This window comes from Hibiscus syriacus, unplaced genomic scaffold (assembly GCF_006381635.1).
Source record: "Hibiscus syriacus cultivar Baekdansim isolate YM2019G1 unplaced genomic scaffold, ASM638163v2 tig00110895_pilon, whole genome shotgun sequence".
Lineage (NCBI taxonomy): Eukaryota > Viridiplantae > Streptophyta > Magnoliopsida > Malvales > Malvaceae > Hibiscus > Hibiscus syriacus.
In genome coordinates this window covers 345,927-418,015 of record NW_024062903.1, presented here as the reverse complement: position 1 = coordinate 418,015, position 72,089 = coordinate 345,927, and the positions used below count along the sequence as shown (strand labels likewise).

Sequence of the window (72,089 nt, the reverse complement as noted above, 5' to 3'; positions counted from 1 at the left end):
TTATGTTATTGCATTTTTTCTTAGGAAACATGAGTTTCTTTTATCCTGCAAAGATGTTTCATCGTTTATTTAGCAATAAAAGTCCAAAAACCTTTTCATGTGATATTTTTCCCTTGCAAAACAAACAAAACATATTTATCCACCTTCACCATACAAATCATCCAAACCATTTACAATGATTTATAATGTCATTTGGGGACCATCCTGAGTAGAATTAATAAATGAATTTCGATGATTTGTCTCTTTAATCGATGATCGTACTCGAACCACTTGGATATGCCTCATGAAAACAAAATCTGAAGCTAGTAATCTTTAAAAGGTTTCATAAGATGGTTGAAAATCAATTTCAGAGTTCAATCCAAATATTTCATTCTGACAATGGAAGTGAGTATTTTGCCAAATTTTTAGGTTCTTTCTTTCAAGAAAAGGGGATTTTTTAGATCACTTCGTGTGTCGACTCTCCTCAACAAAATGGGATGGTTGAGGGAAAAAATGGGCATCTTCTAGAAGTTACCCAGTATTTCTTATTCTATACGAATGTTCTTCATTCTGTTTGGAGGGATGCTCTTTTAACTGCCACATACTTGATTAACCGTCTACCCAATAAATCCTTGAATTTTCAATGTCCACGGGAAGTATTTCTTCAATTTTTTCCTAAATTTAAACCTATGGCTTCATCTTTACCACTCTGAGTCATTGGGCGTACTGTCTTTGTACATAAAAATGTTCTTTCTCGATCCAAGTTAGATCATCAAGTGTTTCGGTGTGTGTTTCTTGGTTATTTTCTACTCAAAAAGGTTTTCGATGTTATTGTCCTCAAACTAGGAAATTTTTATTACAATGGATGTCACATTCTTTGAGAAAACCCTTTTTCCATAAAACTATAATTCAATGGGAGTCTTATAAAGAATATTATTTACTTCAACCATCTTATGTGAACCAACCCATAATATTGAACCGTCCACATTTGAACCAACCTATCATACCACTGGATCAACCACCCTTAGACCGAATAACCACTATCTCTCTTGACCATTTAGCATCGCTGTCGCCAAACCCAGCAGAAACTAAAAATTTATCGAATCTATCTCGTCCAGTAACACTAAACTAACTTACTTCACCTCAAACTGAAAATACCAAATTATTGTTCTATAAGAGAAGATAAAAACTAGTATCTGAGCCTACTTCTGAACCTCAACCAAATTCTCCTATACAACATGAACACTCTCATGAACCGAAGCAAAATCAAATTCCTAGGGAGATAAAGAAGGTAACTCAAGTCCCTCTATTGAATTAAATGTCTTGATTGATAACAATGATTTGTTGAATGCTCAAAGGAAGGGAGTTGTGAGATGCACAAATCATCCGATTAATATATTTGTTGGATATGGAAAACTAACGCCTTATTTCAAGAATTTTATAGTTAATGTATACAACATTAAAACTCCAGACAAGGTGGAAGAAACATTGAATGACTTAAGTGGAAAAAAACAGTAGAAGAAGAACTGATCGCAATGAAAAACAATAATACATGGTTCATAGTTGATCTCTTGAAAGACAAAAAAACATGTTAGCTATAAATAGGTGTTCACGATAAAATAGAAGGTGGATGGAAATATTGAATAATACAAGGCAATACTAGTGAAAAAAGAGTTTACTCAGTCTCAAGGAATTGATTATAAGAAATTGTTTGCTCTTGTGGAAAAATTAAACATTGTGATGGTGTTGCTACTATCTCTAGCAATCAATGAGAACTAGGTACTTCATTAGTTAGACATCAATAATGTCTTTTTAAATGATAACTTAGAAGAAGAAACATATATGTTAATCCCACCAGGTGTGAAGAGTGATACAAGAAAAGCATGTCGATTACTAAAGTTTTTATATGGACTTAGACAATCTTTAAGAGTCTGGTTTAATAGTTTCACGAAGGCAACAAATACAAACAAAGTCAATCAGGCCATACCTTGTTCATCAAAACAGCTTCAAATAAGAATAAGGTTATTCTGATAGTCTATGTATATGATATCATCATAACAAGTGATGACACTGTAGAGATAGAAATATTAAAAAAGCTACTAGCGAGGGAATTTGAGATGAAAGACTCGGGAAATTTGTGATATTTCTTAGGCATTGAGGTTGCAAGGTCGAAAGAAGAGATAGTGATAAACTAAAAGAAGTACACTCTTGATCTACTATCAGAAATAGGAATGAAGAGATGCAAACCAGTATAAACACCCATGGAGGCAAATATTAAGTTTAGAAGAGAAAAATTGGGAAGCCTAGTAAATAAAGAATAGTACCAAAGGCTAATAGGTAAACTCATCTACTTATCACTCACCAGGCCTGATATAGCCTTTTCTGTTGTGAGTCAATACATGAATGACCCAAGATAATGACATTTGGAAGCTGTGAACCAAATTTTGAGATACTTGAAAATAACACCAGGACATCGATTGATTTTTAGGAAAAATAAAGATATAACAATGAAAATCTTCTCTGATTCGAGTTGGGTAGGAGAATTAACATATAGAAGAGACCTACAACCGGTTATTGTTAATTTGTTTGGGGAAACCTTGTTACGTGGAAAAGTAAAAAGTAAGATGTGGTCTCTCGAAGTAGTGTAGAAACATAATATAGAGCAATGTCACATGACATTTGTGAGGATATTTTGCTACAAAGACTGTTAAATGAATCGGGTTTATGTGAAAACAATTGTTTTGAACTTCGAAGTGATAATAAGTTAGCAATAAGTATTACGAATAATCCATTTCATCATGATCGAACGAAGCATGTAGATATCGATAGACATTTCATCTCGGAAAAGGTGAATTGTAGACTAGTAAAACTCAACTACGTCTCTACCAAAAATCAATGGGCGAATATCCTCACCAAGGCGCTTTCAAAACCCACTTTTGATGAAATTATATCCAAGCTGGGGCTTTTCAACATTTTCTCTCCATCTTAAGAGGAGTGTTAGTTGTACGATTGTATAAACTTACCTAGTAGTTAAAATTAACTCTAATTCTAATCCTAATCATTAGCATATTGTATTAGAATAAAACTCTAAAAGGTATTATAGTTCAAGTAAGAAAAATACTCCATGTATTGTATACATATAGACTTGTACTATAATTTTAATATAATTTCAAGAACAATTATCTCTTTAATATTCTCTAGTTTTATCGGTAAACTGCAGCGAACTACGCATGCAAGTTCTATAGCTCGTTCTACAACCGCTCTATAGAATAAAAACCATATACATTATAGGGAAATTTCATGAAGATTTGATGATATTGATTATTTTTCCATTGAGGGTTCTTATTGATTGATTCATTTCTACCATGAAGTATCCACATTCATTACAGCAATTATTGATAGTAACATTTAAGTTATGACAACTACATGCAATTTACTCTTCTAATTTAGATAGAGAGCCACAATCAATTTCATGACAATAGGTTAATCTTTAAATGATCAAACATGTCTTAAACCCTTATGGGGCATTTGGTTCGCGGAAAAGATCATTACCGAGGGGAATGATCTTTTTTCAGAATTGTATTCCCATATTTGGTTCACAAAAAAGATCATTACCATATAATAAATTATTACCAATAGTAGCACTTTTGGGTTAAATTGGTAGGAATGCCATTACATCCAAATTCTTAGGTAATGAACAATTCCCACCACTTTGGACATAAATACCCATGAAATAACAATTTTTTTTCATATAGATCATTCTCAATTATTATTCTTCATGCTTTACTCAACGTTATAAACTTAATAATAATATACAAAGAGTTTAGTTCAGTAAAATATTGATAAAGTTATGTAGTTAAAATTATTTTATATTTTTAATATTTAGTATATTAATTATTTTAGAATTTTATGAGGTGAAAATATTGTTATGGTAAAAACATAATTATTTAAAATAATATTAATTTTGAGTTATTGAAAATAGATCTTATACATTAAAAATAATATATTTGTCCACTCAAGATTACAACATTATTTTTCATATTGTATTATATTTTTATATAAATAAATATGATACTTATAAAAATTATTTAAAGTTATAAGTTTGATATACTAATTATACTAATTATATGTTAAATGTATTTTTTTCTTTAAACTTTAGATAGTGTAATAATTAAAATATTTTTTTAAATATTTATAATTTAATATTAATGTTTTACTTGTTAAAAAATATATATCACAAGGATAATTTGGTAAAATATGCATCAAAGTAATTTTATATTCCTCCAAGCAAACACTGTAATTTTACATTATTGCTAAGCATAACCAAACATAGTAATATAATATTCCCAGAGTAATGTTATATTTCGATAATCTTATTCCCAAAGGTAATCTTATATTTCATGAACCAAATGCACCCTTAGAGAGAAAAAAGAAGAATAAGAAATATAATCTTTCATGATATGTTTTATATCGACACTTAATGTTTGCGTCCAACCTAGTGTCATGATGGCTACTTGTAGCCTGACATAGTAAATGAATATAATGCATGAAAATATATTTAATTCTAGTATATCACATGGATCTGTCAGATGTCATTTCAAAAGTTGTTATTGACTGAAAGGTAAGATGCCATATCTTACCGCCTATTTTAATTTTTAAATGATATATAAAAAATTATTTTATATGTTTTTAAAATGATGTATGCAAAATTCATATTCAATGTTAAAGAATTATAAGAAATTTAATTTATATAATTAACAAAAATAACTAATTATTAATTCATAAAATTTAACTTGAATTACGTTTTAGCTCTAAATAAATAAATTATAAAATAATTTACGTAAGATTTTGTCAAATATTTTCTAGTAAGTTGGGCATGAGTTCGTGTTCAAGAGGTTAAAAAGGGGTGGATTCACAATGTGTGAGGTTAATCGCTATCAAATGATAGTGTGCGACGATGACAACCAAGGTTGGATGACGACGATGGAATTTGTAGTCTATGGTGTACGGTTTTGATCGGATTAATAGATCAAATTGATATTTTATTTAAAGTCGTGAGTTAAATTATAAATTAACTAAAGTGTCAGAAGTTAACGACTCAATATCAGAATATAATCGATTAATAATGTAAGTGTTCAAAATATAACTTTTTTAAAATTGATGCTAAAGAGTAGACAAAATTAAAATAAAGACAAAAAACTTTGTTAATTACCCTTTTTTATTTTTTGTTAATGGAATTGATTTATGATTTTATATCTGATCCAATTAAAATATAGTAAGCTATTACGTCGGTGTGCAAGATAACTTGCTAATCGAATTAGTTTTTGTCTACCACCACCTCTAGACACGTTGCAATTTTATTTTTCATTTCGTTTTCTATTATATTTTAAAAATCATGATCCGTGAAAAAATTTATAAATTATTCATTGATGTGATGTATGTAGTTAGACTTAGCAACTAAAGAGGATATGCTTTGATGCCAACCTCATCTTCATAGCCACGTTGCCTGATTAAAATAAAGTAAAATTTTATTTCTCCACCAATAATTATGACAAGTTAGGTAAATAAAAATAATCATGTGATTCATTGCTAACTTAGATAATTTAGCTTTAATTTATTTTGTTTATAATCGACTAAATGATGTAGGGATAATTTTAATTTTTAAAAGCTTTGAGTTTGAGTACATCATTTATAGGGATGTTTAAAATTTTGTTGTAAGATAATTGAGATTTTTTTTAAATAAATAATACCTTATAATTATCTCAAATTAATAAAAATTTATCTAAGTCTAAGATTTTATTTTCTCTAATCATTTAAATATAAATTCAGTTATTGTCGATAGATGATTTCATCTTTATTTAATTAAAATAATATTTATATTATTTTAAATTAAAAGAATTGAAATTTGTTATTTCCATAATTATATATCTAAGGATTAAACATCTTATAATATATATATCATTCACTTATGATATTTTAAATAATATTTTTTAAATTCGAATATTATTTTTAGTTATTCCACCTATAATATGATTTAGTAAAAAATAAGATAATATTTCAATAAAAATAATTAGTTAATTTTAATTTTAATCTCAAATTATTTGTCAGCTAGTGGATAAATTTTCCATTTATTTTCTTATCACACATTCACAGTTCTTAGGTGTTTCTACCGAAATATCACCTTTAGATTCGATAATTATCTGTTAGATACTCTTTTTTCTAATATTATTGATCTAAAACACTTTCTGACACTCTCTTCCCTACCCGAGGTTTTGTTGTATCCTCGCCTTCACTGAATGTTTGACACATATAAAATGTGTAGATCATGATATGCGACTTTCCTTTAATTCAGCCGAACCTTCTGTCTCCCACATTGATTATCACCTGTCTCCCCCCCCCTTTCTCCCTATAAATACCATACTCAACACCACCCTCAAAGTACACTTAAATCTCAAATCTCTTATTCTTCTTGTTATCAATCTTTCTATTAAAAAGTAAAAAATTTTTATTATATTATTATTAATATATATTATTTTATTAAATTTTATTATACTAATTTTTATTACTTTTTGCAGTTATAAAATGAAAGGCGGGTTGCTACGTTTAGATGTGAATCATATCTTGAGGCATTTTACTGATAAGGTAACAATTTTAAATTGTGTTGTTATTTTAATTATTGTGAGTGTTTTATTTATTTATTTTTTAGTATTAGTTTATATTTTAATTTGTATACTATTTATTAAATTAGGAGAGAGACAATATATTAGATACATTCATTTGTAACATTAAGTTAGAGATACCTACTCGAGTCTGGCCGTATTTAGCCGAGGCTAAATTTGGTTACTTAGCGAAATATGAAGGACATTGTAACCTTGAACCCAACCTTATTTCTGCACTGGTTGAGAGTTGAAGTCCAGAGACACACACATTCCATATTCCGTGTGGAGAGTGTACTATTACGTTGAAGGATATTTTTATATATTTAGGGTTTTTAGTAGATGGGGATGTGATTTCTGGGGTGGTGGATTGTGATTGACATTTCTTGAGCGAGGAGTATCTTATAGGTGTCCCGCCTAATTTTAATGGTGGCCGAATACTGTTAAATTGGTTGGATACAATTCTCCAATATTTGAGTCTTGACACCTCCGAGGAACACGTTAAAATGTATGCACGAGCTTGCATATTACAACTCATATGAGGGATCCTGATGCCCGACAAATCGCGCAACCAGGTTCATTGTATGTGGTCATGTCATATCGTAGATTTTCACTTTCTGGCGTACTCAGTTGGGGTCCGTAATTTTGGCATTTTTGTATAGAGAAATGTGTCGAGCAATTGATTATCGGAAAAATACTATCGACGGATGTCTCATTCTTCTCTAGTCTTGGGCGTGGTATCGTATGCACTTTTTATGTCCAGTCGTGAAAAACCTGTTGGTCTTCCCGCTATTGTTGAGGTAATTTCAATATTGAATTCGTATATAAATAATTTTGTTAAGTATATAATGAATTTTTTTTCATTGAATATGTGGTCAAGTGCAAGAAAAGAACATCAGGATTTACCAGATGAATTGGAAGAAATTCGACTACTCATGATTAGAATGCTGGTATAGAGATATGCATTTAAATTTTATTATTTACTTTTAATTATTGTTATATAATTAGAATATTATTTTGATAAGAATTATATATATTTATTTTAGTTCCAATGGACTCCTTATTCTACTGAAGAAATGAGGATTTACATCTCCTATCACTTGAGAGGTCCATTAGATATCTGGATGGCGGTGGTACCTCTGATATATTATGCTATTATCGAGTGACATCCTACTGATTGTGTGCTCTACCAATTTGATTTCGTACAATCTATTCTAGAAGTACCTAAAATCTTGACGATATACATATCATCGATAGACGGCGTAAAAAAGAAGTCGACTGGCTACTAAAGCACATTGCGTGGGTAATGATATGAGAGGATTGACGTGGACGCATTCCCCATACAAAACCCATTTATAAGGATCATCATTCAGTTTCGGATGATTATTATGAGTGGTTCAACACTAACAGCAAACATTTCATACTTTCCGAAGAAGCATGAGGCGTGAGCATTCATTGACGCCGACAAAGACATCCAACGTGGACGGAGAACATGTACTTCCGACTTGTCCTCGACTACAGCACCAGAACCATCACAGCAGACACACTGTCTACACCATTGTACATTCCACAGCTATTTCAAAAGGCATAACATCCGTATCAGATGGCACCACAACCATTTTAGATGCCACCACAGCCGAGTCAAACACCACCGCTTCCATATCAGATGTCACCATAGCCGGGTCAAATGTGACCACAGCTAGTTCAAATGCCACCGCCGTAGGGGTTTTATGACCCTTCCTGGCGGATATTATACTTCCATGCTTGTAGACCCAACGTGGGGTTCATATGCTGCTTATTTAGCGGGTGAAGGTTCACCATATACACAGACACATTCGACATAGTTTTTACACTCATCGATGTCGGTGTTTTTGTAGTTTTCACAGTTTTCTACGAGCGGTGGGATAATCAGCCACACACCTCCAGGGTCCTTATTCTATGGAGGTGCTACATCGTCATCCATCCATCATCAACAAAATGTAGCAGCTCCTGATTATGATGATGATGATGAGAGTAAGAAGAAAGAACAAGTTATACGAAGAAATCTGCATCGACACAGATAACCACCGCCCTGCGGAACACATTCAAGACGCAGACATCAATAGAGTTGTTTAGGTTGTAATGTTTTTATTTAATTTTGTTTGTTTACCAACAATTGTAAAGTTTTTATTTAATTATGATTTTTTTATTTATTTTGTTTGTTAATGTTTTTATTATTTAATTGTTCGAATTGTATCATCTTCATTTAAAGTTTCTATGTAGTTATTTTTATTGTTTGAATTGTATTATTTTCTTGTATTTAGTTTTTAATGTGTTTTTATTTAATTTTCACTTGAGTATCCCATTACTCGGTGATGCTCAAATGACATTAATTAAAAGTAAATAAAAATTAAATAACACAAAATTAGGTTTCATAAACAACAATTACATCATAACAACATCAACGATTAGTTGATGACAAAAGATATGAATATTTTTTCCTATTGTGTCCTATGTTTCTACAATTTCTACATATTTTGTTTTCTATGGACGTCTCTCGAATATCCATATCACAATAAATTCGAGTGGATTTTGGATGACCAGACTCCCTTAATAAGAACAGATCTGGTACAATCATAAGCCAATTATGAACCTTATCAGGGTCTTACTCATTACCTATGGGGAACTCAAATTCATATACCTTAAATACTTTTGAAAGTAGGTATACAAGATCCATAAAACAATTATAGCCTTGACGGGTATGAGAGCAAGCTGTTATGACATGAGAGCATGAATACTTCAGAGCTTGAAAAAATCCACAGTCAATCCACCTGTCTCGTAGATTAATTCTGAACGAGTTAGCTTGAATCCCTTGAAAAGGTCGCGACATCTCTATAACATGAAGTAATTCATGGGTTCTAGAGAAGATTGTTACAAATATTCCATTTGATGTAGTAATTATTTTTTGTAGATTTGTAACTAATCTTAGGTGATATACATGACCGTTTTGCATCCAAGTTTAAAATTGTCCCCCGAGCTTGGCAAAAAACGCTCTCCCATATGAAAATAATTTGTTCTAACTAAAGTCGTTACTGGTAAATGGCTTGCCCCCCTTTTAAGGTCGAATTGATAGCCTCAGCCAAGTTGGTTGTCATGTGTCCATATCGATATCCACTATCATATGCATTAGTCCACATTTATTTGTTGATGAGGCTGATGCAATTATATCCTTGCTCGTTCTTTCCTCGCAAATATTGAAGCATGTACTCAAATGTTTCAGGTAATAGTTCGTAACCTGAGCGTCAAATATAGAACTTACTGTTAAGTTTCCATAAAAAATGAAAATGATTGAGAAATAAAATTAGGCATTTTGACATACCCATGTGCGCAAGTAATTGGCGCTCATCATTCTTCTTGAACTTTCCATGATAGTTAGCAGCAATATGTTGGATACAGTACCGATGTTGGACATAGGGTGGTTGCCATATTGGATCCAAAGAATTCATTGCTACTTTAATCCCATATTTCTGTTTTGATCTCAACTCTGTGATCTGAAATAACATATTTTTTCCCTAGTGACAACATGTAAGCATAAGTTTCTAAGGAAAATAACCCAAGAATCTGTATCTTTTCCTTCAACAAGGGCAAAAGCAGTTGGAAGAATATTGTAATTATCATCATGGACAACTGCTAATAGTAAAATTACTTGTATTTTCCATACAAGAATGTCCCATCAATTTGGATCATAGGCTTGCGGTATTTCACAGCATTAATGCACTAGGGTTAAGTCCAAAAAACTGGTAGAATTGGCATCGATAGCGAAGCACTTGATCATTATAGTATGCATGGCAAGTTTCGAAGTCGATAATTGTCCCAGGATTGTGTAACATCCCAATTACCGGGTAAGTGACTAAATTGTAAGAGTTTATAAATTTAGTTGGTGAATTAGAATCAAGTGATAAGTCTAGTGATTTATGGAGGAATTTTGTGTGTTGGGTATGATAGTAAATATGGAATTATAATAAGGGTAAAAGGGTTATTGAGTAAATAAAAGAATAAAATAATAATTGAGGGTATTATAATACCCATATGAATGAATTGAAGAGATAAGCTTTGAGACTTATCTTCTTCATCTTCTTCTCTCAACGTGAAGACACAAGCTTAAGGTAAGAATCTAAACCTTGGTCGTTTCTTTGATTTTTAGTTTGGAAATGGAAGTTTGGATGTTATACAAGCTAAAAGGAAAGGTTATATGACATTAAAACAACAAGATATGTGTTTTAGAGATGGATTTGAAAAATGGGTTTTTAGATGAAATTTTGATATGGATGAGTTTTTGAAGTTTGAATAAGATTTTTGACTTGTCAAGAAGTTAATTAAGGAATATGGAGTGTTAGAATTGATTAATATCATGTTTGAAATTTGGGTATGATTCTTAGTTGTAAGAATTTGAATGAAGTATTGGAAATAATAAAGTGTGGAATTGATAGAAGTTAGTTAAAATGGTTGTAGTTAAGTTGGTGGTATGAAAGGAACTTTGTATGAGAAAATTTAGTGAAGAATTGGTGATTTTCGGATTTGAACAGTAAATTTATGGATAAAATTTCCAGATTATGCAGAGGGAACCGTTACCCCCTGGGGGGAGGGAATCGATTCCCTCTAAATGAAAAATTGAATTTTTGGTTCATTGAACCGGCTTAAGTTATTAACATCAAATTTAAGGTTTAGGCTTCTGATAGTTGTTTTGAAATGTTATATTTATGTAGATATTGAGCCTAAACAAGTTCTGGAATAATCAAAGGATTAGGATTGAATCAAGGCAAGCAAGGCTAAGGTGAGTGCAATTTGGTATATGAATATGTATGCATTTTATTATATGAAATGTTATATGGTTTTCTTATATATTTTATTTGTCTCACTAAGTCAACGACTTAGCGTGTGATTGTTTCACGCGTAGGTTATGAGAAGATGACGGTTGATAAAAGTTACTCAAGACAAGTCAGTTTCTCATTTCCATAGATCAGATCAGAAAAGAAATGTATAATGTGTATTTTGTAATAACGATAGTGGTTGGCATGTAAATAAATGATTAAATCTGATAAGTTCTAATCGGTTTTGAAAAGTCATACGAATGAGTTTTGTAATGTTTTAATGAGTATATGTAATTAATAATATTCAATTTATTTTGTTAAATAAATTTGGAAGCATAGATGAGAATTTTTATAGTGATGAAAGGTTAATATGTAATTTTCGGAAATTACTGTAGCAGTTACTGTAGCATGAACAGTAACCGCGAGTTTGAACAAAATTTTCCAGTATCTTAGGGGGAACCGATTCCCTGCTACAGGGAATCGATACCCCTATTGTTCATCGTACTATTCACTGTTCATTATTCACTATTCACTATTCATACAGTATTTTACTGTTAATAAATACGTATTTTTGAACTCAAAATTTTATAACAAGCACAAGTGAACCATATATGGTCGTATTTTCTTAATATAAATTAAAATGCTCAATTATTTTGAAATGAAATCATTTTTTAAAAGTCAATGTGACATCTCGGACTCGTATTCGGGTCGGGTACGGGTTGGGGTATTATAGATTCAATCTGCGTAATACCCTAAACCAACTTGGTAGTTCATTGTAAGATGCATCTCACTCACCGTGAAGTTTTTTAATGGCATTTTACTTTACATTCCATGCTTTCCTGTATGAGACGGTGTACCCATATTACGACTGTATAGCTAAAAGTAGCACCACTATAGCTATATAGGAGCTTGCTTTGACCATAGGCATGATGACTTGACAGATAATATTGAAGTCCAAGTTGGGATGATCCTGGTTGATCCCTCCAACATAGCATGCGTGAGGACCGTTGTATATTGTTAGTTCCATATAGTGTTTTTCCTCTTCCTCTTTGATACACGAAACATCCAGTTGTATTCGTTATCACGTTGGACATAGTGGCAGACATACTTTTCGGTGGTGGAACAATCGACTCTGGACTGAACAAAATTATGAATGTTGTAATTTTTAATTGCTATCATTGCTTCTTCTTTGGATGGAAACTCCGTTCCTTTATATAACTCACCATAATTAACTGATGAATCCGTAGTCAACAACATTAGGCATATCCGCAAATTTTGGCTCACATATTGCATCATAGTTAGCGTCATACATGTGTGTTGGAGATTCAGTGTATACCGTATTTGTGGGAACTTTATCTACATCATCATCATCAGAGTCCATGTTGAACTGCAATGATTCTGGCTAAATGAATAGTCTAGTCTCATCACCATCCACACCTGGCTCACGAAGAGGTTCTTCTAGTGCAGATGAGGGTTCCTCCACAATGCCGACATTTAGTTCGAACAAGCAAGTAGTTGAATGCCTTCCTCTTGAACTTGAAGACATCTCGACTTTAAGGTCGAAGAAGCTCGTAGTTGAATGCCTCCCCATAGAACTTGATGGCATCTTGTTAAATGGGTACTACACAGATTACTGCGACGAGGGTATCTCCATATTATGGTCAAAAAAATTGGCAGATGAATACCTTCCCCTTGATCTGGAAGTGATGTTGCCATACAAATTGTTTGTGGAGCCACCTCGGTACAGATTGTAACAAGTTGTTAATGAATGTCTCCTCATTGAACTTGATGGGATGACACAATAATGTGGATTTCCCATTAACGAGTTAAAACCATTACATATTACTTGAGTTTGGTTGTCAACTTGATCAGCTTGTTGAGCCAGCCTATAGTGGCAGCATAATGACATACCACAAACCACATGAACTTCAACAAATATCGCATACATTTATGTATCGGCGTCTGAATATTGATTCTGAGAATCAACCATCATAACAACATTGTCATCGTTGGAGAGTTCGAACGTTGTATAAATTAACAGAAATACTGCGGTTGGAAATTTGTACTGAAGTGAGGGCAGTCTTCTAGTACTTCCAACATAAACCTTCCTTGAAATTTTAGTAACCAGCTCATCAAGAGTGATGTTTCTCTTAAAGGATATTCTGACAGAATGATTTGATGCGAATACAATGTCGTTTTCATCTTCCCGAATTTCTTCATCATAGTAAACAATAGTTGAAATACGCGTCATTTTGAGAGTTTGAAAGATTGAAAGTCTTATATCTGCAAAAACAATAGCTGAAATACGCCTAATTAAATAAATAATAACCACCGCAGGCGTGACCCAATTGGCAAAGCAAGGACTCTTGGGATTATGAGTTGGTCTCATGTCCTAGGTTCGAACCGCGCTGGCTGAGAATCCTGGAAAAAAGCGGAGGACAAAGTGGTGGGTTCTTTGAGCCCCTCCGGAAGTTGCCTTGTAGGATCGGGTTCTTTACACTGGCCTTGGGAGGTCCTACGTTATTAAAAAAAATTAAATAAATAATATATGAATCAAAATATAAACTAATCTAAAATAATTTAAAAAATCACAATAATTTAAATAACACAATTTCATATTGTTACCGTATCACCAAAATGTCTTAAGGTATGATCCTGCATTCTAATTTTACAACCGCAAAAATAATACAAAATAATTAGTACAATAAATTTTGTTCAAATAATTAAATATAAAATAAATATAATATAATATAATATAAATAATTTTATATTATAAAAATAATAATAAAATCTACTTAGTTTGATATAAGAAATTAATATAAGTGAGAATAAATAAATAATTTTGATGGACGATGTTTATATTTAGAAGAATTATTTATAGGAGATGAAATCGTTAAAAAGATTTTTCAAGGTCGAACAATAATGGAATACTAATAATTTAATATGCATAATGAAAGGGCGCGAATAATAATGAGTACCCAATAAAATACATATAAGACTTTCAGCAAGATGTGGATGACCATTTATATCTTTCCTTATGTGACATCACGTCGGATAGAAACCCGTAAAGACGTGGCTGACGATTAGTACTCTATTACCGTCGTATCAAAAAGGATTCTAGAGGGGTAATATTACGAAGATGTGCCTGTAATTATTTGATGCAAGGGTAATATTTTCGGTAGAAACACCCAGTTCTTATCGTTCGCGCAGTGGACCTGTCCAACTCAAATTTGATATATGTCTCTTTTTTGGACGAATTTCTCTCATTAGCTCTTTCCACAGTATAATCGAGGTAAGAATCGAGTGTTTTCGAACCCTTTTTCCTCTGATTCAATCACTAGCCACCCAAAAAATGATGGTTGCGTGTTTGAATCTGAAATAACGATTTCGAAATTTCTGGTTTCTTTTGATCTGCTTGCAAGACTGTTTGTCTCTGTGTGGTGAATAGTGAAATAAGTTTCTGATTCGTTTTATTTCTTCTTCTTCTTTATGTTTGTAAATTTGTAATCAGCTTTAAACTTGAAGATGGGTGCTGAAAAGAATTTCATTGACATGGACGAAGGAAATCTGGAGATCGGAATGGGTAAATTATTCATTTGACATTCATTGCCTCATCTCGAATTTTTTGATCTATTATCAAATACGCAAAAAATTATGATGTTGGAGTGGTTCTGTTTTTTAATGTTCAGTTGATTGGTTACGTAATATGGTTAAATTCATAAATATGTTTTTAATGGTTCAATGGATTTACACAATCTTGACCTTAGATGGATATTTAATTCTTTAATTTCTTAATCAAACTACTACTTTTTTTTTTTTGATATGATATGAGGTTAGTGGGATGCTTTGATGAGAATTTATTGTTGTTTTGTTGGTGTGAAAATTATGTAAAGATTAAATCAGGGGATTTCTTGTTTGCAGAGTATAGAACCGTGTCTGGTGTTGCTGGACCATTGGTCATTCTTGACAAAGTTAAGGTAGGTTTGCCTTTTCATGTTCTTATAGTTTGTATTCAGTGTTAATAGCTATTTGTTTGATTATATAACTTTAGAAATTTTGATATGTTTCAGGGTCCAAAGTTTCAGGAGATTGTCAATATTCGTTTAGGTGATGGAACAATTCGACGAGGTCAAGTCTTGGAAGTTGATGGAGAGAAAGCAGTTGTGCAGGTATTTCTCATAGCATTTTTATAGTATGAGAGATCCCAAGGTATGATTGCTGTTTTAAGTCCATATTGATGGATCGGAGAATGTGGTCTAGCACTGCATAGTGATAGAAACATGCATATACCATTTACTAAATTTAATAACATCGTTTTCATGAGAGAAGAATTTCTAAGAGCATTTGGTGAGAATTGGTTCTAGAATAGCTTTAAGTCTGTTCTCCATTTACAGGTTTTTGAAGGAACGTCCGGAATTGATAACAAATACACAACAGTGCAATTTACAGGAGAGGTAATAAGTCTGATTTTCTTTGGTGCTGTAGGCTTCATTCTATCATTACTTTCAAATTAGGATGCTAAACCTTTTTTGTTTTTCCTTTCTTGAGTGAGATATTTGCTTGGAGCTGTCTCATAACAGTCTTATGGTTATGAATGAATGAGGCTGAGGTTTCTAATTAGGGAAATTCTTGAATCATCATTGTTTATGATTTTAAACCTTTTACAAAAGTAAAGGTTTTCGGTTTAATCATTTTATTATTTTTATCTAAAAAAAAGTTTAATCATTTTATTATGGTTGTTGATTGTTGAGCCGCTTCTAATGTATCTTTTACAGGTCTTGAAAACGCCTGTCTCATCAGATATGCTAGGTCGCATTTTTAACGGCTCTGGGAAACCCATTGATAATGGCCCTCCTATTTTGCCTGAGGCATATCTAGATATTTCTGGTAAGTGCATTTGGCAAACTTTGGTATTCTAGTCGTTCACACTTTACAGATGAGTAAGTTTTATGTTACTGTTGTTAATTTATGCCTCTTGTCTTTCTCAGGGAGTTCTATCAATCCTAGCGAGAGGACTTACCCTGAAGAGATGATTCAGACAGGGATATCAACAATTGATGTCATGAATTCCATTGCTCGTGGACAGAAAATTCCTCTTTTTTCTGCTGCTGGTCTTCCTCATAACGAGATAGCTGCACAAATCTGTCGTCAGGCGGGTCTCGTAAAGCGATTGGAAAAGTCTGATAATCTCCTTGATGTATGTCTACTATATAGCCTACTATGGTATTTGCTATAGTTTGACATGACTGCGTGCTTGAAGTTCATGGTTTATTATTGGATGTCAATGATATTTTATTGGTGCATAAATGAACCAATACACATTTTTTTAAGCTAGATGCCTGTTTATTTCTTTTATTTCACTTTCAAATTTGTTATTATCCCATTCTGTGGATTGGCTTTTAGGGTCAACAAGAAGAAGACAACTTTGCCATCGTGTTTGCTGCTATGGGGGTGAATATGGAGACTGCTCAATTTTTTAAAAGGGATTTTGAGGAAAATGGATCTATGGAGAGAGTAACCCTTTTCTTGAACCTGGTAATCTCCATTAATTGATCTCATTCTCCCTGCAATTTTCTTCTCCAGTAAATTATTTCAAGTTATATATTCATGTCATTTTGAATTCATTTTTTCCCACCGAAGATGACTTTACTTTTCCCTCCTGAACTGCACTGTTTAATGTGTTTACAGGCAAATGACCCCACAATTGAGCGAATTATCACACCTCGAATTGCCCTCACAACTGCAGAGTATTTGGCTTATGAATGTGGGAAACATGTTCTGGTTATATTGACAGATATGAGTTCTTATGCTGATGCTCTTCGTGAGGTACATATGCTTTGTAACTGCTTAGCTGGGAGGATCTATATGGCACACAATTTCTGTCTCAAATTGTTTCTTATTGACAAACAGTGTTCTTTTGGTGCTTTTTTGAACGTCCCTATATTTTTAACTAGAGACTCAAAGACATTGTTTTCTTAAAACCTTTAGAAGGTGAATGTAATCCACTTGACAGGGACTTAGAATTACTTAAATCTGTGAATTGATGCTCCATTAGAATTCAGTGTATTTCAATGCTAGACTTGTATCTTTCGTCATGTTTTGTATGTGCCTCTAGGTATCTGCTGCTCGTGAAGAAGTCCCTGGAAGGCGTGGATATCCTGGGTATATGTATACTGATCTGGCAACAATTTATGAACGAGCAGGGCGTATAGAAGGAAGAAAAGGTTCTATCACTCAAATTCCTATTTTGACCATGCCTAATGATGGTAAGAGGCATAATGACACTGTACAACATTCTTTTAAGTTTTATTGGGTATCTGATATAATCTTTGGTTGATTATTTTATGTGAACCAGATATTACCCATCCTACACCTGATCTTACCGGTTATATTACTGAAGGGCAGATTTACATTGATAGACAACTCTACAATAGACAGGTGACTGACATGATATTCATTATTGTTAATTGCGTGTGTAGTTTTAGAATCTACAATAGCATATGCAGTTTAATATTACTGGAAAATTGTTGAACATATCAAATTGTCAGCATTGTCGAATTAATAAGAAATCGAGCATACTAATTAAGCTCTAAGTTGCCAAATATATTTGATTTGCATATGAAATGTCAGTTCTAAGATTGAAGATGTATGATTTTTTATCTTATTTCTGAACAGATATACCCACCAATTAATGTACTCCCTTCACTTTCTCGATTAATGAAGGTATGACTATTACTTATTATTATTTCATCTTGCCTAAGAAGCAAGAAACTGCAGAAATTAGGAGTTTGTGCTAAGCTTTTCTTTCTGTTGTATGTGTTCAGAGTGCTATTGGTGAGGGGATGACTCGTAAAGATCACGCTGATGTGTCCAACCAGGTATGATTAAGAAGTTCTAAAATAAAACAATGGTCCCTCTAGCATAAGTATTAGTGTTATTAATATTCATACTGAACCCCTGCCATTCTTGATTTCAGCTCTATGCAAATTACGCCATCGGAAAAGATGTTCAAGCAATGAAAGCTGTGGTCGGAGAGGAAGCTCTGTCTTCTGAGGATCTGGTTTGCCCCTCTTTCTATCTCTATTTGGCGCATACATGTGCTTTTGGATGGGTAGTTGACACCATGCATGTGTATCTTTGCATGCATGTGAATGCTATATCAAATGAAAAGCTGTGTTGAGAATTGAATTTTGATTCTCCTTGTTATCAATGTTACAGCTTTATCTGGAATTCCTGGACAAGTTCGAAAGGAAATTCGTGAGTCAAGGTGCTTATGATACTCGCAACATCTTCCAGTCGCTTGATCTAGCATGGACTCTGCTTCGTATCTTCCCTCGTGAACTTCTCCATCGTATTCCTGCAAAGACGCTTGACGCTTTCTACAGTCGTGAAGCTTGAATGCAACAAGCCGAGGCGGTAAAGCACTTGCATTTGCTAAAGGCCTCAACCCTGAAACTCAGTCTTGGTGAATGGCTTCTTTGCTACTGCAATGCACGAGATATGGTTCATTTTGTCTTTTAGATACAGTTTCATTCAAGTTTATTAAAGTACACTATAAAAGGGGTAAAAAGTGCGATGACAAAAAACTTTTAAGGTCACTGCTAAAAACGTTAAGGATCTAATTGATAGGATATTCGTAGTTTGGGGGCATTAAATTGGAATTAACATTTAATGCTCAAGTTAATATTAATGATGGAAGAATTTAATTGATACGATACTCATAGTTTTAAGAGTTCAATTAGAATGTTTTGAAGTTCAATGATTAATTTAAAATCTAAACATTTTTGGGGGCATTTAGTGAAATTAATCCAAATCAAACAATAGATTCATGACTAATGACGTGATTGCGTGATTTGTAATAAAAGTCCATTTAAAGCAAAATGAGGAACATTGGGGAGTTGAGACAAAGCCTTAGAAGTCAAAAGTGTCTTCTACAGGGATGATGGATGGCCTACACAAGGGGGAAGTTCTTTCAATGGTCCGATATCTTAAGAATCCAATTGAAATTGACGCATAAAAGATTAATGCAATTGTTCAAGACAAAGGGAATTGAATGAGATGTTTATGTTTTTTGTTGGCAGTCATATTGGCCTACAGCAGAAGCAGGAACTTCATTTATGCCTACCATTGCATAAATTTCTTTCCAGTGAACATCATTTGATTATCTCCGTTTTACCGGGTTGCTATGGCAACGGCAATACTGGCAGCGGTTTACAGGAGGGTTTTCATCCCGGATTCCATCGTAAACTGTCAACTCCGATTATGTCCGAAGGTAAAGTTAATCGAGCTGAGGAGCCCGACAAGAAAGTGCACATGTTTAAAACCATGCCTTCAATGGAGGATATGCTTGCCTTGTCGAATTTTGTGCTAGTCATCTATGTTTTGATGTATATCTTTAAGATTTTATACAATTGGGAAGATGAACAAGTTGAACTCTTCTTGCGGGTACTAATTGAAGGCCAGGTTTCAGTTCAACAAAAATCAGTTTGCTGGTCATTACTGGAGTTGCAGGGACTGTTTCCCAGGCATGTGACACTCTTCCCGTAGTCATAATGTTCTCAGATGAAGATATCAGTGCATTCAACTTGCAAATTTAGTTATTAATTATAATAGTTTTGTTGTTGCATATATAGTTATTAAAATATTAGTTACCATTGGGTGTAGTTTACCCAAAAATAAAAATCAGATAAAGTTTTGGTATATAAAATGTTGGTACTTGAAAGCAGTAAACAATTATTATCAGGACTGGGCATGAAAGGCTGAAGGGATGGGCATAGGAGTTTGGAAAGCGTCAGATTTGACGGTGCCACCACGTGACTCACAACTACAAAATGTTTCCACCCATCCAGACGTCTCTGCCTACTAATTCTTGGTTACCTACTATAAACGAGATAAGATAAATCGTGAGTTACGGGATCGATTATGTTAAAATTTAATAAAGATTCAATTTGAATAAACTCGAGTCAAGCTCAAAATTGATTTAAATTCTTAACGATTCGAAATAAACTACTTGATATTTGACTCAAAAAATTCGTGAGCAGCTCGAAAATATAATATATTAAGATTTTATTTTTATAAAAATAAAATTATTAGTAATATTAACATTTATGTGTTGTTTTTTTTCTAAAAATGCATTATAAAGTTTTCATGTATTTAACGTTCATGTTTGAATTTGAGTTTGAGGCTTTAATCGAGTTAAGTTTAAGATTTTTGTTCTTTTCGAGCTTCGGTTCATGATTTAGAGTTTGAGTCGAGCTTTAAAATTTTAGGCTCGCAAGTTTTTGAGTCGAGAGTCGAGCTCGACTCGGCTTGGTTACTGCCCTACTTGGGTAAACTACACATTTAATATCCAAACTATCAATTTATCATGTTTTGGTAATATAATTATTTTATTTTATGATCATACCTAACATTACGTTTTTGTTATTGTTGAAACGTTTTGATATTTCGATATAACAAATTAAGTTAAATGGATTTTAAGATTTTCCAAATGATTTTCTAAGTATATTCGATATAACTATTCGAATATCAAAACATTACTCCAAATATTTCAAAAATCATTTTTAATCCTTACTTAAGTGTAAAATTAAGTTTTAATCATAAAACAATTTCAAAATAATTTTACAAAGTATTTCGAACCAATTCAAAGCCAAAAAATTCCAGATTGCTCAGAGGGAACCGATTCCCCCCATAGGAGGAACCGATTCCCCCCTGAATGGTTTGGCTCCGAGATTTCCAGAATGCTCGGAGGGAACCGATTCCCCCATAGGAGGAACCGATTCCCCCCTAAACAGTTTTGCTCCGAGAATTCCAGTATGCTCGGAGGGAACCGATCCCCCCCAAGGGGGTACCGATTCCCCCCTTGTACAACGGTCGAAATATTTGAATTTTACACTTAGGAACCGATTCCCTTCAAGGGGGAACCGATTCCCCCCACACTCCAAGCTGTTTTATTAAATGTTTTCACACTAAAACGGCTATAATATCTTCTCTAATCATCCCCAACGTTCAGAAGTGATCCAAGGTGTATTTAAGCAAGCTTAGAAGCCATTGATCAATAACAAGAAACACCAAGCAACTAGAATCAAGAGAGAATCAAAGAGAAAGCATCAAACCTCAAGTTTGAGCATTTCAAGCCTAATTTCATTCAATATTCATTTTGCTTTCAATAACACTTTTTGTGCTCAATTGTATTCATCTTTGAGTGTTCTTTTCTTTGTTCTAGAATTGTGCAAACATCTTACCTTGTGAGGTTTTCTTGTAAGTTTGCAAATTTGTAATCTTCTCTTTGAGAAAAGAGTGTTCTCAAGAGTTGGGGTATACTCTTGAGGGAATTGTAAGGTTATCTCTTTGGCCTCAAAAGAAAGAACAAATTAGTGAATTTGTTGGAAAATCCTTAGTGTGGATAGCTAAGGTAGTGGACGTAGACTTTGTTTGAGAAAGTCGAACCACTGTAAATCGCTGTGCAATTACTTTCAATTTTCTGCAAAAGCTTCCACAAATTTTTTATTGCCAATTCACCCCCCTCTTGGCCAATTTCGTCATTCGATTAACTCAACAATTGGCATCAGAGCCTAACTCATTTGAAGGTTTAATCGCCTCTTGATTCGATCCGGGAAGAGTTACATCAATTACCAAGTCATCAATGGCCTCCACTTCAAATTACGACTCCGGTCTCGATTCGATGCCCGTCAACAAGCCTCCTTTCTTCAATGGAGCTAACTACGCCTATTGGAAGAATAGAATGATGTACTTCATTCAAGCAAGTGACATGGGAGCATGGAATGCCGTAGAAGAAGGATACATTAAGCCTATCACTCATCCAAGGTTGTGGAGTGAAGGAGATACAAAAATGTTCCAGCTCAACTCCAAAGCCATCCATATTATCTTTTGTGATCTTGGACCAGATGAATACGGAAGAGTTTCATCGTGTACAACCGCCAAAGAAATATGGGACAAGCTTCAAGTCACACATGAAGGTACCGATGAGGTAAAGAAATCAAAAATTAGTATTCTAACGCATAGCTATGAAAATTTCAGGATGAAACCAAATGAAGACATCAAAGCTATGACGGATAGATTTTCAACGATTGTCAATGGTCTCAAATCATATGGAGAGATCATCTCAAATGAAAAGCTTGTGATGAAGTTAGTCTACTCCCTCCCAAAATCATGGCAATCAAAGAAGACGGCAATCATCGAGTCTAAGGACCTATCATCCTTAACTCTTGAAGAACTTATCGGTTCACTCCTCACTCATGAGATGATGCTTGAAGATGAGGTGGACCTTGATAAAGTTGAAGAGACACCAAAGGAGAAGGAGAAGAAGAAAAACATTGGAGTTGCTCTCAAATCCACAAAAGATGAGAGTGATTCTAATGATGATGATGATGACGAGGAAATGGCATTGTTTGCCAAACGGTTCAGAAAAATGATGAGACCTTACCGAGGAAGAAAATTCAAACGAAATGAAGGCCTCAAAGATGAACCAAAAGAGAAGGACCCGATCATTTTCTATGAATGCAAAAAGCCAGGGCATGTCAAATATGATTGCCCACAATTGAAGAAGAAGGGTCAATCAAAGAATAAGCACAAGGCTCATGTGGCTACATGGAGCGATGAAGAAGGCTCCGATGAAGAAGAACAAGAAGTAGCAAACTTGTGCTTAATGGCATTTGGGGAAGATTCTAAGGTAACCTCTAACTCATCTGATTTTGATGATTTATCTTATGATGAGCTATTAGAGGAATATAATGGGTTGGCTTCGGATTATGAGAAATTATTTTTAAAATATAAAAATGATGTTTCAAAGTTGAAAAATGAAAATAAACTCATATCCAAAACCAACAATGATCTTGAAAGTAAAATCAAAGATTTGCAAATCAAACTAGAAGAGTTTGAAAAGAAAAATTTAGATTTGCAAAATTTACTTTCAAAGGTCAATGATGATCATCAAAAGAAAATTGATGATCTTAAAACTTCTTTTGATAAAGTTGGAACAAAACGTTTTAAAAAAAGGAGAAAATTCAAAATCCAACTTTGTTAGAAAAGATTTTAGAAACTACAATCATAGAAATCCTCAACGAACCTTAAATGGTAAAATCTTTAGAAGTATATGGGTTCCTAAAGGACTCATTACTACTAAAGATAAAGATATCCTACACAAATGGATACCTAAGGGAACTAGGATTTTGGAAACTAATGAATATGGACCCAAAAGAATTTGGGTACCAAAAATCAAAAATTAATCTATGTTTGTAGGGAAAGGAGCATTGCTACAAGGCACGGGAAACAAATTCAAATTCATGGTACCTTGATAGTGGATGCTCAAGACACATGACCGGAGACAAAAGCCGGTTCATAGAGCTTAACGTCAAAAATGGAGGAGAAGTGACTTTTGGTGATAATTCAAAAGGTCACATTGAAGGTATTGGTACAATAGGTAATACCTCTTCCATACAAATTAAAAATGTTTTATATGTGAATGGATTAAAGCATAATCTATTGAGTATTAGTCAATTATGCGATAAGGGATTCAATGTCTTGTTTGAAATTAATGGTTGTAAAGTTATTGACATTGCATCTAATCGGATTATGCTTGTTGGTCATAGAATAGGAAACATTTACATGGTGCATTTAGATTCTATTGATATGACTAATTTGTGCCTAGTTACTAAGGATGAACATGATAGTTGGTTATGGCATAGGAGACTAGGACATGCTAGTATGAGTGTTTTGCAACGGCTAATTCAAGGTGATTTAGTTCGAGGGTTGCCTAAGCTTAAATTTGATAATGATAAAATCTGTGATGCTTGTGCTAAAGGAAAACAAAAGCGCGTTTCTTTTAAATCCATTAATGACGTATCAACTAGTAGAGTATTACAATTGATCCATGTAGATCTTTTTGGGCCAACTATGACTACTAGCTTGGGTGGAAAACAATATGCATTTGTCTTGGTAGATGACTATTCTAGATATACTTGGGTTCTATTTTTAAGTACTAAAGATGAAGCATTAGAACAGTTCATCACATTTTCAAAAATAATCCAAAATGAAAAAGGTTACTCTATAACTAGTGTTAGGAGTGATCATGGCACTGAATTTGAAAATCTTGGATTTATTGATTTTTGTAATTCTAATGGTATTAGCCACAATTTTTCAGCACCTAGAACCCCTCAACAAAATGGAGTTGTTGAGAGGAAAAATCGAACTTTAGAAGAAATGGCTAGAACCATGCTTTGTGAAAATAATTTGCCAAAATATTTTTGGGCGGAAGCCACAAGTACTGCTTGTTATGTTGTAAATCGAGTAATGATTAGGCCAATTTTAAAGAAAACTCCATATGAAATTCTCAAAAATAAAAAGCCTAACATTAGCTATTTTCATCCTTTTGGATGTAAATGTTTTGTTTTAAACAACGGTAAAGAAACCTTGGCAAATTTGATGCTAAAAGTGATGAAGGAATTTTTCTGGGTTATTCCTTAAATTCTAAAGCTTATCGAGTATTTAATAAAAGAACTTTAGTTGTAGAAGAGTCTATACATGTTGTTTTTGATGATAATCCCCTTCCGAGGAAGGATTCTTGTGTGAATGATGATGTAGGTGTTATAAATTCAAATGACGCTAGACATAAAGTTGGAGAACCATCATCAAAGGAAGAAACAAAAAATGAGGAAACTCATGATCCTCTTGAGAATCCAACCATTGAAGAAAGGGAAGTATCTTATCCAAGAGAGTACAACTATGTCAAGGGTGGTGAGATTATAGGTGATCCATCCAAAGGGGTAACAACTCGATCTTCTCTTAGAAATATTTGTGATTATGTTGCATTTATTTCATGCATAGAGCCTAAGAATATTAAAGAAGCATTAAATGATGAACATTGGATTATGGCTATGCAAGAAGAATTAAATCAATTTGAGAGAAGTAAAGTATGGACATTAGTTGAAAGGCCTTGTAATAAATCTACTGTAGGTACTAGATGGGTGTTTAGGAATAAGCTTGATGAAAGTGGTAATATAGTGAGAAACAAGGCTAGACTTGTTGCTCAAGGGTATACTCAAGAAGAGGGCATAGACTACGATGAAACATACGCTCCCGTAGCTAGGATGGAAGCAATTAGAATGTTATTAGCATTTGCATGTTTTCATGAATTTAAATTATATCAAATGGATGTTAAAAGTGCATTTTTAAATGGTTTTATAAAGGAAGAAGTGTATGTGGAACAACCTCCAGGTTTTGAAGATTCAAAATTTCCGGATCATGTTCTTAAATTGACAAAAGCTCTTTATGGTTTAAAACAAGCTCCTAGAGCTTGGTATGAAAGATTGTCAAATTTTTTAATTGAAAAAGGTTTTTCAAAAGGGAAGGTTGACACTATATTGTTTTTAAAGCATAAAGGTAAAGATTTATTAGTAGTTCAAATTTATGTTGATGATATAATATTTGGTTCTACTAATGATATTCTTTGCCAAGAATTTTCTAAGCTAATGCAAAGTGAGTTTGAGATGAGCATGATGGGGGAGCTCTCATTTTTCTTGGGACTCCAAATCAAGCAAAGAAAAGATGGCATCTTCATTAATCAAGCTAAGTACGTCAAAGATATGCTCAAGAAGTTTGGACTGGAAAATGGGAAACCTCATGACACTCCAATGAGCTCTTCAACAAAGCTTGACTTAGATGAAGGAGGTAAATGTGTAGATGTTAAATTATATAGATCAATGATTGGCTCTTTGCTTTATCTAACTACAAGTAGACCGGACATTATGTTTAGTGTTTGCTTATGTGCTAGATTTCAATCATGTCCTAAGGAATCACATTTACTAGCTGTTAAGAGAATCTTTAGATACCTTAAGGACACTCCTAGTTTAGGACTTTGGTATCCTAGAGACTCTAGCTTTAGCTTGCATGCTTTTTCTGATGCGGATTATGGAGGATGCAAATTAGATAGGAAAAGCACCTCCGGTACTTGCCAATTCCTTGGAAATATGTTGATTTCTTGGTTTTCAAAGAAACAAAATTGTGTTGCATTATCTACCACTGAAGCGGAATACATTTCAGCCGGTAGTTGTTGTGCACAAGTTTTATGGATGAAACAACAACTTTTTGATTATGGAATTGAAGTAGGTACTATTCCTATCAAGTGTGACAATACTAGTGCTATTTGTCTCACTAAAAATCCCATCCAACACTCTAGAACTAAGCACATTGAAATAAGACATCACTTCATTAGAGACCATGTCACTAAGGAAGATGTAGTTCTAGAATTTGTTGATACTTTGCACCAATTAGCAGATATCTTTACAAAACCCTTAGACAATGAAAGATTTTGGACACTTAGGAGAGAATTAGGTTTGACCAACCTATCTTCACTTAGTGTTTAAAATAATTTTAGCACTTTTAATAAATCTTAAAAAAAATGCTTATAATAATAATTTTTGATTGCATTCTTGCTATTAGTTAGGGGGAGTTTGTGATTCTTAGTGAAAATTAATTTTATGTTCAAAAATCAATTAAAGATTAATTTAATTGTTTGAACATAATTAATTTTTGATATATGAGTTGCCAATACCACTAGAAAAGATTAATTTAGCATTTTGTGCTTAAAAATTGGATTTTAGCATTTTGGTGCAGAGGGAATCGATCCCCCCCTGAGGGAACCGATTCCCCCTTTGAAGGGGAACCGATTCCCCCCGCAGGGGAATCGATACCCCCCTGGGGTTCTGTTAAAATCGGGCAGAACACCCCAAAATTCCCAAAACCCTTATATTTTCTTCAAACCGTTTCTCACCCTCCTCAAACACTCAAATCTCCTTTCTTGCCTCAAATCATCGATATTAATCGGAATTCGCTTCAAATATCATCTTCTAAACATGTTGGAATCATTAAAATCGTGCAAACAACATCTAAATCCCCTCAATCTTCATCTTTCAAGGTAAATTTTTCTAAACTCTCTATTTCATTGTTTTTGAACATATGATTAGTTTCAATTAGTTCTAGGTTGAAATAGTGATCGGGCATTGATTATTTAGTGATTAGAAACTAGATGTTACAACTAATTTCATCAAAAACACAAGAATTTTTCAAAATTTTTTAAATTTTCGAAATAAAAAAAAATGTTATTTTTCAAATTATTGTGTTTTGATTAAATTATGTTGTTATTATGCAAACTATACATATATTATTTCTCAAAACCATATTTTTCAAAAGTTTCTCAAAAACTTTGCCCATTAGGATTGATTTAGAGAACCTTGAAATATTGAGGACTCAATTGAGTTTTGGGATTAATTGAATTGCATACATTTGTTTTAAAATTGCAGGTTATTCTATCTATTCCGATTTCCTTCACCATGTCAAATCGTAAACGTCCTAGGTCTTCATCTAGTCGTTCTAGTCGTCAACCAAATCCTCCTCCTATTCCTCAAAATCCTATTCCAAATCTTGATCCTAACTTGACTATCCAAAATTCTTGTTTCAATCAACCGGGTCCTAAAGATTATCGTTATTGGTTTTACCAATATTTTGACTCGTATAAGATTAGGGAAGAACGTATCCCATCTCTTCAAACTATGGTTGATATTAACTTTAAATATCTCCCTATCTTGTACGAATGGAAATTTGATAAACTTTTCGAACTTGAACCCATTGTCTATCATCAACTTGTTCATATCTTCTACTGTAATACCGTTTGTATCAAAAATCGTGACAAAACCAAAACCATAGGAGTGCGTTCCTACCTCCTAGGTCAATATTTCCATCTTGATCCGGATTACATAGCCAATGCCTTAGGCTTGGACAATGAAGGTTTATCAAACGAAAAACAAGTTTTAGGCTCACGATATAAACATAATGATAGTGCAAGTGTTTTAGATCTCCATGAGCGTTTTCTTCATCTTATGATCACTTGGTGGTTTCGACCATCCGGGGGTCGTTATTCTACTCTTAGAGCTTTAGACCTTTGGTGGTTGCATTGTTTTGAAAACAATATAAAAATAAACCTTTCCGAGATTATCTTTGCTGAGATCGTTGAAACCGTTAACTTAGTGCCAAATAAGAAACTCTGTTTTTCACTAGTTTACGGTTGTATCCTTAGTAATCTCTTTTCTAAAGCCGAACTCCGAGTTGGTCTAGATGCCTCATTTCCTCTTAAGAAACAAATCAATCTTCTTTCTTTAACAAGAGCGGGATGGGTCAAAAATAAGGAAACCGGTGCATGGGTTCGATCTTCTACTCCGGGAGCTAGTTCTTCACAAGCTCCACCCGAAGCTGACGAAGATCCCGAGTTTGAACAATTAATGAGGGATATCGATGAAGCTGAAGAACCTGAACAACCCGAGGAGCACGCACAACAATCGACTCAAATGCCTCCATATTTTCAATCCTTTATGGAGACATTTGATTTCCGTTATGCGACAATGGATTCGCGCTTTTCCTCTATAGAGTCTCATTTATCCACAATGGGAGCTCAACAATTAGAGATTCTTCAGGAGATGCGTGCAAACAATGAAGCAACCAATGCTCGTATTAATGAACTAACTCATGAAATGGCTGCTATGCGAGCCCGTTTTCCTCCTACCGATCCGGATGTTTGATTATGTGTTTAGACTTTGAACAAAAAGAATATTGTTTCAACATTTTGGATATTTTGGATTGTTTGATTTTGTGGATTGTTGGATTTTGGATTTATGAATAGTTTGAACTTATATGTTTTATTCATTTTTGCATCATCATTAGCAATATGACCAATTTTGCCATATCACATTATTTATGAATATTGATTTATGAGACTAATGGCTAACCTCTCTTTTGATTGTGATCTTAGCAGCTTAAGCTTATAATTAATAAATCAATTGGCTAAATGTTTTCAAAACCTTGTTTTACAATGTCTTTTTGATTTAACAAAAAGGGGGAGAAGAATAGGTGTTAAATGTTTTACATAATAAATTGAAGAAGTGTTAAAGTAAGGGGGAGTAATTTCAAAACTTAATTTCAAAAATCTTAAAATTACTAAAATGTTTTGTTATATCAAAAAGGGGGAGATTGTTGAAACGTTTTGATATTTCGATATAACAAATTAAGTTAAATGTATTTTAAGATTTTCCAAATGATTTTCTAAGTATATTCGATATAACTATTCGAATATCAAAACATTACTCCAAATATTTCAAAAATCATTTTTAATCCTTACTTAAGTGTAAAATTAAGTTTTAATCATAAAACAATTTCAAAATAATTTTACAAAGTATTTCGAACCAATTCAAAGCCAAAAATTCCAGATTGCTCAGAGGGAACCGATTCCCCCCATAGGAGGAACCGATTCCCCCCTGAATGGTTTGGCTCCGAGATTTCCAGAATGCTCGGAGGGAACCGATTCCCCCATAGGAGGAACCGATTCCCCCCTAAACAGTTTTGCTCCGAGAATTCCAGTATGCTCGGAGGGAACCGATCCCCCCCAAGGGGGTACCGATTCCCCCCTTGTACAACGGTCGAAATATTTGAATTTTACACTTAGGAACCGATTCCCTTCAAAGGGGAACCGATTCCCCCCACACTCCAAGCTGTTTTATTAAATGTTTTCACACTAAAACAGCTATAATATCTTCTCTAATCATCCCCAACGTTCAGAAGTGATCCAAGGTGTATTTAAGCAAGCTTAGAAGCCATTGATCAATAACAAGAAACATCAAGCAACTAGAATCAAGAGAGAATCAAAGAGAAAGCATCAAACCTCAAGTTTGAGCATTTCAAGCCTATTTTCATTCAATATTCATTTTGCTTTCAAGAACACTTTTTGTGCTCAATTGTATTCATCTTTGAGTGTTCTTTTCTTTGTTCTAAAATTGTGCAAACATCTTACCTTGTGAGGTTTTCTTGTAAGTTTGCAAATTTGTAATCTTCTCTTTGAGAAAAGAGTGTTCTCAAGAGTTGGGGTATACTCTTGAGGGAATTGTAAGGTTATCTCTTTGGCCTCAAAAGAAAGAACAAATTAGTGAATTTGTTGGAAAATCCTTAGTGTGGATAGCTAAGGTAGTGGACGTAGACTTTGTTTGAGAAAGTCGAACCACTGTAAATCGCTGTGCAATTACTTTCAATTTTCTGCAAAAGCTTCCACAAAATTTTTATTGCCAATTCACCCCCCTCTTGGCCAATTTCATCATTCGATTAACTCAACAGTTATCCACCATTAAAAAATCACAATTAGAAAAAGTAACAGTGATGTGGACATCTCTCTATAAGATAGTGTCATATCATCATTAAATTTTAAAAAATGTTACGTCAATAATTCTGTTTTTTATACGAATAATTAAAATAAAATCAGAACGTAATATTATATATGATTTTAATAAATTAATAATGAGTGACCAAAATAAAATAAAAATGATAATTGAGTATTAAATTACCCTCGATGTTTTCCAACTTTCCAACTCTTCACTCCAAATTTGACATTTGCTATCAATTGAAACCTTAAGATTTTCTTAAAGAAAAGAATTTAATATGCCATGTTATATTTTTTGGTAAATTACAAAGTTGATCATTTTTGTTTCAGTTTTATAAACATATGATCATTGGATTAAAAAAATAATATATAGTCACTTTCGTTTCGTTTTAATTAAGATGTAGTCATTGGGACGTTAGTTGTCGTGAATTGGATGACATGACATATTAATAATCAGGTTTAATTTTTATTTGAACCCTTACACTTTAAGTAAATTACCAATCATGAGTCTTTTTGTAAATCTAAAATAGTTTAGAGATAAAATATCAATTTACTCATTTTTTCATATGTTGTCTTCCCCAAACTTATCTTCACTTTTTAGAGATGAAGCACGAGAAGCGACATAGAAGATAGGTATGGGGAAGACAGCATATGGAAAAAAATGGGTAGATTGATATTTTATCCTTAAATTATTTTGAATTTACAAAATAACCCATGATTAGTAATTTATCTAAAGCTTTAGGATTCAAATAAAAATTAAATATTTTACTAACGTATCGCGTCATCCAACTCACAGTAGTTAACGTCTCAATAACCATATATTAATTAAAACGAAACAAAAGTTACAATATATTATATTTTTTAATATAGAGTTTGCTACAACATTAAACGATACATCATCTTCTCGAATATGTACAAACGATAAAATAAAGTCTTTAATAAGATTATAAAATTTCGATCAATTATACAATTAGAATTGTTCAAATTCAACATATGTTATTTCAAAAAATAATTTTAGCGACATCTAAAATGAAATATTTTTCATCAGAATATGGAGTTAATTAAATAACATACCCAATAAATATCTTTTGAAAGAAAAACTTAAATTGCAATATTCAAACCGACCATACAAATTAAACTGAACACGACAATCCAACTTATAAAAGATGAACTTGTGACGGTAGTTTACAATTTCTTTTAGAAGAAAATGGCGTAATTTAACTGTCTACGTGTACCTTGAAAAAGTTTCTGCTTACAGCATAATTTCAAACAAAACCCTCATATAGTGTTCCCCTGTCAGAGTCAGAGTCAGAGTCTTCGGTTTTCGCCGTTAGCTTTCAGTCGGAGAAAACAAACGGAATTCGGCTCTACTGAAAGTCTGAAACCAACGCCTCTTCTTCAGCACGTTCGTTTTTACCGGTTACTGCCAGAAGGAAAACAATGAACTAATCACTCAAAAGAGAGAAAAATATTCACCTTTTAACTAGTAATCTAACTTATCTACCTTTCACATTGCTTTTTTATCATTTTGATTTCGTGCCTTTTTGAATAACTGGTCCTGTCTGGGTCTGATTCAATGGGAGAAGACGTTTCGGATCCCGTTGTGTTCTTGCATGGCGACCTTGATTTGAAAATCATCGAAGCTCGATATTTGCCGAACATGGATTTGATGTCCGAGCGTCTCCGGCAATGTTTCTCCGTGTTCCGCGTGTTCCGATCCCCGTGTGCTGCAGGGAAGCAGAAGAAGCTCCGCAGCCATAAGATCATCACCAGCGACCCTTACTTGTCGGTTTGTCTGGCCGGTGCCACGGTGGCTCGGACGCGCGTGATTTCGAATTCCCAGAACCCGGTTTGGAACGAGCGTTTCAAAATACCCCTTGCCCATCCAACACCTCACATCGAGTTTTCCGTTAAGGATAATGACGTGTTCGGCGCTGATTTGATCGGGATCGCGACGGTGTCCGCGGTTAAAGTTCTCTCCGGTGAACCGATTAGCGGGTGGTTTCCTATAATCGATTCTTACGGAAAACCGCCAAAACCCGACTGCGCGGTTCACCTTGAAATGAGATTCACCAAATGCGAGGAAATGCCGTCGTACCGATATGGAATGACGGCAAACCCGACGGAGTTCGCAATCAGAAACTGTTATTTCCCCCTCCGGCACGGGGGTTCCGTTACTTTGTACCAAGACGCTCACGCCCATGGATCCTCGATGCCGAAGATTGAATTGGAGAACGGAACCGACTTTAAGCACGAGTCGTGTTGGGAAGATATCTGTCACGAAATTTTAGAAGCGCATCACTTGGTTTACATCGTCGGATGGTCGATTTTCACGCAGGTGAAGCTTGTAAGAGAGCCGACACGGCCGTTGCCAAACGGCGGCGATTTGAGTTTGGGGGATTTGCTTAAGTACAAATCGGAAGAAGGAGTTAGAGTTTTGCTTTTGGTTTGGGATGACAAGACTTCCCATAGAAAATTCTTCATTAACACGGTATGAATTTTCTGCTTGCACGACCGTGATACCCCTAATATCCTCCGTAATGTCTGCAATTGCCATAAACACAATTCAATCGAAAACGCTGCTGCTTTTTATTTTTCCTGAAGAAGAAAACGTGTTAATGATGTTTTTGGCTTTTGTTCAAAGATGTTAGCTTTTTGTTTTGTCTGCCATTGCTTGGCTGCTTTTAGAATCAATGCTCTGCATCATTGAGAAAGCGACCTTTAAGTTAATATTAACTGAGACTCTTCTCTATGGGGACCAGGCTATTACATAGGATTTTTCTTCTCTGGTTTAACATGTATAATGTTTTGAAGTCAGGCGGGAGTGATGCAAACTCACGATGAAGAAACTCGGAAGTTCTTCAAGCACTCGTCGGTTTCGTGTGTGTTGTCCCCTCGTTATGCTAGCAGTAAGCTTAGTATTTTCAAACAACAGGCATGCACTACACTATCCAGTTATTCTTACTTCACATTTTCCGTTGTGAATGCCGACTGCGAATTAGCATCAGTAAGGCTGAAGGATGTAAGTTGTGACATGTAAAATCCAGGTTGTTGGTACCCTCTATACACACCATCAAAAATGTGTGATTGTGGATTCACGTGCACCAGGAAACAATAGAAAGATCACTGCTTTTATAGGTGGCCTGGACCTTTGTGATGGTCGCTACGATACACCGGAACACCGACTATTTCGGGATCTTGATACTGTATTTCAAAATGATTATCACAACCCGACATTTTCTGTGAGTATATCGTTTTGTATCGTTTAGTCTAGTATTCGATTTGATCTGCTAAACCAACTCAAATATTTCAATTGTTAGGCGGGAACCAGAGCCCCAAGGCAACCGTGGCATGATCTACATTGCAAGGTTCAAGGGCCAGCTGCTTATGATATTCTTACCAACTTTGAGCAGCGATGGAGGAAAGCTACGAAATTGTTGGAGTTTGGACTTAGATTCAAGAGGGTTTCTATGTGGCATGATGATTCTTTAATAAAGTTAGAACGAATTTCTTGGATACTAAGCCCTTCCGCGAAAGTCCCGAATGACGATCCTTCATTATGGGTTTCCAATGAAGATGATCCGGAGAACTGGCATATTCAGGTAAATTACCACATGCCTCTCGAAGTAAAGTACTTCATTTTGTTCTAAATTTTGTTTGCTCTTCGAATCTGCAGGTTTTCCGCTCTATAGATTCAGGATCTGTGACAGGGTTCCCAAAGAATGTGTTTGAAGCAGAATCTCAGGTTCTAAATTTTTTTTCATGTCTTTGCTCTCTTGGACTAAAGAACAGTAAAAGAATATTAATATTACGACCGACTGTACATCGGTTTGCTGAAGGCCTACTTTATTTTACTGCAGAATCTTGTTTGTGCAAAAAATATGGTGATAGACAAGGGCATTCAGACGGCATACATCCAGGCAATTAGATCTGCTCAACACTTCATATATATTGAGAACCAATATTTCATCGGATCGTCATATGCTTGGCCATCTTACAAGGAAGCAGGTTTAAGAAACTTTCTATCAACAATTTACTGGTTTCGATTTTCAATTGTCATGAACACCGTGACAAGGTGTTTTGGAAACCGATGATCATATCTAATTTACTACTAGTACTCTTTTGCTTTCTGGTTCTGAGAGAGGAGACCTTTTCTTTTGAGGGGTAATTTTAGGTGCTGACAATTTAATTCCTATGGAATTGGCATTGAAGATTGGTACTAAGATAAGAGCAAAGGAGAGATTTGCAGTGTATGTTGTTATACCGATGTGGCCCGAGGGCACCCCTACTTCAGCCTCCGTGCAAGAAATTCTCTTTTGGCAGGTAATCCAACAATAGTTGTTTCCTTTGTACCTTACACTAGTAGTAAAAGAACCTAGAATCCGAAAGGAAGAATGTAAACCCAAACTCATTGGCACTAACAGATTATTCATCGTTATTTCGTGATTCTATCACGTAGCTTAGTTTTTGTTTCTTATTTTTCAGGGGCAGACAATTCAAATGATGTACAGAGTAGTAGCACAAGAGTTGAAATCAATAGGTATTGAGAATTCTCATCCACAAGACTACCTAAATTTCTACTGCCTTGCTAATAGGGAAGAAATTCCCGGAGATTCTAGACCAAGTTCACCCCAATCTAACCTCGGTGAAACGGTAATCCAACACTCGCTCTACTGTGTTATTTGTTTATATCCTTAGTTGATTGACTGTTGGAAATCGAATGTGTTGGCTCTGCTTGGTTCCAAGCTAGAATGAAAACAAGTTCACCTTTGTTTTCAGCTTTAGGGGATCGGTTAGTTGAATTGACTTTTAGAACTTGATTTGAATCTAGGCTTTATATGGAAAGCTGAATGTAAAGATAAATCATTATTTTCAGGTTTCAGATTCACAAAAGTTCAAACGGTTTATGATTTATGTACATTCTAAGGGAATGATAGTAGATGACGAGTATGTGATAATGGGATCTGCCAATATTAATCAACGATCTTTGGCTGGGTCAAGGGATACCGAGATAGCAATGGGTGCATATCAACCCTATTATACATGGGGTGAGAGGAAGAGACATCCTCATGGTCAGGTTCGAACCTCCATCCTTGCCGTTTAAGTTTATGCCTAGACAGATAGTTTTTACTCCAAAACATGCACATTATCATCTTGATCTGGTATTCGGGTGCAATTATCTATGTCGAATGGAGAAGTGTTGATTAGATTTATGAATGACCCTGCAGGTTTATGGATATAGAATGTCACTCTGGGCCGAACACATGGAAAAGGTTGATGACTGCTTTAAAGAACCTGAAAGTTTGAACTGCTTGAAGATCGTTAACGAAATTGCTGACGAGAACTGGATAAGGTACACAAGCGAGGTTTTTACGCCATTACAGGGACACCTACTCAAATACCCCCTTGCGGTAGATGGAAATGGAGAAGTAAGCCACTTGCCTGGACAAGAGACCTTCCCTGATCTCGGTGGCAAGATACTCGGAACTCTAACAACGCTTCCTTGTGCTCTTACTACCTAAGTTTCGATATTTTCCATGTTCATATCACTGCATGGTTTCGGTTCAACACCGAAGAATGGGAAATAGGGTCGAGGAAAGCTGGCTCTTCTTATATGGATCACGAAGATATATATTGGAGAGGCATCCCTGCGGTTAACACAGGAATGGATTGAATTTCATGCCCATGGTCTATTTAGTGTGAAGCATTAGGCATTCCAATCACCAAATTTATACCATTTGGCTGAATATTTTACAATTCTTTCTACTTTTTTCGATCTAGCACGTATGATTATCAGTTTCCAAGTATGAACAAAGAGATGTTCAGTTTACCAGCCATCAAAGCGCATTGGCATCACCATCACCATCACCATCGTCTTCCTCATCAAACAACTTGAATCCGATGTTCCATCGAAGATCACTTTCATAATTGAAGCTTGGATTGACATAGAATTTCATCCCATGAAACAGATTCAAATCATCCACCAGTATGTGAAAAACATTGCATCCACAACACTGCATTCAACCCAAAAAAAAGTAAAAATCAAATCAGAACCCCACCTTGGTACTGAAATTTGTTTCTAATTCAACCAGATGATGAAAAAACATCTCTGATTCAGCCTTTCTCAATTCTCTCATTCCCATCAGTCATCTTCAAGTCCGTGCCACAATTCAGCCAACAGAAATCATGCAATTAATCTAGGCCCTACAAGATATTCAAGAATAAAAACGACAATGTGGGCATGAAACAATGAAGATGGCGTATTAAGTGACATCATATTTTTTGCATTAAGAGACATCATATCTTTTGCATTAAGAGACATCATATTTTTTGCATCGAATGATTATGAGTATCGGTTCAAAGATACTCGTAATCATTTGCTACTGATCGCTCACATCTCTGATATTTTTTGTGCTCGAGCTCGAGACCTCAAATAATAACAATAATTCCTTTGCTACTACGCTCGTTTGGTTTGTGTTATCCATTTATATTTAGATTCTCTGGAAACAGTTTTACCTCATTTTCATTTGAGAAAATCCATCGATCTACATTAAATTAAAATTTTAGACTTACCAGAAATCCGACATCTCAACTTGGATAATTTGGTACTTTTGTGATTGATGCAAATGTTGTAAATGATAATAATATGATTAGCGTATGCTCTACTTTAGTATACGATATACGATAGTCAAGTGATTGAAAATACACCTTGCTTAGTGATGTTTGAATTCCAACCAAAATTTTAAATACATAGAAATTTTATACGGCATTTAAAAACAGAATATAAATATTAAGGTAAACTATGCATTTAGTACTTATGTTATAATTTTTTGTCTGTTTTAGTATATAGGTTTTCTTTTCTTTTTTTCAAAACCATATATAATGTTTAGTTTTGGTTTCATTTTAGTACCCTACTATTAAAAACTTAACATGTTTAGTACCTAAACTATTCATTTTGATCAGTTTTAGTACCTAAACTTTCATTTTTTTAAAAACTTAACGTTAAATTTTGAACATGATATTAAAATAAAACAAAAACTAAACTTTAGGTATGTCTGTAAACGAACCGAACGTTCAGCGAACCGTTTGGCGGGAAGTTCGTTTATTTATTAAACGAATGAACATGAACAATATTTTGTGTTCGTTTAATTAAATAAACGAACATGAACAGAGGGCTCGTTCGTTCATTTACGTTCGTAACGTTCGGTAATATGTTCGTTCATTTATGTGCGTTCATTTATGTTCGTTTATGTGTGTTCATTTATGTTTAGCCCAATCTCCCTAGACCCATTCAAAATATTAAAGCCCAATAAATTTTAATTTGATACCCATAAATATTTTAAATTTCAATTAATTTTAAATACAATAAATAAAAAAAGCTCAAAACAATTAAATAAAATATAATCTTAAAATTGTTAGGAAAGAAAAAAAAATATATTTTCATTTATGTTAGTTTACATTAATTTACGTTCGTTTACGTTCGTTTATTGTGTTTGTTTTATGTACGTTTACATCCGTTCATTTATGTTCATTCATTTGTATTCGTTTATCATTTAAATGAACATGAGCGAACACGAACAAGCTACATTCCTTAATGAATGAACACGAACAAGAAATTTTCTGTTCGTTTATATTCGTGTTCGTTCATTTGTTCGGTTAAAGTTAAACGAACGAACATGAACATCCCCTTGTTCGTGTTCGTTCGGTTCGTTTACAGGCCTAACTTTAAGTATAGTTTTGGACAAAAAAATGAAAGTTTAGGTATTAAAACATATCAAAATTGATAGTTTAGGTATTAAACTCATAATTTATCCTAAATGTTAATATTATTGATAATTTAATTTAAAAGTAAATTTTAAAATATTATTTTTTTCTAGTTGTTTGTAAGTTTTTTTTTGTATTAGGTATTAAATATCTAGTTTTGGCTCTTTAAAAAATTCGAAATGAATTCAAACTCGAATTAAATATAAATGAATTACAATCCGTCTCATTTCATTTACTACTATAGTCATGATCGTACACTTTACCTATCTCATTTATTTAGACATTTGGTATGAAATTGAATAATCAAATAATCACTTTAACACTAAATATCACGGGTTATTATTTTTTCTTTAAAAAATATATGTTTAATAGAATGTGTTACACAGTTGCTTATAAATTCAAAGGCCCCTTTTTATTTCTAACGCGACATGTTTCTACTTTTTCAAGGCGTGGTACTTATTATCATTTATAAATAATTTCCATCAAAAATAAAATAAAAAACTGCACTTTAGCTTAAAGTAATAAAGGGTAAAATACATAAATGATTTATCGATTATAAAATATTGTTTTATTAAATTTTCCGACTATTAAAAATTATAAAATGATCATTCGATTATAGAATGTTACTTTATTGAGTATTTCGACTATTGAAATTATAAAAATATCACTCGACTGTTTATTATGTTCTAAACTTATCATTTTTATTTAAAAATTGATGACATTTTAAGTAGAACGTTAATCTACTAACTGTATATAATAAAATATGATCTTAAAATCTCAAACAACTATCATATTTCAATTATTATATTAACGTCCAACTTAGACGACCGTCGATTTTTTAAAGAAAAATGATGAGTTTGAAACATAATGAACAATTGAGTGTCCAATTTATAAACTTTAATAGTCGAATAACTTAATAAAACAATATCTTATAATCGATGAATTATTCGTATATTTTATCCCATAATAATATTTTTTTAAAAATCGAACAGACCTGGTTAACCAGCTGAATTTCTCAAATAATGTAGTAGGAAAAAATATTTGCTCGAATAATGCACTCAATAAATTATTTCGTGAAATAAGGTGAATGCTACAGTAATCACCGAAGATGCATTGAAGTCCAAGCATCTTTAAGAAGACGTATTGGAATCCAAACGTCTACTGAAAGACGCATGAAAATCTATGCGTATCATAAAAGATGCATGAAAATCCATGCGCCTTCCCCCTCCCTGACCCATACCTTCCTTATGGCCCCTGTATAGTAATAATGGAAATTTTTTTTATTGACCCATGCAAATCGCATGGAAGAGTATGAGTTTCCCATTTGAACCTAATTTCTTATGTTTTACAAATGGTTCTATAGTTTATTCCATAAAAAAAATAGTTATAAGAGATTTGAACCATCCAATATAGAACTTAAAAATACAAAATCACTTAAGGAAATCTTAGATTTAATTAAAAGTTGAATAGATTTTATATATATATATATTATAACACTAGTTTATACAAAAAAATTTAAAAAATTACGATTTATATATTTATAAATTAAATTTAATATTTTATTCTCCATATTTATAATTCAAGGATTATATATATAATCTTAAAATGATTTTTTTCAATTTTATTAATAATTTTATTTTTATTAAAAAATAAAATATACTAATCATTTATATCTTAATTAATTTTATTGAATTGTGTAGTTTAAAATGTATAATTTAATATTGTAAGCAATAATGGAGTCAATAAAAAATTTCAACACATTATCTAAAAGTTTACCCCACGTGAATATGTAATCAATAATACCTGTGGCCCCTGCATGCATAATTGTTTTACCACGAGAATATGTAAAAGCAATAATGTTTAACAATAATAGAACAATAATGGTGGGAGTAGGAACCGACGATTGAGGGTTGTGGTTGGAGGATTGGAATTGGTTTTTAAATATAAATCCGAGGTGTAGGGAGATGATTACGCCGGGAATGAAAAAAAGAAGAGGAGAAGAAAGAAGAGAAAAGAGGAAGAAATAAGAGAAAAGCGAAGGAAAAGAGAAGAAGAGAATATCGGTTCGTGCTACATTATTCGATAAATTTATATGAAATTAGTCTAATAATTCGTTATTTTTTTAGAAGAACGAAAGTGAACTAAATTTAAAAAAAAATTATTTAAGGTATTTTATAATTATTTTTATAAATATTTGTTAATGTTACGATTGTTGTTATGTTTATTTTTATGTTGTTGTTATATATTATATCTTATCTATTATAAATACAAATTTTGATGTTGCAGAGAAAATGAACAACAATTTTTTCACGATTGTCCACTATAATGGACATATTATGGAAAATGAGGTCGGAGTTGTTTTCCAGTCTGAAAGACCTATAAATATGATGTTCAAAAGGGACATCACATTTGTAGAAATGAAGCTGAGGATAGAAAGAAAAATCCGAGCTGCAATTGATGGTTTAAAGTACAGGTTCATGGTATGTCCCAATCCAGTTAGATATGCTGCAGTACCAGTTGAAGAAGATGATGATATTGGAACCATGATTAGATTACACGAGTCAACAAATATTTCAGTTATTGAGTTATTTGTTGATGTACGTAACATATCTAATGTTCCTGGGTCATCGAGAAATGTGGCTGGAAATTCATCTGAAATGGCTTTCAGCAGTGTGTTTGAGGACCCGACATACAGATCGATAAATAATTTTATGGCGCTATTGGAAAGCGGAAATGAAGTTGGTGGAACATCCACACTAGCAGAGTACAAGGAGATAAACATATATAACTCGGAATTGACTGTTGATGTTGATGTTGAAAATCGATGGGGAGAAATCCATGATGATTCCAGCGAATATGAAGAAACTCAGGAACCCGTTTTACCCGACGATGATAATTTTGGCTGTGGTGGTGCACCTAACCCGAGACCAACTGATGAAGTTATGGCACTGTATCAACCAACTCCACACATGTACGAGATCGATTATGATGCGATGAGGGCACGAGAATTTCCAGACATGCCACATATACCTCTATACCATATGGTTGAATCGTTCGAAATTTCTAGTGAATTTTCAGTTGGGATGCAATTTAGAGGAAAAGATGAAGCTACACTCTCGATTAAAGAGTATTGCATCAAAGGCCATGTTGATGTCCATATTGCAGAGTCCAACCAAAAAAACCATTTATGCGAAGTGTGTTAAATATGGCCCAGAGTTAGTGGTCACAAGCATACGACGGGGTCGGCGATACGGACACATGACCACAAACCTTGCTGAGGCAATTAATTCAGTACTAAAAGGTACACGTCATCTCCCAATAGTAAGTTTAGTGAAGGAGACATACTTTAGGTTGGCTAAGGTTTGGTCCGATAAAAGCAAGGAGATTGAGTGTCTCATAAATAGAGGTCAAACTTGGGCTCCTACAGTGGTGGAAGCAAACGAGAGATTGGCAACATCAATGATTGTTCATAATTTTGATCGAGTTGGTCATACTTTTGTTGTGTCATGCATACGCCGCAATGAATGAGGAGAAGACCAAACATTTAGAGTTGATTTATGACTCAAATGATGTGATTGTGGTCACTTTCAAGCATGGAGATATCCATGTACTCATGCATTCGCTGCATGTATGTATGCTGGTGTAAGCGCATACAGTTATGTTGATGAGTGTTTTCACCTACATATGATATTAAATGTCTATAGCTATGCGTTCAAACAGATCCCAAATGAATCATATTGGCCGGAAAAGGATCATGGCGAATGGCTGCCAAATCCAATGTTTCGTATAAGTCCAAAGGGTCGACCTGATTCCAGTCGTATTCATACCAGTATGGATTTTCATGCTAGAGAGAGAGGTCAACCAAAGAGATGCGGATTATGTAGGGGTGAAGGTCATTCAAAAAAGAAATGTCCTAATCTACCAAGATATAGACCTTAGTAGTAATCATATATGTATTTCTATGTATGCATATATTTAATTTTTTTATAATAATTCACTTGCTTTTATAATAATTTATTGTTATTTATAAATCTTTAAATTTATAACTATTATTTATTAAATCTTCAAATTTAAGTTAATGTAAAAAATTTCAAAGAAATTATTTACTCATGTTTACTATTGTTATTTTATTTTATTATAATCTTCAAATTTAATCAATTTGGTAAGGTAAACAATTTATAACTAATAATTTTTAAATCTTTGAATTTAAGTTAAGGTAAAAAATGTCCTAATATTCCAAGATATAAACGTCATCAGTAGTAACCATATATTTAATTTTTTTATAATAATTCACTTGATTTTATAATAATTTATGCGTAATAATTTATTAAATCTTCAAATTTAAGTTAATGTAAAAAATTAAAATAAAATACTCATGTAAACAATTAAAAATTATTTTAAATCGACAACATTATTCGAGCAAATACTTTTTTCCATTACATTATTTGAAAAAAATACGATTTATAATACTGGTATAATTTAAATATTTAGTTTTAACATATAATAATAACATTTTTCACACTATTACTATTTAAACACATAACAATAGAGTTTATAATTGTTGTCGGTGTCAGGGTGTTGTCGAATGATAATGTCGAGGCGAACGTCTAATGCGTTGTGGTCGTTGTGGTTGCTCAAGAGTATGATACTCATCCTCCTCATTTATTAGGGGCATATCAGCTGCTCTTGTAAATATATGCCCACCACTATGTTCTCCCATTCCACCAGTTTCATCTTCCGTCCCTCCTGGAAATGTAGACTGACAAATAGTGGTATTTGACATCATAGATGTCATTTGGTCAAAGCCATACGTCGATTCAAACATGGGAGTGTAGTTGGGTGCATGAGAAGGCATCAACTCCATCGATTCAAACGGTTCTGTTGTTTCCACTTTATGTTGTTGAGATGAGCTCCCACTTTCAATCTGTATAAATTTCTCAACTCTACCAAATTTTTTCTTATATTTTTTAAACTCTTGCCTTTCTCTCAACGTCGTCAGGTACGGCTTTCCATGCTCGAAATAATATTGAAGGTAAGCAGAAGTTTCAAAATTAAACTCATCATCTTTCATTGGATCAATTGGTGGTACGGATGAAGCTCTGTTGTTCCAATCATGAATGTAGTTTGCGTGCTTCGCAACCCAATTCACGTTGTGCTTACCCCGTCTATCTAATCTGTGCAAGGGGTAATGATCCCATGGAATGGACGGAATAGGTTGGTGACACTTGAACTGCCTCAACACTCGATTCGCAAACAATATCTCAACAAATGCAAAATGAATCAATGGTGTAACAACAGCCCACGTTTTATAACCCAACAAAACATATGGCGGCACACACACACTAAAACTTCTTGCTCTAGGTACGACATCCAAACAAACTGTAAAATTAACATTTATGAAAATTAATTCATTACACAAAATTATAAAATTATAAATAAAGAAATAAATATAAATAAATAAATGAAGTTAAATAAATTAATTTAAATTAAATTAAATAGTATAATTATATTACATATTCTAAAATTTACCTTCTTTTTTTGCTATAAATGTCGATCTTTAACCGAAACTCTTTGATATTATTGTGAAATAGTCCTGTCTTTTATATTTTATGCCTCCATCTGTAAATTTAAAAAATATTTGTTACTTATTTTTAATCAGAATAAATAAATTCTAATTAAAAATTTAAATTAAAATACAGAAAATAAATATTACCTCCCCGCAAGAGGAAAGTCAATTGATGTTCGACTAATCGGTGTTAAAAATGGAAGTCTGTGCCAAGCCCAAGATTGTAGCAACATCATACATCCACCGATTTCCACGATATTAGTATCATTGACGATTACTGACGCCTTGGACATCTCACGGTACAAGAACGCCAATATCGTAAATCCCCAACTGTACTGGTGTGTATTCTCAAAATTTCTCAAAAACGGGATATACTGTGTGTGAACCAGACCACCGGATTTATCCGGCATCAAAACTCCCCCAATCAACTGTAAGATATATGCTCGAGTTGCATATACAATTTCTTCTTCGGTACTATTTTTTTCGAGTTGAAATTGATCCTCCAACCACGAAAGCCTCAAACATCGCCCTTTTACATTTGGGCTTACTGTCGTCTGCCCAAGATACTCATTGCAAATTTTTTCCACATTATAATCATTTTTCATCACCACCGGCATCCCATTTGTTGGAACTCCGAGTTGTAAGGCCACATCTTCTAGGGTTATCGTGCATTCTCCGCACGGCAAATGAAATGTATGTGTTTCTGGCCTCCAACGTTCAATCAATGCAATTATCAAACCCGAGACCAACTTATACTCTCGTACAAATGTAACATGATAAAATCCAGCCTCTTCCAGGTTTTCTTCAATCAAAGGGTGTGGCTTAGCAGGAACACTAATTCGATGACGGAGGACTCGCTGCTCGTCTTCCTACAATTATAATATTCATGAAATTTATATCAATTAATCATAAAATAAACATTTTATAATATTTAATAAACAATTATAATATTTTATTAAATAATAATAACATCATCGCTCCCAAATGACTAGAAATATGTTGAGCGTCAAGATGAAGTAGTTGATTTTGTTATGCCATTTCAACGAGACGAATCTGCACAATGAAATTTAATAACATTCATAATTTAATAACACATACTTCTAACTAACTACATCTAATTATTCAACAAACATATGACACATGCAACTAATTGAAACGAAATTAACAAACATAACAAATTCATATTATTTTATAAATAATATAGATTTTATAAATAAAATTAACTAACCGAGTTAAATTTGTCGAATAATATAACACGAACGGATATTATCTTTCATCTCCTTTCTTTCTATTTTTTTCTTATTTCTTCCTTTTTTTTTTCATTTCCGATGTAATCATCTCTCCATACACCTCATATTTATATTTAAAAACTAATTCTAATCCTCCAACCACAAAACTCAATCGTTCGTCCCTACTCCCATGATTGCTCCATTATTTTACAAATTATTACTCTATTATTTTGTAACATTATTGTTCTTACTACATATTCACGTGTAAAACACTCCATTATTGAGGCTACAAGTATTATTGCTCTTGATTATAGTGGATTTATAATACTAAAATCCAACCTCACTTCTATTAAAGTATTATTGCTCTTCTATTAAAATAAACGTGGGAATACAAAATAAACAAAAGCAGGCCCACCTCACTTCTATTATTGCTCCATATTTGCCTTTTTTTAATTTAATATTGATTTTTAATATACCATAATCCAAAATATTGGATTAAATTATGATTTAAAGATAGGATTCTACACTTTAATTAGTCAACGAAAAGAGCATGTGGAGCTTTAATATGTTTGCTGATGTAATTGAATGCGTTTGTGAGCATTCAAAGCTATAGTTATCGCAGGGGCCACAATGAGTCAGGGAGGGGAAGACGCATGTATTTCTATACTTGAACTTCAATGCATCTTTTTAAAGACGTTTGGACTTTCATGTATTTTCTTAAAGACATTTGAATTTTAATACGTCTTTAGTGTTTACTGTCACTCTATTTCATAAAATAATTTACTTAGTATATTATTCAAATAAATAATTTTTCTACTACATTATTTGAGAAATTTTGTCATAAAATCCAATCTCTTAAGAGTTAAGAGATGACGTCAAAATTAGAGAAATAAAGAACCAATGATTTAAGGCAACATGTCTCCTTAATCTAACTACTATTTTGATTTTGATGTGATCTGACTATTATCATATATTATCCTTTTCTTCCTATATTCATATAACACGAATATCATTGATATTGACCAAAAAGGAGGATCTAAAATACTTTTTAAGAGTTAATTAAATACCATATATTAAAATAATTATTTATAAATTTTAATAGAAAAAATAATCTCAGTGACCAAAAATGTCTTATAATATACAATTTTAACTAACTTTTTTTAGATTTGCCAAAATGACCAACTAAATCGTAATGCGATCGATAATTCGACCACGACCATGACCACGACACGACACGAGACGAGATGGACGACGGCAGCAGCGGCACGCGAGAGTCCCCCTTGTTCTCTATCACTCAACAAGGAAGTGAGAAAGCCAAGCTTTAAATACCATTCCCAATAGTGTTTCCAATACTATGTGAGATTGAACATTACCAACACTTGTTCCTAATACTATATGGGATTGAGCCTTAAATAGTGATATTATTTGTGAATTATAGTTAATGACTTTAGTATTTGTATGAAAAGTATTTGTGGTTCGTTTAGTTTTCATGCAATTCTAATTTATTTTCAATTGATTGTAATTGCACGATAACAATTTTTTTTATTCTCGCGAGTGATGCAATTTTTTTTGAATGTTTTGCTTAAAATTACAATAATCACGATTGATTGTATATTGACTTTTAATTATGACATATTTAATCGTATAATACTAATGCAATTGGTTGCTGATTCAGTTGTTTTAAGGTGCATGATTGTTAATTGTTTACTGAATAATCACATAGTATTGAAAATAAGTGTTGGTAATGCTCAATCCCACATAGTATTGGAAACACTATTGGGAATGATATTTAAGGCTTGGCTTTCCCACTTCGTTGTTGAGTGATAGAGAACAAGGGGACTCTCGCGCACTGCCGTCCGTCTCGTCTCGTCTCTTCTCGTGGTCGTGGTCGTGGTCGTGGTAATACGTGTCTTCGACACGTCCGTGTGAATACTATCTTTTTAGAGAAAATTCTTAAGAAACAAATGCAATGCCACCAGTCGTTGCGATTTTGAAATAAATCGCAACGCGAACTTCGACTATCGCAACGAATTTGGAATAAATCGCAACGCGAACTTCGACTATCGCAACGAACTTGGACTATCGCAACGAATTTGTAATAAATCGCAACGCGATAGTCGAAGTTCGCGTTGCGAATCTGGAAATTGATTTGCGATACCGGAGATCGCGTTGCGAATTATCGATCGCATTGCGATTTAGTTGGTCATTTTGGTAAATCCAAAAAAAGTTAGTTAAAATCGTATATTATAAGGTATTTTTGATCACTGAGATTATTTTATCTTTTTAATATATATTTAAATATACTTTTGTTTCTTAGGAATATGAATTATTAGTAAAAGAGAAAATAACCTCAGTGACCAAAAATCCTATATAATATACGATTTTAACCAACTTTTTCCGGATTTGCCAAAATGACCAACAAAATCGCAATGCGATCGCTAATTCGCAACGCGATCTCCATTATCGCAAATTCGCAACGCGATCTCCATTATCGCAAATTCGCGTTGCATTTTCGCAATGCGATAGTTGAAAATCGCATTGCGATGGTCTACAGTATCGTTGCGATTTTCCCAATTCGCAATGCGAATAAGTAAATCGCAACGTGAATTGGGAAATTCGCAATGCGAATAAGTAAATCGCAACGTGAATTGGGAAAATCGCAATGCGATACTGACTATCGCAATGCGATAATAAAAAATCGCAACGAGATACTTACTTTCGCAACGCGATACTGACTTTCGCAACGCGATAATACATAATCGCAATGCGATTTTCAAAGCGCCATTAGTATCCTGGCCAAGTATTTTATTTTTAAATTCCAAACATGAATATAAATATATTGGAACACTGAACTGTCCACAGTATATCCCGTAATCGCAACTCATAACCTAAAACCTAAAATCACAACTCAGTCCCATCTCCATCTCTCACTCTCTCACCCATCTCTGACGAAATCCGTCCCCATCTCCGGCGAAATCCGTCTATCTAAATCTCTCAGAGCCACCCTCACAATCAGAAATGGAAAATCAACCAAATCAACCAACGAGGGTTAGTTTTTTTAATTATTTTCTTTTTGAAAATTTTGCATTATTATTAGGTTTTTCATATTGAAATTGATGATAAGTTTACTGGTAATTTCAATAATAGATTAACCATTTCACTTAGATTGCTTATTAAATCAACCAAGAATCGCAACGCGAAATGCAAATCGCAACGCGATTTTAGTTTCGCGTTGCGATTCTCTCGTTGCGATAGTCATTTTCGTGTTGCGATTTTCATTTTCAGAAACTATTCTTCTTCTGCAAATTGAAACTTGAATGAATTGCATTACTTCAACCAAAAAACAAAGACAAATACGAAATTCACAGTGTTGCATATTTAAGTTTGAAGAATAAACTACTACTATTTATGTTTATTATTGTTTTTGGTATATCTTCACAGTGTAGTTTTTGGTATATCTAATTTAGTATGTTTATTGTTTTTGTAGAACTTTTATTCGGCTCAATTGACCTTGAGAAATAAAGTCAGCCTGGCCAAAACAATTGCGTCGAAGCTTTCACCTGCACAAAGAAAAATGTTTGAGGATACATGCTTCGGGCCATGGCTGAAAGTACAACATCCCGGTGGAGATGCGATGTTGACACACCTGTTTCTTCAAACCATGACTAGAGATCTACCAGAGACTATACAACGTCGTGATGAAGAGATATGGTTTGATTTTCCACCGGCGTATACGTGTTTTGGGCGGGAGGAGTTTTGCTTAATCACCGGTCTACGCTTCGGACACGATGATGTAGGTCGGTACACTAGACACATTACCCGCCCATCATGGCTATCCCGGGTTTTTCCTGAGCTGGAGAGGCCGAGTCTACACGTAGAAGACCTGACAAGATTTTTGAATAATAAAGATGGTTTTACTCGGATGGATGACGTCGACGTTGTCCGAGTATGCCTTCTAATTCTTTTGCATGCCGGCTTTTTAGGCAGAGAGGCCAGACAACCTATTCCAAATGATCTAATCAAATTGGTAGAAGACCTAAATGCGTGGAACCTGTTTCCGTGGGGCTCGTATTTATGGAAAGCTACATGGAATAAGTTATCGTCTGCCTTGGATGATCGAAAAAGTTTGCATGGCGATGGTTCCAAATACACTTTGACAGGCTTTATTTGGGCCTTTAAGGTAAGAATTTTTATATAATGTTTCCAAAATTATAAGTAATTATTTAATAATTACTAATGTTTGTTATTATATTGTTTGTAGATTTGGATATTTGAGGCCTTTCCTGCCATGAAGACATATGCAATAAAAACTTCAAATAATATTCCCAGGGCTATTTCCTGGAAGAGGAAACGAACCTTGCAATGGGAAGATTTACTACGGTATACGACAATAAATAATGTAAGTTAACATAAATACTACCATATGTTTATAAACAAGTTATTACTAGTACACATTTAACTTTGTTTGAGCTTTTATATTGTTAGGAGGCCAACACTCCTCTATAGAGGCTGACACCCACGGAAGCTGAGCTTGCCACTGATTGGTGGCAAGCTAGTAAGCGTTTTTTTGATGGAACGGTTGATGAGCAGCCTCCACTTCGGGAGCCATCACCTCGCCCAGAGCTATCACCTCACCTAGAGCCATCATCTGATCGACCCGGCTATACACCTCCACAACGACAGCCATCACCTATTCTGTCACATCATCGAGCCTCTTCTCCACCATCACCGCAAGATAGGCGACCGGCAAAGATGCCACGACGTTTATCTCACTGTTCTCCACCTCCACCTCAACGGGATGAGTTAGGGGAGTTACGTGATGAGGTCAATGCCTTGCGTGAGGAGGTCGGTACTTTACGCAAAGACGATGGTGCATGGCGTGTTGAGGTGTCTACATTACGCGGTGAGGTAGCCGCTCTACGTGAGATGGTAGCATCGTTGTAGAATGAGGTTCATACTCTACGCAACGAGGTAAGTTTAAGATTTTTCATACTCGTAATTCATTCGGTTGCTGTCAATCTGTTTTTGTTAGTATTTGTTTTTGGTTTTGTTTTTGTCTTTTGGTTGAAGTAATGCAATCCATTCAAGTTTCAATTTGCAGAAGAAGAATAGTTTACTTTCGCAACACGAAAATGACTATCGCAACGCGGAAATGGCTATCGCAATGCGAAATAAAAATCGCAACGACAAAATCGCAACGCGAAATGAAATCGCAACGACAAAATCGCAACGCGAAATGAAAATCGCAATGCGATTTGTGTTTCGCGTTGCGATTTTGTCATTGCGATTTCATTTCGCGTTGCGATTTTGTCGTTGCGATTTTCATTTCGCATTGCGATAGCCATTTCCGCGTTGCGATAGTCATTTCGCGTTGCGATTTTAAGTTTCGTGTTGCGAAAGTAAACTATTCTTCTTCTGGAATGTTTATATATGTTGTCCTTTTAAATGTTTATATAAGTGCTTACTTCTGGAATGTTATCTGAGCATTTTGTGAACTATGATAGAATAATGATTTGGGTGAATACAATGCTAGTTTGAAACATATTTGTCTTTGTTTAATATCATGTATGTTTATTTACTGATTTATGTATTAATTTTTTTTAGTGGCCCGATAAGGTGGATGCTTTACGTCGGGTTTTCCTTGCACGACGGAGTTCACGCATCAGACGGCGTGGACGTGCTATTACGTCTCCGTTCACCCCAATGGTGCGAAGACTCCGCAAGAAGAAGCCCGACTCACCGGTCATCCCTCAAGAGTCCCCTCCAATCGTTCAAGAGGCCCCTTTTCTCCCTCAAGATTCCCCCCCACCGTTCAAGAGGCCACTGTCATCGTTGAAGAGGTCCCTCCCACCATTCCAGAGCCCGATTCACATGGGGTAATATATCGAAGTATTGAGAAACCCCCACCGGTTCCGGACATGATGGATGAGAGTTGGCTCTCGTATGAGTTACCGGCTAGTACCCTTCCGGTATCTGAAGTGGAGAGGAGACAACTACCGGAAACAATTGTGGATAATACCCTTTGGGCTAAGACCGCAGTTGATTTTTATCTACATGAGCGGAGCCAAGGGTGTTACACTGACATCAGCAAACTCAACGATGAAATGTTTTTGTTGCTTGATCGGTCTTGGTGGGGTGTGCTATTAGGGGTTGAAGACAGTGGCTATTTGGATGGGGAGGTAAGGCTATATTTGTCTTATATATGATTTTGATTAATTTGTTTAAAAATTAATGTAATTCACTAATATATGTATTTTTTTGTAAAACAGCATATCGATGCGTGGGTGTCACGTCTACTAATAATAAGGAAGCTTAGGAAAAATAAAAAAATTCGCTATATACAATAATGCCGACGGCTTTTCACGCAGTTCACTTGAAGAATCAACGAGATGAATCATTTTTGTTGGGCAATGGACAAGCTAAACTTTATCCTGCATGGTGAGAGGTCGATAAGGTTAGTGTTAATTTTTTAAATTTTTTAAAGGTGTTAATAAATAAGTGCGCAAATAAATGAATTATTACTTATGATCGCAGGTGTTTATCCCTGTTTTGGAACGTCGTCACTGGCTTCTCGTCCAACTTCAGCTCCCATCCCTGAAGATAATAGTGTATGACAGCATGATCAATTACATATCACTGTCTGATTTGAGAGATATTTTCAAGGGATGGAGCTCTCATTTGTCTAAATTCTTGGATGGGATTAAGTATTGGAGTTATTCTGGACACAAGAAGCCAAAGAAGTTCAATGTCACAGTTGTCAGAGACGAGACCGCGCCACAGCAATCGTCGGGAGCCAGAGGGGATTGTGGTCCTCTCGTATGCCTTTGCTTGGCGCGTTTGACGACGGGAAACACAGAGTTTTTACCTCCCACCGATAGAGATAGAGCTGCAGTAGGCTTGTGGTTTCGGCATTATATGGCTAGAGTAATATATTCGAGACGCTGCCTACCTGCATCCGCGTTATGAAAGTGTCTATTGTTAATTGGTAAGTCAAATGCAAGTTTTGTTAACATATATACTCCTTTTGGTTTGAAAATGTTTGGTTAAGTACCTAGAATTCAATAATTTGCTGTTTGTAGGTTTTAGATGTGTAGGAAGTCTTGTTTGAGCAAATGTTTGGTTTCTGCAGGTTAATCCTTAAGTGAGCTGCGTGAAATGGATGTACGGGGTCACAAAGTTGTTGATTCATTGATTCAATAATTGATGAAGAAATAAGAATTATTATTATTTTTTGATTGTTTAATTGATTTGTAAAAGATGATTTGTAAATCTTGATTTGTTTAATTGATGTGTACATAATTTGTGTTGAAATGTAATAGTTGATTTGTTGATTTTCAATCTACTTTATGTTGAAGGCAAAACAGACTATCGCAACGCGAAATGGCTATCGCAACGAGAAAATCGCAATGCGAAATGAAAATCGCAATGCGAAATGAAAATCGCATTGCAATTTTCTCGTTGCGATAACCATTTTCGCGTTGCGATAGTCAAATGAATGTCTAATAAGTGATGACAACTGAACAGATCATAGAAATGTTCAAACTCAAGTTACTAATACATGCCTAACTGAAAATGTTAAAAGTGCACACATAAAATACACATAATGCAAGTTTTGTTAACATATATACTCCTTTTGGTTTGAAAATGTTTGGTTAAGTACCTAGAATTCAATAATAATTGTTAAAAGTTTATGCATGTTAATCCTCGTTGCCTTTTTCATTTCGCATTGCGATTCTATCGTTGCGATTTGCATTTCGCATTGCGATGGTCAAATGATTGCCTTTCGCAACGCGATTCTGACTTTCGCAACGAGATAATACAGAATCGCAATGCGAGTTTCAAAGTTCGCAACAGGTTTTAGTTTCGCAAGCCAAATTTTGAGTGTATATATATACGCAGCAGCAACAATTCATAACCTAAATCCCTAAATCGCAACTCATGCCATCTCCATCTATCACTCTCTCCGGCGACATTCGTTCCAATATCCAACGACATCCTTCCCCATCCGGCAACAGGTCTTAGTTTCGCATCTCGTTTGTTTAGTTACAACCATGAAATCATCTAATGTTGATCATGTTTGGATAGATTTGTGTTTTGGAGGGTCATGGGAGAATGTTCATGGTGTTTTACAATATATGCCTTTACCCATGAATCTTCAACTAAAACTGTCATTAAAGAAGTTAACTTATGAAACCCTAATGTTACGTGTTTCAAAGAAATTGAATTTAGAGCCCCTAAGTGGATTTAGGCTATCTTATCAGAGAAATGGTAAAGTTTATTTGTTAACCGACAATGAAGATGTTGAACGATTCATTGCTTACATTAATGTTTCAAGTGATGATGTTACATTGTATGTTGTTGAACCTAGAAGTAGTATTGTTGGGTCAATAGCGGGTAGTAATCAACTAAGTGGGTCAAAAAACCCACAGCCCTTCTCTAATCCAAATCCAAATCAACTTTCAGCACCAAATTCCGGTTTTCGTATTGACCAATTAGACGATGATGAGCCAAGAGAAAAAATTGTGAGTACTAGTCAGTATTCGAAATTTGATCTTGGTCAATACCCGGACTTTGATATTGGTCAATACACGGATTTTGATGATGTTTCAGAAGAAGAAACAGACCCTGCGTGTAATGATTTTGATATTGGTCAATACCCGAATTTTGATGATGAAACACCCGTTGCCGAGGAAGATGTTGTTGATGATAATGAGGAGGAAGTTACGACTGTGAATGAACATGTTGAACATCCATTCTGTAATTCATATAATCCTGAAGAAGAAAAAGAAGAAGAAAAAGTCCCCGAAGAAAAGAAAATGCCACGGGAGTATAACTGGAATATGCCAGAATTACTTCAGTTACCGGAAGAAGAGTTGGCAAAGAAAGTAGTTGATTGTTGCACAAAAGTTATTCGTATCAAGAAAGATGATTGTTTTGATACAAAGGAAGACTTGAAGATAGCTTTGTATACGAAATGTGTGGAAGATGGCTATCAACTAAAAGTTAACAAATCAAGCAAAGATCGTTTCGAAACAAGGTGTACGATTGACAAAAACTGTACGTGGCGTATGATTGCAAAGAGGATAAAAGATTGCGCAATGTTTCAAGTTAGGACCTTTATTGATAAACATACATGTTCAAGAACCCAAGTTTTTCCTCACCATAGACAGGCAAACAAAAAGGTGTTGGGTGGTTTTCTGGCTGAGTTAATGTTTTTGAATGGCAGGGTATATCGGGGACATGAAATTATGACTGACATGAATGCTCGGTTCAAGATTAGTATATCATATTCTCAAGCTTGGAGAGCCAAATGTTATGCCTTGGAATTGTTGAGGGGGTCGCCAGAAGCATCGTTTGCCCAACTGCCGGCTTATTGTCACAATTTAAAGCTGAAAAATCCTGGGTCGGTAACTCATATCAAAATAGATAGAGATGGACGCTTTGAGTTGCTGTTTATCGCCATTGGTGCTGCGGTTAGTAAATCAATATAATTCTGTTGACTCATTTCTATTAGTTACATGCATTTAAAATTTAAATGATTATATTTCTTGTGTATATTATTTTGTAGATTCGTTCGTTTATTACTTGCATGTGCCCAGTTATTATAGTTGACGGAGCACATTTGAAAGGTCGATACCTTGGAGTAAACTTATTAGCAGTAGCCATGGATGCTAACAATGGGATATTGCCAATAGCTTACGGGGTTGGCAAATCTGAAACCTCTGATTCATGGACATGGTTTATGGGGCATCTTAGGGATTGCATAGGTCCTATTAGCAATCTGACAATCATATCCGATAGGGCAAACTCAATTGACAACGCTGTTAGAAGGTGTTTCCCAGATGCTTTTCATGGACTTTGTGGTGTTCATTTGTATAGAAATCTAAAATCAAGGTCTGCTGGTATAAAAAACACAAATGGACATACTGGAAGGCTGTAAAGGCTTATCGGGAAGTGGATTTCAATAAGCATATAAACTGTTTAAGACGTGTTTTGCCTCAGTGTGCTCAAACACTAGAAGATGTCGGGTTTGAAAGATGGTCAAGAGTACATCAACTTGGAGCAAGATATGGTTTCATGACGTCTAATAGTGCAGAATCAATTAACGCTCTAAGTCGTCATTCCCGGAAATTACCCATTACTATGTTAATGGAGTTTTTTCGAGCCTCTATTCAACAGTGGTACTACAAGAAAAGAAACCATGCAAGTATTATTTCTTTGAATTCGTAACTTATCATATATTTTACTAAGTATTATTTATTTAAATTTACAGGAACATTGGAACATCGTGTTACACCATGGACTGAAAAAAAGATAACGAAACGTGTTGTGAAGTCAACGTCATGGAGAGTTGAACCATGTTCAAACACTTTGTTTGAAGTACTGGATAATAACTTAAATGGGCTTGTCGATCTAAATGCAAGGACGTGTAGTTGTATGAAATGGCAAACATCTGGTTATCCATGTGGCCATGTTATAAAAGTTGCTCTTCATCTAAACCAAGATGATTCAAGCACATATGCTATGGATTGCTACACTACAGAAGTATATCGACAGACTTATGCCGAGATTGTCTACCCTATTTCACATCCTTCTGAGTGGGACATACCAGATGACTTACAAACAGTTTTGCCACCAACCATGGACAGAAGGCTACCTGGCCGACCAAAAAGTCATGATCGTATACCGTCTAAGGGTGAAGAGAAGAAGAGATCGACATGTAGTCGGTGCAAGGAAAGTGGTCGTACAAGGTTGACATGTGGATCACCAGTGCCATCACAATCATCTTTTCCTCTACCAAAATATGGATCATCATCAAAATCCAAAGCTCATATGGTGTCAAGAAAAAGGCAATCAAAATCGCAATCATCTTTAAAATCCCAATCACAACTGGCTTCACCTTTTGGGACTGTTAACTTAGGTGATTTTTAAATGCAAACGTTGTATTATGTAGATTTTATGTGTGAACTTTTAACATTTTCAGTTAGGCATGTATTAGTAACTTGAGTTTGAAAATTGCTATGATCTGTTCCAGTTGTTATCACTTAATAGGCAATCATCTTAATGTCCATCGCAACGCGGAAATTACTATCGCAATGCGAAATGAAAATCGCAACGAGAGAATCGCAATGCGAAATGAAAATCGCAACGCTAATTTCGCAATGCGAAATGAAAATCGCAACGAGGGAATCGCAATGCGAAATGAAAATCGCAACGCGAATTTCGCAATGCGAAATGAAAATCGCAACGAGGGAATCGCAACGCGAAATGAAAATCGCAACGCGAATTAATTTCGCGTTGCGATTTTCATTTTCGCGTTGCGATTCTCTTGTTGCGATTTTCATTTCGCATTGCGATAGTACTTTTTGCCTTCAACATAATGCAGATTGAAATCAACAAAATCAACCATTACATTTCAATCAATTAAACAAGCACAAATAAGAATTATGTTAACATCAATTAAACAAATCAACTTTTACAAATCACCTTTTACAAATCAATTAAACAATCAAAAAATAAGCAATAATTATTAGAGAAAAACACTTCTACTATTGAATCAACTTTTGCAGCCATACATCATTTTCACGCAGCTCACTTCTGAGATTAACCTGCATAAACCAAACATTTGCTCAAACACACTTTCTACACATCTAAAACCTACAAACAACAAATTATTGAATTCTAGGTACTTAACCAAACATTTCAAACCACAAGCCTATAAACATACCAACTGTTTATGGACATTTTTATAACGCGGATGCAGGTAGGCAGCGTCTCGTATATATCGATCTAGCCATATAATGTCGAAACCACAAGCCTACTGCAGCTCTATCTATATCGGTGGGAGGTAGATACTTTATACTTCCTGTGATCAAACGGTCCAACGCCAAGCATACGAGAGGACCACAATCCCCTCTGGGTCTTTTCGTTTGTTGTGGTGCGGTCTCGTCTCTGCTAACTGTAATATTGAGCTTCTTTGGCTTCTTGTTTCCAGAACGAGTCCAATAATTTATCGCATCCAAGTATTTAGCCAAATAAGAGCTCCATCCCTTAATAATATCTCTTAAATCAGCCAATGATATGTAATTTATCATGCTGTCATATACTATTGCCTTAAGGGATGGGATCTGAAGCTCGACGAGAAGCCAATGGTTACGTTCCAAAACAGGGATAAACACCTGCAATCATAAGTAATAATTCATTCATTTGCGCACTTATTTATGAATACCTTTAAACTCAATCTAAAATAAACACTAACCTTATCGACCTCCCACCATGCAGGATAAAGTTTAGCTTGTCCATTACCCAACGCAAATGATTCATCTCGTTGATCTTCAAGTGAACTGCGTTAAAAGCCGTCGGCATTATTGTATACCGTGTATTTCTTTTATTTTCCTTAAGTTTCCTAATTATTAGTAGACGTGACACCCACGCATCGATATGCTGTTTTACAAAAAAATACATATTAGTGAATTACATTAATTTTAAACAAATTAATCAAATGAAAATATAAAAATATAAGACTTACCCCTCCATCGAAATAGCCATTGTCTTCGACCCCTAATAATACGCCCCACCAAGACCGATCAAGCAACAAATAGATATCATCATTGAGCTTGCATATGTCAGTGAAACACCCCTGGCTTCGCTCATGTAGATAAAAATCAACTGCGGTCTTAGCCCAAAGGGTGTTATCCAGAATTGTGTCCGGTAGTTGTTTCCTCTCCTCTTCAGATACCGGTATGGTACTGGCCGGTAACTCATACGAGAGCCAACTTGAATCCATCATGTCCGGCACGTCAGAGGGTTTCTCAAGAATCCTACATATGACGCCATGTGAATCGGGCTCTTGAATGGTGGGAGGGACCTCTTCAACGATGACAGTGGCCTCTTGAACGGTGGGAGGGGACTCTCGAGGAATGATAGGGGCCTCTTCAACGATAGGAGTAGAATCTGAGGGATGATAGGCGAGTCGGGCTTCTTCTTGCGTGTCTTCGCTATTGGGGTATACGGAGACTTAATAGCACGTGCACGCCGTCTGATGCGTGAACTCTGTCGTGCAAGAAAAACCCGACGTAAAGCATCCACCTTATCGGTCCGCTAAATAAAAATACAAATATCAGTAAATAAACAGACATGATATTTAAACAGTGAAAACAAAGATAAATATATTTCAAACTTTCAACCAAAAGACAAAACAAAGACAAATACTAACTTCACAGTGTTAAAGTAAAAAGTTTAGCAGTTTTGGTAGCAACGAATAAATTTACTAAAGTGGATTGTTGCTAATTCCAATGCGTCATCACCTTCTAAAAGTGATCAACAACATCTTCGTGTTACTCCTACAACATCAACACTCACCAAAGAGAAGTATGATCAGATTCTACTTCTGTTGAACAAGACTTAGTGCTGCTTTAGTTGGTAATCTTGTAAGTATCATTGATAGCAGTTAGCACATCTTTTAACTCTAGTCATCTAGTGATTCATTTTCTTAGATTATTGACACATGTGCCATTGACCATATTTTATCCAATTTCAAGAACTTGACTTTTCTGGTGTGTTATTTTACTTCTGAGCATAATATTCACAATGTTCTGTTTGTCCCTAATTTTATTCATAATTTACTTTCAGTTTCTAAAATCACTCTTCTAAAATCACTCACGAGCTTAATTATTTCTTTACTTTTTATCTTGATTTTTGTCTCATTCAGAATCTCTCCACTGGAAAGATGAAGGAGATTGGTAGGGAGGCACATGATCTATACTACTTTGAGTCCCCACCTGGTTTGGGCCTACATCCTCTCCATCTTTTTTGTATGGTATCATTAATTTTGTTTCTGCTTATGATACTTGTTGTATGTCCATGTTCAGTGCTCTTGATTGTATTTGGCATGCTGGTTTAGGGCATACTATTGTTTTTAAAATGAATAAAATGGATCTTGTAAGTTCTTCTGCTCTACAGCATGATTCTGTCCTCAAGTGTTCTATTTGTCGTTTAGCTAAGCAGATAAGACTGTCTTTTCACTTTAGCACTTTTCACTCTGAAGTACCTTTTGAGCTTATTCACATTAATCTGTGGGGTTTATATCGGATTTTCACATACATTGCTCATCAATTTTTTTTTTGTAGTAGACGATTGCACTAGAATATATTAGATTTACCTGTTGAAGCATAAGAATGAAATTATTGTTTACCTTAAACAATTTCTTGTTTTGATCAATACTTAGTTTTTTGCTACTGTGAGAGCCATTAGAAGTTACAATGGGTCTGAATTTTTAACATTGAACGCTCTTCCTTTTTTTTTCTTTCTTGGGTTTGATACATCAAAGCTCATGTCTTAAAACTCCACAAAAAATGGGGTTACTGAAAAGAAGCACATGCAAATTTTAGAGGTTGCTAGAGCCTAAGGTTTCAGTCCAAAGTGCCTATTAAATTTCAGGGTAAGTGTATTGTCACTGCTTGTTAATAAATAAACCGCCTCCATCAATTCTTCAATTAATATCACCTTTTAAAAAGCTTTATAATAAACCTCCACCTCTTTCTCACCTGAAGTCTTTGGTTGTTTGTGTTATGCAACAATACCTAAACCTTCTATTAAGTTTTCCCCAAGGTCTGTGCCTTCTGTTTTTGTTGGTTATTCTTTCACCCAAAAATGATATATTCTTTTTAACCTTGACACTAAATATTTTTTTTTTGTGAACGAAGATGTTATCTTTTATGAAGATATTTTTTTTAGCTTGCTTCCAATACTTATACTCCTTTTTTCCATCCCAACCTTCTGTTTTGTATTTAGATTTTTTTAAACATTGATTTGTCTTCGTTGCCTAGTCATTCATCATCATCATCTTCTTCTTCTTTGCCAGATTCTTCCTACTTAACATATTCTATTTCTTCTGCAGAACCATCTTCATTATCTCTTTCTGTTTCTATGCCAGAACCATCCTCATTGTCTGCTCTAGCACCTCCTGAATGTACCCATGTAATTGATTTATTGCCCTCTGCTTCTTTAAATTCTAGTCCTCTATATGTTGTTTTTAATGCTTCAACAGGTGAATTTTGTCCCATAACTATTCCTGCTTGGGTTTCATGTAGGGTGTCTAGGCCTCCAACCTGGTTAAATGACTATATATATCCATGTCATTCTGGTTCTTGTTCAAGACAGTTTTCAATATCAAAACAGATCGCTTATTCTCACCTTCCACCCGTTTTTTTAGCCTCAAACTTATAATGAAGCTAAGTCTGACCCCACTGGGTCAAAGCCATGCAGGATGAAATTCAAACTCTTGAGTTGAATAAGACATGGTCAATAGTTCCTTTGCTTCATGGGAAAGTTTGCATTGGGTGTAAATGGGTATTCAAGGTTAAATTCAAGGCTTCTGGTGAGGTTGAGAGATTCAAAGCTCAACTTGTTGCCAAGGGGTATAATCAAAAGGTGGGCATTGATTTTGTGGACACATTTTCTCCAATTGCTAAGCTCACTACTGTTAGGTTTGTCTTGGCTCTTGCTGCCATTTTTTTATTGGCAATTATGAAAAATGGAAGTCCATAATGTTTTTTTGCAAGGTGATTTGCTTGAAGAAGTGTACATGGAATTGTCTTAAGAATTTTGTTGTCACGGGGAGAATGTTGTGTGCAGACTACAAAAGTCCTTATATAGACTGAAACAGGTCTCATGACAGTGGAATGCAAAGCTGACTTAAGCATTGATAGTAACAGAGTATGTTTAAAGCAAACATGATTACTCTTTGTTCACAAGAAGGCAATGGGATAAGATAGTGGTGCTTCTAGTTAATGTTGATGATCTGTTGATCATGGGGAATGATTGGAAAATGATTGTTAAGCTCAAGAATGTGTTGCACGTGAACTTCAAGATGAAGGAATTAGGTAAGTTAAAATACTTTCTTGTCTTGTCGGTTTTAAGAAATAAGGAAGATTATTTTAAATCAAAGAAAATATGCTCTTAAACTCATACAAGATTCAGGGGCAGGGGGAGCAAGGCCAGCCTCAATGCCTTTGGAGCCGAATACTCGTTTTACAACAACAGATTTTTATAATCATGTTCAACCCAAAAATAAGGGGAGAGAAGATTATCTGACAGTTAGGTTGAATATCAGAGGCTTATTGGAAGGTTGTTGAATTTGTCACACATTAGGCCTGACATATCATACTCGGTTTAGCTTCCAAGTCAGTTTATGCATCAATATAAGAGAGAACATTTGGATGCGGCTCTTAGGGTTGTAAGGTACATCAAGAAAAATCCTGGTTTAGAAATTTTCTTAAAGATTTCAAGTGACTGTCATATTGTGACCAGTTATGATTCTGACTGGGGGACATGTCCTATGACAATTTAAACAGAACATGTCATTACTATTGAACATGAGACAGACATCTTCACTAAGGCTCTTGGAGTTTCACATCATGAGTATCTATTATCCAAGTTAGAGGTGAAGAATGTATTTTCACTAACTTGAAAGGGAGTGTTGAGAGATAAGTTGTTATGATGAATCAGCTGTTTAGTTACAAGTTAATTGTACAGTTATGAATTGTAGTTAACAATAGGTAGTCAGATGGTTTTCTTATATTACATATTGTATTTCAACATATTAAATTAATCACATTTGAGGTATTTCTTTATCCTAACAGAACGATGGAGATTATAAATCAAACTAAGATAAGGTCAAAACTTCAATTGCAATTTTGTTATCTAAATGAAAACTAAATTAAAAAGAAAAAAGAGGGTCTCTCTAGAAAGGGAATGTTTCATTTTTTTTATTAATATTTAGACCAATTAGGCTATTAACATCAAAGGTGGAGCATCCATAACGTGAAGAGCAGTATCGTGCAAGGGGGCCAACTTTGTAAATCGCATCGACAACTTTATTTGCTTCTCTTCAAATTCAGAGTGCTCTCGTTTTCCAGTTTTGTTGTCTTAAACTCCGAATAGCTCGAAACAGAGAGCAAGCATCACCTGCAACAGTAACAGCATCAAGGAGGCTCATGGCCTCTTTGCAGTCAGTTTGGAGGAGAACTTTACCAAACCCGAGGTCCTAAGCGAGCCGAAGACCAGAATAGATGCCCCAGAGCTCACTCATGAGAGGAGAGCAGCAGCCAATGTAACGTTAAGCCTAGAAGCCAAGCACCATTGCAGTCTCGAAAAATACCCCCAATAGAACTACGCTTTAGAGCTGGTGAACGGAGCCTTCAGTGTTGATACAACCCATCCGAAATGTGGCTTTTTCCAGGCAACAAGCTACATAGATTGGGAAGGACGAGAAGCGACCGAAGAAGCAGTGACGAAATGTTTTGCCCAAGCTAGCACAATTGTGAAAGTTTCATCCACTGATTTGCAATTGTCATTAAAAACAAAGTCATTGCGACATTTCTATAACTGCCTCAGCAAAGACACAAAGAGGTGATTCCACGAGTAAAACCAAATAGGGTGGGTGGAGTAGGAGTTAATATTGCTAAGCAACCAAGCGTTTAAGTCGAACGCAAAGAAGGATGTTGCGTTATCGTGAGAAAGAAGACGCATCCACAATGTTGGTCAAAGAAGGCCAAAAGCAGCCGGCGGCTACTTCCAAAATCAAGTGGGGGCTGCTTATTTTTTTAATATTTTGTAATAGGGTTAATTATAAAATTGAATCATTGAACTTTAGGGTATTTACAAAGATTAGTCCCTAAGTTTCAACTATAAATACCCTAGCTTATTTAGCTTCAAAATCATCCCAAAATCTTCTAGTTCTCTCTCAAGTGTGTTGTGTAAACACCTGAAATTTTCTCTTAGTAAAAGATCTGCAGCAGCCCGGAGACATAAGCACAATTGGCTGAACTCCGTTATCAATTTCGGGTATTATTTTTCCGCTTTTATTTCGCATTCTCACTAATCTGGTTATAGGGAAATTACTCGTACTCGGTTTATTTCCTAACAACTGGTAATCAGAGCTTTTGGTTGTGAATTTTGTCAATTTTCTGCGAGGATACTATTCATTACTATTCACGTGAATAGTGAAATTCGGTCAGCGATACGAGTTTGTCGACGGAGGTGTTCTAATACACGACGGTTCGCAGAAATTGTCAGAAACGATCCAAACGAAGCCAGATTCGAGTAGGAACGATGGCTGCAGACGAAGGGAAGGTGAAAATTGAAAAGTTCGATGGTGCGGACTTTGGCTTTTGGAAGATGCAGATTGAAGATTTTCTGTACCAGAAAAATCTATATCAACCTCTTTCAGGAAAGCAACCAGAGAGCATGAAGAATGAAGACTGGGCTCTTCTCGACAGACAAGCCCTCGGAGTTATCCGACTGACGTTATCCCGCAATGTTGCTTTCAACATAGCAAAGGAAAAGACCACAGCGGGTCTTATGGCGGCTCTCTCCAGTATGTATGAGAAGCCATCATCCTCAAACAAAGTTCATTTGATGAGGCGATTATTCAATTTGCGGATGACGGAAGGGGCATCGGTGGCACAACACCTAAATGAACTCAACACAATCACAACCCAGTTGAGTTCAGTGGAAATTGAATTCGATGATGAAGTTCGAGCTTTAATTCTCTTATCATCTCTACCAGACAGTTGGAATGCTACTGTTACAACAGTCAGCAGTTCGTCGGGAAACAACAAATTAAAATTCGACGATGTTCAGGATCTGGTACTCAGCGAAGAAATTCGACGGAGAGAATCGGGTGAAGCATCAATCTCCTCAGCCTTGCTCACGGAGTCTAGAGGGAGAACTTCAGAAAGAAATTCAAATTGTGGCAGATCCAAATCCAGACGGGGAAAATCAAGAACAGTAAATAAAGATTTTACCTGTTATAATTACTGCAAGAAGGGTCACTTCAAAAGAGATTGCCGAGCACCGAAGAAAAATACTGGCGCACAGGAATCTACCAACGTGACAGAGGAGACAGGTGATTCCATGATTCTAAGCGTCAACAGTCCGATTGAATCATGGATCTTGGATTTAGGGGCATCATTCCACTCCACCCCATGCCAAGAAATCAGAGAACTATGTCAGTGGTGATTTTGGGAAGGTTCATCTTGCTGATGATGAAACCTTAAAGATCGTCGGAAAAGGAGACATCCGACTAAAGCTGCCAAACCAGACCACCTGGAAGCTGACAGGAGTGAGACATATTCCTGGCCTCAAAAGAAATCTGATTTCTGTTGGACAGCTTGATGGAGAAGGATATAGCACAACCTTTTCAGGCTGTGAATGGAAGATTACCAAAGGAGCACTCGTCATTGCTCGTGGTAAAAAGACTGGTACTCTCTATGTAACCTCAAATTTAGAGAATATCATTGCAGTAGCAGATGCTGATGGAAAATCAAACCTATAGCACTAAAGGCTTGGCCATATGAGCGAGAAAGGAATGAAGATACTTCTGTCAAAAGGGAAGTTGCCGGATCTAAAGAATGTAGATGTCGGACTATGCGAGGATTGCATCTTTGGCAAACAAAAGAAAGTCAGTTTTGCAAAGATTGGCAAGACACCCAAGGCAAAAAGGTTAGAGTTGGTTCATACTGATGTATGGGGACCATCCCCGGTTCCATCTCTTGCAGGCTCACTATATTATGTCACCTTCATCGATGATTCAACAAGGAAGGTGTGGGTTTATTTTCTGAAGAAGAAATCAGAAGTCTTTGATACCTTCAGAAAATGGAAGGCTATGGTGGAAAATGAGACTGGTTTGAAAGTCAAGCGGTTGAGGTCTGACAATGGAGGAGAGTACAGAGACAGTAGATTCAGAGATTTCTGCGCAAACAATGGGATCAAGATGGAGACAACAGTTCCCATAACACCGCAGCAGAATGGCGTAGCAGAGCGCATGAACAGAACTCTGAATGAACGTGCCAGAAGCATGAGGATACATGCCGGATTGCCCAAATTTCTATGGGCTGAAGCTATCAACACTGCAGCTTACCTGATCAACCGTGGACCCTCAGTTCCTTTGGATGGCGGAATACCAGAGGAAGCTTGGAGCAAGAAAGAAATAAACCTTTCACACTTAAGAGTGTTTGGTTGTATTTCTTATGTACACATAAACTCTGCTGAAAGAAGTAAACTTGATTCCAAGTCCAAACAAATGCGTCTTTGTTGGTTACGGTGGTGATGAGTTCGGTTACCGGTTTTGGGACTACGAAAATCAAAAGATCATCAGAAGCAGAGATGTCATTTTCAATGAAAATGTGATGTACAAAGACAGGTCAACCGCAGAATCAAGTAATACCGAAGCTGAAACAAAGGAATTTGCTGAGTTCGAGGAGATTTCTGGAAATGATGTTCAGATCAGTCCTGAATCAGTTCAAGAGGAAGAACCAGGCACACCAGAACTGAGACGCTCCTCCAGAATTCCTAAACCAACCCAACGGTATTCGCCTTCTTTTCACTACTTGTTGCTGACTGACAATGGTGAACCAGAGTGCTATGATGAAGCAATGCAGGTGGAGGATTCAGTCAAGTGGGAGTCTTCAATGAAAGATGAGATGGGCTCGCTTATGTCAAATCAGATGTGGGAAGTAGCTGAATTACCACCAGGCAAGAGAGCGCTCCATAACAAGTGGATTTACAGGATCAAAGAAGAGCACGATGGGAGCAAACGCTACAAAGCAAGATTGGTAGTCAAAGGTTTTCAGCAAAAAGAAGGTATTGACTACAATGAAATTTTCTCTCCAGTCGTAAAACTGTCTACAATCAGACTGGTGTTGAAAATTGTAGCTGCAGAGAATTTACATCGTGAACAGTTAGATGTAAAGACAGTTTTCCTTCATGGTGATTTGGAGGAAGAAATCTATATGAGGCAACCAGAAGGCTTCATAGAGGCAGACAAGAAAAACTTGGTATGCAGGTTGAAGAAGAGCTTGTATGGTTTAAAACAAGCTCCTAGATAGTGGTACAAGAAGTTTGATAGTTTCATGAGTAGTAGTGGTTTTACCAGATGCCAAGCAGATCATTGTTGCTACATCAAGAGGTTCGACAACAGCTTCATTATTTTATTATTGTACGTTGATGACATGCTCGTTGCAGGCTCAGATATACAAGAGATTATAAACTTGAAGAAAAAATTGTCGAAGCAGTTTGCTATGAAGGATCTGGGTGCTGCAAAGCAGATTCTTGGGATGAGGATCAAAAGAGACACAAAGTCGGGGACTTTGATGTTATCACAGCTGAGTACATCAACAAAGTACTCTCCAGGTTCAACATGCAAGATGCTAAACTAGTAAGTACACCTTTACGTGTTCATTTCAGACTCTCCAAAGACCAATCACCAAAGACAGAGGAAGAACGTGCACACATGGTGAAGGTGCCGTATGCCTCAGCAATTGGAAGTCTGATGTATGCCATGGTTTGTACCAGACCAGATATTGCTCATGCAGTGGGAGCTGTTAGCAGGTACATGAATAATCCGAGCAAGATACACTGGGAAGCAGTCAAATGGATCCTCAGATATCTACGGGGTACCACAAACAAAGCACTTTGTTTCAAAGGTGGAGATACGATATTGACAGGCTATGTAGATGCTGACTTAGCTGGAAATGTCGACATCAGAAGAAGCACTACAGGGTATGTCTATACTCTAGGAGGAACCGCAGTGAGTTGGGTTTCTCAACTATAAAAGATAGTTGCTCTCTCCACAACTGAAGCAGAATATGTCGCTGTTACGGAAGCCAGCAAGGAGATGGTTTGGCTCCAAAGTTTCTTGGAAGAGTTAGGCAAGAAACAAGAAAACAATGTCTTGTATTGCGACAGTCAAAGTGCTATCCATCTAGCAAAGAATCCATCTTTTCATTCCAGGACGAAGCACATACAATTGAGATATCATTTTATCCGGTCTCTTCTGGAAGATGGGATTTTAAAACTTGAAAAGATCAGTGGAGCTCAAAATCCGGCAAATATGTTGACAAAGACGGTGACCACGGACAAACTGAAGTTGTGTTCAACTTCAGTTGGTATGCTAGAATAACAAGACTAGAAATGCTGCTGCATCGATCGAGGTGTGAAGACAGATTGAAATCAATCTTCAAGTGGGAGATTGTTGGTCAAAGAAGGCCAAAAGCAGCCGGCGGCTGCTTCCAAAATCAAGTGGGGGGGCTGCTTATTTTTTTAATATTTTGTAATAGGGTTAATTACAAAATTAAATCATTGAACTTTAGGGTATTTACAAAGATTAGTCCCTAAGTTTCAACTATAAATACCCTAGCTCATTTAGCTTCAAAATCATCCCAAAATCTTCTAGTTCTCTCTCAAGTGTGTTGTGTAAACACCTGGAAATTTTCTCTTAGTAAAAGATCTGCAGCAGCCCGAAGACGTAAGCACAATTGGCTGAACTCCGTTATCAATTTCGGGTATTATTTTTCCGCTTTTATTTCGCATTCTCACTAATCTGGTTATAGGGAAATTACTCGTACTCGATTTATTTCCTAACACACAATCACCTAGTTTCTGGACAATCTCTCAAGACATGCAGAATGGTTTCCTGATCTCCACATAAAGGGCAACATGCATCGGTTGTGAGGTGTCTCTTAACACGCTCCAAGTTTATCAGAATACGACCATGAAGCATAATCCAGAGAAAAACATTGATCCACTGCGGGACTTGGAGACTCCAAATTGTATTCCAATACTTGGTAGGGTGCAACCAAGTATTAGACATTATAGAGCTATAAGCTGACGAGGCACTAAAGAGATGTTTCCGCCCCCATCTCCACATGCATCTGTCATGGTCTTCGCTTTCCGTTGGAGGCATGATGCCAAGAACATGGCGGACAACATTATCATTTAATAAAGAGGATAGGATACCACATTCCACTCACCGTCATTATTAACGAAATCTGAGAGATTGCACTGAGGGACAATCTGAACCGAGGGGAGAAGATGTTCATGGAGGGGACCAAGGTTAGGGATCCAAATGTCGTCCCAAACTTGAATAGCAGCACCATCGCCAACGGACCAAGCAATGTTCGTTCTAAAAGAGCTTCAATTGCTGGAAAGAGCGTGCCAAAGCGGTGAAGCAGATGGACGATGAATAGAGAGTGGAAGGGCATCAACTACCTTATACTTTTGGTGAAGTAGATGAATCCAGAAGGAACTTGTTTTATTAACGAGTGCAAAGTAGACTTTCATCAATAAAGCTTGATTTTGGTTGTGAACTCGATGAAAACCAAGCCACCTTGGTCAATGGGTTGACAAATCATTTCCCAATTGACAAAGGGAAAAAGTAGAATGTGCGGTAGAAGAACCCCTAATAAACCGACGAATAAGGCATTCAATTTCATTACAGACCCCAGTGGGAAGCATGGTCGTTTGCATGAAATAGATCGAAATAGAAGCCAAAACCGATTTAGCTAAGGTCATTCGATCAGTAATGGAAAGAGAGCGTGCCGCCCAACCATCTAATAAACTCCGTATTTTCTCAAGGATAAAATCATAATCATACCGTGATACTCTGCCATGTTGCATGGGAACACCCAAGTATTTTCCGAGTTCCTGGACCTGTTGAAAATCCAAGCGATCACAGAGAGCCTCTCTCATATAAGTGCTCGTATTTGGAGAAAAATAGATAGTGGTTTTCCGCTTGTTTACTCGATGAACAGAGTAAAAACCAAAATTAGCTAGCGCCGAATTGATCACATCAGCATGAGAGATATCCGCACGAGCATACAAGATCAGATCATCATAAAAAAATGTGATATGGGCGTACCATGTTCAGTGAAGTGAATAGCCGTCCAAATTTAGTGAGCAAAATTCTCCGAGATACAGTGGCCCAAGCGTTCCATAGCCATAATGAATAGATATGGAGAATTTGAGAAAGTAGGTCTCCCTACCGAAGACCACGTTCTGGCATAAAAGGTTCTGTATGATCGCCATTCCATTGAACCTGAAAAGAAGCAGATGTAATACAATGCATAATGATACGGGTCAAATTTTGGGAAACCCAGCATCATGTAGAGTATCACTAATGAAATCCCAACGTAGTCAGTCAAAAGCTTTTTCCAGGTCAACCTTTATAGACATCCAACCCTTTTGGCCCTTGGTCTGTATCATCGAGTGAATGACCTCCTGGTTCAGAATAATGTTTTTCGTGATGGTGCGCCTCAAAATAAAACTAGTTTGGTTGGGTTTGACAAGGAGCGGCATGATAGGCATCAATCTGTGAAGGGTTCAGGATGATCAATCTTCGGAATCAGCACGATAATGGTTCTATTAAGGACAGGATCTAGAGTTTCACCATTGAAAACTGCTTGGATACATGCACATACAGAAGGTCCGACAACTGACCATTGTTTTTGATAAAACTCGGCGTGGAGACCATCATAGCCTAGGGCTTTTAGAGGCGTCATATCCATCAAAGCAACATGGATTTTATCAGCTATGGGGGTAGCGTCTAATCTAGATATATAAGTGGCTGGTATAGAAGGGAAATGACGGACAACCAGATAAGTGCTGCTAACTGCGGCGTCCATAGCAAGGAAAGATTTGAAGTGGCAGACAGCTTTAGTTCGTAGGGTCGTTTGATCATCGGTCCATCCACCATTAATTTTTAAGGTTGTAATTTGGTTCTGTTGCTTTCTAGCTTTGGCCTTATGATGGAAATAACTCGTGTTACGGTCACCAAAAGAGATCCAATCAGCTTGAGAGCACTGACGCCATAGAAGTTCTTCCTGATCAAGCAATGATTCAAGATCAATAAAAAAGAGTTGATTCCAAGTCGACAAGGAAAGCAGTACGCTAAGTTTTCAAAGCCTTTTGAACGCCGCGCAAACGAGTTATAACCATTTTTTTTTGAACCAATATAACCAAAGACCAATTTGTTCCAGATCTCCGTGGCTTTCGTAAACTGAGCAATGGTCGCCGAAAGACTGTCACCAATGGTCCAGTTTTCTTCTACTATGCGAGGAAAGTCTTCATGGGACTGCCAACCAGTGAAATAGAGAAACTGTTTAGAGGCAAGGCTTTTCGAAAAGTTACCAACCTGGAGCAAAATAGGGCGATGGCCAATGGTCTGAGCGAACGCGAAGAAGATGATGAACTAGAGAATCAGGAAAGAGGGCATCACAATAACTATTACAAATAACTCTGTCAAGCCGAGCATGAGTTTGTTGCGGAAGACGGCTATCGGATAGAGCAAAATCGCAACTGATAATTTGAGAAAATAAAAATGAAGATAAAAGAGACACAAAATTTACGTGGAAAACCCCTGAATAATATAGGGTAAAAACCACGGGCAACGGTAGAAGAATTTCACTATGAGAAAATAGGAATTACAACTTCTCTCGATCTACCAAGGAGAAAATAATGATAATTCTCTCTTGATAAAAAGGAGAAAACAACTCTCAAGAAACTCTCTAAATTCTCTCTAGTATTGGAAGAAAGCTAGAATGCTTTGGGATGATTTTGAAGCTAAATGAGCTAGGGTATTTATAGGTGAAACTTAATGACTAATCTTATAAATACCCTAAAGTTTAGTGACTAAAGTTTATAATTTACCCATTTAATTTTCAAATATTATTGCACCTAATTTTAACATTGTTGCACCTAATTTTGACATTGCAATATTAGGTGCCTGATTTGAACCAATTTTCTGCACATTTCAACAATCTCCCACTTGAAGATTTGATTGGAACAATCATATCTTCACACCATTCTTTCTACCTTGTACCATCATGTTGCTTACGTCTCTGACAGGCCACAAGAGGATCGACACCAGGTAAATTTATCAGCGTTGATCACCTTCGTCATGAAATCTGCTATGTTGTCTTTGGTATGGATCTTCTGCATATCTACTGTCCATTCTTCCACCTTTTCACGAATGAAATGATACTGAACTCGTATGTGTTTTGTCCTTGAATGAAATGCTGGATTCCTTGCTAGATGCAAGGCGCTTTGACTGTCACAAAATAGAGAGACATACTCTTGATTGTGCCCAAGCTCCTCCAATAGCATCTTCAACCAAATTGCTTCTTTACTGGCTTGTGTAGCTGCTACATATTCTGCTTCTGTTGTTGACGTAGCCACAACTGGCTGCAATTTTGAAACCCAGCTTACAGCTCCACCAGCAACTTTGAACACATATCCTGTAGTAGATTTGCTTTTATCCAAATCCCCTGCATAGTCAGAATCTACATACCCATTGATTAGTAAGTTTGATCCTCCGTAACATAATGCAACATTTGAGGTCCCTTTGATGTATCTCAGGATCCTCTTTACTGTATTCCAATGCTCTTTGCCTGGATTCGCCATGTACCGACTAACCACTCCCACTGCTTGTGCAATGTCTGGTCTTGTGCATATCATAGCGAACATCAAACTTCCCACTGCTGATGCATACAGTACTCGAGACATCTCCATCCTCTCTTGTTCATTGCTAGGACTCATACTGGAGGATAATTTGAAGTTAATAGAAAGAGGGGTAGAAATTGGCTTACAATCTTGCATGCTAAATCGTGACAATATTTTCTTCAAGTAATTCTTTTGTGAAAGCCAAATCTTCCTATTACTTCTGTCTCGGTGAATTTGCATCCCTAGAATCTTGTTTGCTGATCCCAAGTCCTTCATTTCAAATTCCCTAGCCAGTTGTGCCTTCAATTCTTCAATATGATCTTTGTTGGGTCCTGCAACCAACATGTCATCCACATACAACAGCAATATAACAAAATCGTTATCACCAGACCTCTTGAAATAAGCACAAGGGTCTGCATTAAGTCTGTTGTATCCAAGGCACATAATGAAGGAATCAAATCTCTTATACCAACACCTCGGCGCCTGCTTTAGACCGTACAAGGATTTGTTCAACCTGCAAACCAAGTTCTTCTTTTCGTCTTCTTCAAA

At 35.4% G+C, this 72,089-nt stretch overlaps 2 protein-coding genes across 3 annotated transcripts; both read left to right on the top strand.

Moving 5' to 3' along the window:
- The first annotated feature begins 14,624 nt into the window (after positions 1–14,624).
- Positions 14,625–19,007, top strand: LOC120145825 (V-type proton ATPase subunit B2-like). Its single transcript, XM_039159549.1, has 15 exons — positions 14,625–14,777; positions 14,997–15,068; positions 15,407–15,462; positions 15,556–15,654; positions 15,880–15,939; positions 16,261–16,372; positions 16,474–16,682; positions 16,889–17,020; positions 17,174–17,311; positions 17,601–17,751; positions 17,841–17,923; positions 18,161–18,208; positions 18,310–18,363; positions 18,462–18,545; positions 18,704–19,007. The coding sequence occupies exons 2-15, from the start codon at positions 15,011–15,013 to the stop codon at positions 18,881–18,883; spliced, it is 1,464 nt and encodes a 487-aa protein (XP_039015480.1). The 5' UTR covers positions 14,625–14,777; positions 14,997–15,010; the 3' UTR covers positions 18,884–19,007.
- Positions 19,008–32,150: 13,143 nt separating this feature from the next.
- On the top strand, positions 32,151–36,538 carry LOC120145804 (phospholipase D delta-like). 2 transcript variants are annotated; one of them, XM_039159527.1, is made up of 10 exons: positions 32,151–33,192; positions 33,520–33,636; positions 33,749–33,943; positions 34,022–34,303; positions 34,378–34,446; positions 34,562–34,709; positions 34,876–35,024; positions 35,187–35,354; positions 35,578–35,778; positions 35,930–36,538. In XM_039159527.1, the coding sequence occupies exons 1-10, from the start codon at positions 32,278–32,280 to the stop codon at positions 36,221–36,223; spliced, it is 2,538 nt and encodes an 845-aa protein (XP_039015458.1). In that variant the 5' UTR covers positions 32,151–32,277; the 3' UTR covers positions 36,224–36,538. The 2 variants fall into 2 exon arrangements, with proteins under 2 accessions (XP_039015458.1, XP_039015459.1); XM_039159528.1 differs by lacking the exon at positions 35,930–36,538 and having other exon boundaries at positions 35,585–35,744.
- Positions 36,539–72,089: the final 35,551 nt, after the last annotated feature.

Bases quoted from the DNA above. Each gene is read 5' to 3' on its own strand.
- LOC120145825 (XM_039159549.1), top strand. From the start codon at position 15,011: ATGGGTGCTGAAAAGAATTTCATTGACATGGACGAAGGAAATCTGGAG. The intron at 18,209-18,309 runs GTATGACTATTA...GTATGTGTTCAG, and splicing joins CACTTTCTCGATTAATGAAG to AGTGCTATTGGTGAGGGGAT. The intron at 18,546-18,703 runs GTTTGCCCCTCT...TCAATGTTACAG, and splicing joins CTCTGTCTTCTGAGGATCTG to CTTTATCTGGAATTCCTGGA.
- LOC120145804 (XM_039159527.1), top strand. From the start codon at position 32,278: ATGGGAGAAGACGTTTCGGATCCCGTTGTGTTCTTGCATGGCGACCTT. The intron at 33,193-33,519 runs GTATGAATTTTC...TTTTGAAGTCAG, and splicing joins GAAAATTCTTCATTAACACG to GCGGGAGTGATGCAAACTCA. The intron at 35,025-35,186 runs GTAATCCAACAA...CTTATTTTTCAG, and splicing joins AAGAAATTCTCTTTTGGCAG to GGGCAGACAATTCAAATGAT.